The sequence below is a fragment of the Primulina tabacum genome, chromosome 2, assembly GCF_025594145.1.
Source record: "Primulina tabacum isolate GXHZ01 chromosome 2, ASM2559414v2, whole genome shotgun sequence".
Lineage (NCBI taxonomy): Eukaryota > Viridiplantae > Streptophyta > Magnoliopsida > Lamiales > Gesneriaceae > Primulina > Primulina tabacum.
In genome coordinates this window covers 7,859,731-7,931,819 of record NC_134551.1, presented here as the reverse complement: position 1 = coordinate 7,931,819, position 72,089 = coordinate 7,859,731, and the positions used below count along the sequence as shown (strand labels likewise).

Below are 72,089 nucleotides of genomic sequence, written 5' to 3'. Positions count from 1 at the left end.
GGTGTGATTTTTATGGAGAGCTTCAACTTCTTCTAACATGGAAGCTCTCCAATTTTCAAATTTTTGGGCTGACTTTAAGGATTTTGGTTCACTGATGTGAACAAGAAGTTCATCATTAAAGTTTATATTTCGATGCGTAGAGGAGCAAACATAATCCTTAAGGTAGGAAGGTATACATTTTTCTCGAATAGGGTGTATAGGAGGAGAAGATGTTGGGATATCATGGGACAAAAGAGAGGAAGTGGATGTATTATCTTGATGTAATGAAGAATGGGTGTCACGAGATTGAGTTGGAGTGGTGGGATTTGATATAGTTGTAGGAGATAAATCTGAAATATTGATAGTGATAGTAGATGGTTCGTGGTTGACAGATGGTTCTTGGGATGTAGTCGGTGGATCCTCGTCGAAAGTAAGAATTTTTTATTTTTTAAAAGGTGAATTGTGATCGGATGGTGAAGTAACAGATTGTTTGGAAGATTGTATCTCTGTAGGCAAGAAGACATACATATTTCTTGAGAGCCACTCATTAGAATTAGGGAAAGAGGAAATAGATAAGTTTTCAGATGTAGAAGTTTTAGAAATTTTTCGGGATAAATAGGGAAGAAAGTTTTCATTGAAAACAACGTGACAAGATATATAGATACGATGAGTATTAGGATTGAAGGGAAATATAATTTTCATATTAAATTGATTTCCCTAATATTATCTTTTTCTTGCTGATTTGATTGAGTATAATATTTAATTATGGTTTTGCCTTTCTAGATAATTATGTTAAGATTTTATTGTGATATAATATCTTCCTTAAATCTAATTTCATTCTTGATAAGATTATGTGCAATATTGGGTTTGCCTTTTCTAGATATTATATTTATGATAATGATTTAATGAGATGTGGTATCAATGTTTAAAAGGAGTTTATTTCTAATTAAACTCTCACTTTCCTTGTGAAATAGGTTTTTTTGAAGAATAAAAAGTCTATATCTATAAATAAGATATCAAGGACATTGTTGAAGCTCTCTCTCTCATTCTCTATTCTCTCTCTCTTGTGCACAAGCCTTCTCGATTATTGATACACGCACTTTGGAGAGAGCTCTTGGATTGAGGATTCACGCATACTTTTAAGAGAGAACTTTTTCGATTTATATGGTTTTCACTCTTCGCTTGGAGGTTTTCATGAATGCATAACTGATGCACTTTTGCACGTCGAGATTTCAGAGACAAATAATTCTACAAAGACGTTGCTGTTTTGAAGAGTGCTGGTTTACGTGTTGCCCTGAATTTTGCCAACATCTACAGACAACATCCGTAACGATGTTGGCTGAAGATCGTGTAAGATGCGATTCAAACTCAAGGGACTGTTAAAGGTTCAACTTCTCTGATGTGTTTCTGTTTTAATGAACTGTTAATGATTTTTGCAGGTGTTGTCTCAGGTGTTGCCAACACAACGACCAACACTCGTACTAACTTGATTTTATTCAGGGGAAGAAAATTCTCATATTAAGGGGGAGTTAACTGGAGTTCAACTGAGAAATTGAGTTTGATTTGATTTTGTTCAGAAAGGCAAAAAGGGGAAGATTGAAGGGAAATATAATTTTCATATTAAATTGATTTCCCTAATATTATCTTTTTCTTGTTGATTTGATTGAGTATAATATTTAATTATGGTTTTGCCTTTCTAGATAATTATGTTAAGATTTTATTGTGATATAATATCTTCCTTAAATCTAATTTCATTCTTGATAAGATTATGTGCAATATTGGGTTTGCATTTTCTAGATATTATATTTATGATAATGATTTAATGAGATATGGTATCAATATTTAAAAGGACTTTATTTCTAATTAAACTCTCACTTTCCTTGTGAAATAGGTTTCCTTGAAGAATAAAAAGTCTATATCTATAAATAAGATATCAAGGACATTGTTGAAGCTCTCTCTCTCTCTCTCTATTCTCTCTCTCTTGTGCACAAGCCTTCTCGATTATTGATACACGCACTTTGGAGAGAGCTCTTGGATTGAGGATTCACGCATACTTTTAAGAGAGAGTTTTTTCGATTTATATGGTTTTCACTCTTCGCTTGGAGGTTTTCATGAATGCATAACTGATGCACTTTTGCACGTCGAGATTTCAGAGACAAATAATTCTACAAAGACGTTGCTGTTTTGAAGAGTGCTGGTTTACGTGTTGCCCTGAATTTTGCCAACATCTACAGACAACATCCGTAACGATGTTGGCTGAAGATCGTGTAAGATGCGATTCAAACTCAAGGGACTGTTAAAGGTTCAACTTCTCTGATGTGTTTCTGTTTTAATGAACTGTTAATGATTTTTGCAGGTGTTGTCTCAGGTGTTGCCAACACAACGACCAACACTCGTACTAACTTGATTTTATTCAGGGGAAGAAAAATTCTCATATTAAGGGGGAGTTAACTGGAGTTCAACTGAGAAATTGAGTTTGATTTGATTTTGTCCAGAAAGGCAAAAAGGGGAAGATTGAAGGGAAATATAACTTTCATATTAAATTGATTTCCCTAATATTATCTTTTTCTTGTTGATTTGATTGAGTATAATATTTAATTATGGTTTTGCCTTTCTAGATAATTATGTTAAGATTTTATTGTGATATAATATCTTCCTTAAATCTAATTTCATTCTTGATAAGATTATGTGCAATATTGGGTTTGCATTTTCTAGATATTATATTTATGATAATGATTTAATGAGATATGGTATCAATATTTAAAAGGACTTTATTTCTAATTAAACTCTCACTTTCCTTGTGAAATAGGTTTCCTTGAAGAATAAAAAGTCTATATCTATAAATAAGAGATCAAGGACATTGTTGAAGCTCTCTCTCTCTCTCTCTATTCTCTCTCTCTTGTGCACAAGCCTTCTCGATTATTGATACACGCACTTTGGAGAGAGCTCTTGGATTGAGGATTCACGCATACTTTTAAGAGAGAGTTTTTTCGATTTATATGGTTTTCACTCTTCGCTTGGAGGTTTTCATGAATGCATAACTGATGCACTTTTGCACGTCGAGATTTCAGAGACAAATAATTCTACAAAGACGTTGTTGTTTTGAAGAGTGATGGTTTACGTGTTGCCCTGAATGTTGCCAACATCTACAGACAACATCCGTAACGATGTTGGCTGAAGATCGTGTTTAGCTGCTCGTGTTTTTAGGGATCTCGTTTTTTGCTTTCTTATTCATGTTTTAATATTGTTGGTTGTTTTTAGAAAGCTTTATTTTCTCAACTTGTTGAGAAAATTGATTTTTGTCATAATCACTAGTGTTAGATTTTTGTAATCGGTTTGGTTTTCTAGTGATTAATTTTTGCCATAAGGCATCGCACAAGTATTTATACTTGTGCATATTTAATCTCGTCTATCTATTTATTTTAAGCCTATTTGTGTTACACACTTTAATTTTCCGCTGCATGTTGCCTTAGATGTTGGAACATCTGGCACAACATTTAATTCCGGTAAAACACAAATTTTCTATTTTACATCATATACTGATATTCTTATTATTTCGATCATCTGTCGGACAAAATAATCCTTACAAGGATCAAGACAATGATAACCTTTATGTAAAGTACTATATCCTAAAAAAAACACAAGGGAATGTTTTTCGAGAAAATTTATGCATTCCAAATGTTTTTAAATATGGAAAGCATTGAGCTCCAAAAACTCTAAGTCCTGAATAATCTGGTTGTTTGTTAAATAATTTTACATATGGAGTTTCTTACCAGTAGAAGAGATGGGCAATCTATTTATAAGATAAACTGCAGTTAGAAAAGCATCTACCCAAAATTTAAGAGGAAAATTGGCATGAAAAAGAAGTGTTAAGCATGTCTCAACAATGTGCCTATGTTTACGCTCTGCTAAACCATTCTGTTCTGGTGTATGTGGACAGGGAATTTGTTGCTTTATACCATACCTGGCAAGATGATTTGTGAAGGTTTTTGAAGTAAACTCACCACCTCCGTCGCTTTGGAAAGTCTTGATTTTTCTGTCAAAAATATTCTCCACAAAAGCTTGAAATTTTAAAAAGCAATCATAAAAATCTGATTTCTTCTTCAACGGATATAACCATGTATATCTAGTAAAATCATCAATAAAGATTACGTAATATTGGAATTTTTGCGAAGATAAAAACGGGGCAGGACCCCATAAATCATTGTGAAATTTTTCAAGAGGAAATTAGAGATAAAGTTTGATTTATTGAAAGAAAGTTTACATCGCTTCCCAAGTTAGCAACTAACACATAACACGTCCTTAAACAACCAATTTAAATATTGATAACTTTATTATTATCTAAAATTTTTAAAAATTGAAGATATGGATGCCCCAATCGAGTATGCCAGATTTTTGAGGAGGCTCCTTAAGATTTAATAGCAGTGAGTGCTTCAAGTTGCCCTTCATCAAGAGTGTAGAGTTTTCCCTGTCTATGCCATTTGGCCATGATCTGTTGGTTGTGATCCTTAATAACAAAACCATAAGAGTTGAATTCAAAGGTACATGAGTTATCATCAATAATTTGGCTAACAGAGAGTAAATTTTTTTTGAGTTTGGGTACTACAAGGACATTTTTTTAAGCAAGTTTACCTTGTGAGGTATTGAGCAACGCATTACACGTATGCGTGATAGGTAAAGCTTGGCCATTACCTACATAAATAGTGCTAGATCCAAAATAAGGTTTTATATGTTGTAGGTTACCTCCTTGATTTGTCATGTGAGCAGTTGCTCCGGAATCAACGTAAAAATTGGGATCATCACCATTGTTTAGACTCATAGCAGCCAAAGCCTCTTGAGTATTTCCACCATCTTCGGTATAGTCGTACCTATAGTAACATTTAGGAGAAATATGATTAGTTCGACCACAAATTTGACAAGCTTCTTTGTTTGAATTTTTTTTGCTTGGTTGTCCTTTCCACTCAATGTCACTTTTTGACTTTAGTGGAGTGAGACTACTTGAAGGTTGAGTATTCGGACGATTGTAGTTGAAGGAATTTGGGCCTTGTCCCCTAAAGTTTCCTCTTCCTCGATTATGGTTTCTTTCTCTCCCTCTTTGGCTGAAGAAAGCCTGGTTATGATTGATTTCCTGTTTTTCTGCAGTGCAATATTCATGCTCAAAGTTCTTTAGCAACATGATAAATTGATTAAATGATGGATACAGTGGTTTGGACAAGATAGCAAGTTTGATATCTTTATAATTTTTCCGAGTCCTTTTGAAACTTGAAAGACTTTGTCGACACCTGTGAGCGGCCTTCCTATGGCTGCAAGTTGGTCACAGATTTCTTTGAACTTCCGAAGGTACTCTTTGACTGACAGATTGCCTTTTGAAAATCCATACAAGTTGTTTTTCAATTGGGCTTCTCCATCTTCAGTATCAGGCAACAACTGCTCATGGATAGATAGCCATATCGAATGTACCATATCCCCACCGTAAATCATGCTAAGCATTTCTTCCTTCATATTTCCAAGAAGCCAGGCTGGGAGAAGACCATCATTGGACTCCCAGACCATCATTGAGAGTCCATTGCACCTTTTTTGGACGCACGCATTGCTTACCTGCAGAATCTACAAGTTCATCTGCTGGGTTTTTTGAATCATTGATGTGATGCTCCAATCCAAGACTTCGAATCAGAGGTAGTATTTGGGATTTCCAAAGAAGAAAATTTGTCATGGAGAGTTTTATGGAGATTAAACTGGAGCATTGGTGAAAGGACTGAATAGAAAGGTTTGGCTCTTTGAAAGAAGATTTTGAACCGGGCTATGATACCATATTGAATTTGAGAAAAAAATGACAATGAAGAAATGTTGATTCTTTTATTATTTCCTTCAATTCATTTACTACAGTATACAAATGTTTATATAATCAATAAACTAATGTACATAAAGCTAAATTTAGACCATTAAGAGTGATATATTCAATCCCTAATATTAAGGTGTGTAATTGAGACAATCTTGCAAATTTGAAATCTTTCCATATTCTTTGGCTGATATTACAGGATCATCCTTGTGTTGATTCTTATCAGTACTATCACCAGTTAGAAGTCATTGTATATTGGGAGACGATTGTCATATCTTATAAGCATCATGTGCGGGACAAATTTATCTTAAGATAAAACCGTTTTCTCTTGCCTCGACTTCAAATTTGCTAACATTCTTTTTGAGTGTGGTCATCTTCAGATTGCATATTTTGTCAAGATGTTGAAATGAGAATCCCCAACCAACACAAGTGTAGTACTCCAATGAGTGTACGAGTTTTAGTGGAGTAACTAATAATTTGTTCAATGATTAGGAGTTCGATTATCCTTACCAACACTTTCTCGGACGAACTGTTACACAGGACTTGCCCAATGTGGTTTACCTGATTGATGTGATTTACAAGCTATTCTGTTAGTACGAGATTGACTCAGCGTGAACCGAATTATAGCGATTGCGGGTCCACATCATAAAAATACATATATACAAGCATAGCCTCAAACTCTTTCCCTATGTTTGGAAGCAAGAATTTAGAGGGATTTGTGGGAATTTGGATTTGTAAATCCTTGTTTCAACCGTTTGGTTAGTTGGATTTAAAAAATGGAATTGGATTTTAAGGGATTTGACTGGATTTCATTGTGTATAAACAAATATTCTCAAAATTGATCAGATTTGATGGATTTGAATAAAACTAAAAAATATCCATAACAAATTTTTTTAATTATTATTCTTTTACCATCTTTATATGTAATGATTGGATTAAACGACAATTTTTTTTATTTTGCATATTTGATTCTTGTGATCTATTCTTATAGTTGTCATGAATATTGAACAATTATTAATTTAATAATAATTTAATTTTCTATTTATAAATTTAGGATGTTGTTGAATATTTAATTTTAAAATAATTTATTTCGTAGAATTTAAATTTGAATATTTAGATGTTATGTTTGATTATTTTATTTTAATATTCATTTTGTGTTTGTTAAAATTAGTTAATTAATTGTATAAGAGTTTATTTAGTTTGTATAACACAAATATATAATTAAAATGATATAGGAAAATATATGATAAAATTAATTTTAATTTTTCAGTTTTGTAATTATGTGAATAATATGTTTTAAATCTTGATATTTGTAAAAGATAATTTTAATAAAATTTTAAATTTCCAAATTCAAATCTTGTTTTTACCAAACAAGAAATGAATTCTAAATAAAATTTTAAAATTTCAAACCAAACACAAGATAGAATTTCAAATCCTTGAATTTCCAAAACCAAATCTAAAATTTTAAGCATCCAAACAAACTGTTTAAGTTCATTTGACCAGTGATACGCTGATCTGATCTACTTGTTAATATGGATTGAGCTACTGGAATGAAGTCAAATATTGGCATTATGAATTTGTTTGATCGGGTAATTCCAGTTGACCCTTAATTTGAAAAATACCCTTCAACGTACATACGACAACAGTTTGAGTGAAAAACCGTTGTCGTATGCTTTTAACAACAGTTTTATTGAAAATCGTTGTCGTATAGCATTTTTTTTAGTAAAAGACAACGGTTTTCTAAAAACCGTTGTCTTTTAGCGTTTTTTTAAAGTCAACGACAACGGTTTTATTAAATATTGTCTATTAGCGTGTTTTTTTTATAATCAACAGCGGTTTTAGAATACCGTTGTGGATTAGCGTTTTTTCTTGTAGTGCTAGTTTTCCTTTATGCCCAATTTTGTATCTTGAGTTTTATATGTGCTAATTATATCCCTCAATTTTTAGATTGTATCTCGATTTCATTTCAACCGTTAGTTTAACGTTAAGAGGTTATTTAAATCATTTTTCATGCTAGCTTAAATTCCTAGGAAATTGGAAATATTAATACAATTTATTTATTTTCCTCAAAGATTCATAAATTCATAGGAAATTGGAATGATTAATATAACTTATTTTTTCTAAGGTAGATAGAAATCAATAAATATATTAATTTTAAAAAATATTTTCTAATGAAATTTCAAGAACTCACCGAAAAAGTATAGTATGTTTTAAAAATTTAAAACATTTAGGAGATAATATAAGTTTAAAAATTCATATAATCGCGTTGAAAGCAAGTGTTTTGAAAGTCCACAAATAAATAACTATTCAACATTTGAAAGTTTCCAAAGGTGTTCTCTTGCTTGGTTATATGTTGTGTGTTTATTTATTACCAATATCACAATAAAAGTTTATCGCTTGATTTTTCACTCGAAGGAAAATGGAGAGAATTATATGTTATTCATTTTCCATCTTCCTATCAAATTAGATATAATGTGTCCCAATGAGTTTCCAAGTTGGTGGATCAAATGAGAATTCGGTCAATGATCAAAAGTTCGATTCTTCTTATCAACACTTTTTAGGACAACCTTTCTTGTCTCGTATGCTTGTCCAGTGTGGTTTAACTGACTAACGTGATTTATTTGACACAAATATTTACACAATACGCACCGTATGGTAACAGTTGCGGTTACAGATTCTCACGTCATAAAAATATCTAATACTATTATAAATATATGAGTTTGAATTGTGAGCTTACTATTTTACCCTTTTATTTGTTTTACAATTTATAATTTTAATGAGGTTCTTTAAGTCATTTTCTATGTTGGTTTAATATAGTCATTAATAATGTACATAACTCAAACAAGATAATTATTTTGAGCTTACTATTTTACCTTTTTATTTGTTTTACAATTTATCATGTTAATGAGGTTCTTTAAGTCATTTTCTATGTTGGTTTAATATAGTCATTAATAATGTACTAAACTCAAACAAGATAATTATTATTTTGAGCTTACTATTTTACCCTTTTATTTGTTTTATAATTTATCATGTTCATGAGGTTCTTTAAGTCATTTTCTATGTTGGTTTAATATAGTTATTAATAGTGTACTCAACTCAAACAAGATAATTATTATTTTGATTTTACTTTCAAATTTAATTTAATTACTTAATTTTATACATTTCCGTCAAACTCATGGAAAATCTTTATCATAATGTTATACATTTAAAAAAATCTAATACTATTATAAATATATGAGTTTAAATTGTGAGCTTACTATTTTACCATTTTATTTGTTTTCCAATTTATCATTTTAATGATGTTCTTTAAGTCATTTTCTATGTTGGTTTAATATAATTATTAATAATGTACTAAACTCAAACAAGATAATTATTATTTTGAGCTTGCTATTTTACCCTTTTATTTGTTTTACAATTTATCATGTTAATGAGGTTTTTTAAGTCATTTTATATGTTGGTTTAATATAGTCATTAATAGTGTACTTAACTCAAATAAGATAATTATTATTTTGATTTTATTTTCAAATTTAATATAATTAATTATTATTTTGATTTTACTTTCAAATTTAATTTAATTACTTAATTTTATACATTTCCGTCAAACTCATGGAAAATCTTTATCATAATGTTACACATTTAAAAAAATTGCTAATATTACTAACATATATTACTATTATAAATATATGACTTGATTTTACTTTCAAATTTAATTTAATTAATTTTATACATTTCCGTCAAACTCATGGAAAATCCTTATCATAATGTTATACACTTAAAAAAATTGCTAAAATTACTAACATATGTTACTATTATAAATAATAAATAAATATTATAAATATATGACTTTTATTTTTAACTTACTATTTTATCATTTTGTTTGTTTATAATTTTTCATGTTCATGAGGTTCTTTAAATTATTTCTACGTTAGTTTAATATGATTATTAATAGAGTGCTTAACTCAATCAAGCTATTTATTATTGTAATTTTAATTTTACTTTTACATTTAAAATTAATTACTCTAATATATTTTACATTGACATTAAATTCATAGAAAATCACTATCATAATGTTATAAATTATATAAATTTTTAATATTACAAACATTAAGGTAGTAATGAAAAGACAAATGGAAATGGGTGTGATTGAATAAAATTAAATTATTAATAAATATTAAGGTCGTATAAAATATTTTTTTTCCCATTTAGAATATAGATATTTTTAGACTACTTATGTATCAAAAGAGATACGTGACTGAGAGAAAATGTTTGTATTTAAGTGATTTAAATGTAAACATTTAAGCTATTTAGTCAATTTTCGATATATGATGCTAAATAAATATTACAAAATAATATATTATCTATTAATCTATTAAATATATGAATTACTTTTGTGAGCTTACTATTTTACCATTTTTTATTTTACAATTTGTCATGTTAATGATGTTATATTAAATCTTTTTTTATGTTAGTTTAATAGGATCATTAATAGTGTACTTAACTCAATCAAACTAATTATTATTTTACTTTAATTTTTAATTTAGTTTTAGTTACTTAAATTTATACATTGTTGTCAAATTCATGGAAAATCTCTACTATATTAATGATTGGTAATAATGGGAAGACGAAGGAAGGTGAGTCGTATTGAATAAAAATAAATTATTAATAAATATTAAGGTCATATAAAAATTCTTTCTCCCATTTAGAATAAATATATTTTCAGACTCTTTATGTGTCAATAGAGATACGTGATTGAGAGAAATTATTTAATGTAAGTGATTTCAAACATTGTTTTTAAGCTATTTAGTCAATTTTTTTTATAAATGCTGCTAAATAAATATTATTAAATAATATGATCTATTTGATCATTTTGTGTTCTTGCAATGATAGAAGCTAGTTTTTTACCCTAGCGTTAACATGTTTTATTGTTATATGTCACTTGTATTGATCATGTTGTGTTTGTATTGCTTATGTGATTTGTTTGTTTGCCGAAAGAAAACAGAAAACAAAACCACATATCCCACGAAAATGGTTATTTTTCAATTTTTTATTGTTGAGATATTTTGTTAATTTTTAAACACATAATGCATGTTTTCTATTTGCTTAGATTACTTAGTTTGAAGTGACTTAGAAAATATTAAAAATGCCGAAATATTTTTTGTTTTTACCTTATGTATCAGAATATCAAGAGATAATATTTTTTTATTTATTGAGGCAAATGTTTTTCCAGAATCCTGTCTATAAATCAATATTTAAAATTTTTTACGACATTATTGTATTCTTTGTTCAAAATTTTTGTATTTAGATTGATAGAAAGTATTTGAATTTGAGTTTTTATATGCTTGCTTATATTATTTTTGTAGTAATATTTATTGTGAAAATAATAGATGGGCTAAAAAAATTCGGTACGTTTAGGAGTCCTCTTGTGGACGACAAACATGGATAAATTGTTAAAAGATATAATATCCAGTAGATTTTTTGCATATGCTTTTGTTCTAATTCAATGATTATGCATGATTCTAAATTTTAATTATATCACCAGTTAACGCATGCTTTGTTGTTGCTAGATATATTTTGTCAACGGTCTAATATTTTTCTTTGGTTTAAGAAAAATTTCGTGACTTTATATTATATTTTTACCACTATTTTTCTTAATGGTTTTATTGAAGGATTTTTTCATGATGATTTCGAGGCACAATTTTTTCCTTTGTGTGTGCGTTTTTTTAAAAGATGTGGAATATCTATGAAATAATGACGTTAATAAGGCTATTCAATAGCTGCGGGTTCGTGAAAAGAGTCATTCTGCTGAGGAATGTAAGAAGAACCCCCCCCCCCCCCCCCCCCCTTTGACTCGCCATGCCACTATATCCATAATGACCGGCGAGTCGGAACATGTACGAATATAACCACGCGGAGCGCCGGACCGGTCTAGCGAAGAAAGAGATCATTGAGCCTATTTTGCCGTTTGGAACCCTATAGTTTTATTATTATATATAGAATAATATATAAAATAAGCTAAGGGAGTTGGGAATCGCAAGAATGGAGAAGTCCTTCATTGAATTGAATAGGGTGGGTGACAAAGAGAGGTTCGGAAATTACCGGATTAGCAGGAGGAAGGGATAAAAACCTTCTCTATTTTTATTTTGAGGGATCCCTCATATTGAGGAGGCTTCCCGGCCTCGTAACATACGGCGCCTTCTCTTTATTTGAAAAAAATATTGGAAATTTTATACAAATTGTGAATAATATGAGTTAGTATTTAATTTGAGAGTGATTTGTGTTTTTTGTTGCTCGTATATACTTCCATTTCTGTGTTATTGTACTAAATAAATTATTTTAAACTTTGAGTTATCATTTTTCTCTTATCGAGTTTGTTTGTGTTATGATTTTTTATTCATTTTGGTTAATATTGTTGGCGGTAATTGATTTTTCTAATATTATATGATGTGCCTTGTTGTTTATATGAAAATAAGTATGAGAGTACACCAATCAAAGCCACGTATTTTGGGTCTTCTGTTCTACGAAGAGAATAATAGATGGCTTCTATGAAATATATAATTTATTGGTTCTTTATACATATAGTATACGAAATGCGTCAAACTTTAAACAAAAAAGTTAAGACAAATATAGTGGATGAAAAAAGACATGTTAAATAAAAAATAATGTTGCGTATTAATATGTCTTAATTTCTGTATGATATAATTCAAGAACATTTTTTATAGATATTTGAAATTAGGTCTAACTAAACAACATGAAACATATACATATATACTAAATCGTATTTAAAGCAAAATGTTAAGATCAAGAATGATTCAGATTTAAATTTCAATGAAGCACACCGAAGAAGAAATTGACGAATTTTATGTGTACGTTAAGTTGTTATATAGTTATTATGGTTCTACTTCATGGTTTGCGACATATGGATGCCATATAAAATGTCGATATTTCTAAAAAATAAAATAGTTTTTTTTAAAAAAAAATCTTCAGTCAGAAAAAAATACATGAAAAACAAAATGTGCATAATTCTCATTCTATTTATAATGATATGAGAATAATTCTAAATCGTTGTGAACACAATAAATCAATTTTGTGCATTTTATTGAGACATTGAGCCATTTCACTTTATTTCCTCCAATATAATCTCGATATATTTCGAAGTGACTAAAATGTTGTTTTTGTCTCTTTTTTTAGTCAAAGTGTCTAACCAATTAATTCATAAGATATACGATGCTGGCATAGAAAACTCCTTGCCAAATAAATTCACTTAGCCAAATATTGAAATTCAAATAGAATTCTACAATATTTCATAAAATTAATTTTGACTATCATAAAATGCTTATGAAATAAACAGTTGTATTATTAGATGAGATATTGAATAAGACAAATACTTTGACATTTATTTGAATGATATCTCATATGCATATTTTAATTACGTTATTCGTGTCTTTTTTCAAGGTTTTTAAAATACAATTATTAGTTTTGTATGTCGTTCCATAAGATATAAAATATTATAAAACAAAATGTAAACTCAACAGAAGAAAATTTGTTTTGTTTCAATGAATAATATAATATTATGTTCTAGACACAACAAATTAGATTGAAACTATATCATCCTTATGACATGATGCACGCAATAATTGTTCTAAAGCTTTCAAAAAAATGACGAACGAGATGACTTTCCTGAATTGCATCAAATTAAACAAGGACACAATTCTAAGATATAATCATTTGAAGAGATTTTAAAGTATTTTTTATCACAGTGATTGAGAAATACTGAAATAGTTGTTAAAATTTTATTAACCTTATAGCTATATGTTGACAATATTGATACTAAATATATAAAAATGATATCACAAATATCACAATGTTTGAATAATGTGCAACACTATTCATTGATTATGTTGTTGAAAAATATATAGGTTATGGATACTTTTAGTCACAAGTGAAAATCTATCACGACTAAAAGCATGTTCTCTTAAGAGTTATAGTTGATGATTGTCAAAAACTGAAAAATCATTTAACAACAAAACAAATAATCGGAAAAATAAGATTATCAGATAAAAACAATGTAGAAAACCGAAAAAATGCCTTGATAAGGAAGCAAACTACGAGCATGTCAGATCTCAGATGAGGATTGTAAATAACATAATAGATGTTAAAAACGATCAGATACTTGTTGAGTATACCAAAATGGTTATATGCATATTATAACAAACTACGACAGAGAGTTGTTGAGTTGTTAAAATAAACCAAGAAACATATTGAAAAGTGTGTCAAGTGGATAAGATAACTTCTCCAATTCATACAACGTCTATGGTCATGATTTTTTATTTTTTGTTGTTTGGTTTGTTTCAATTGATAAATGCTATAGCCATGTTTTAATTCATTTAAATGTGATCAAAATTTCGTATATATCTTCAGCAGTTTATGTTCTCACGTGCAAAGCACGTGCATTTTTCTAGTATATATATATACAAGCAGTCAAGCATAGCCTCAAACTCTTTAAGTCTATGTGGCCTGCGTTAAGCTGATCGAGCCTACCGGAATGAAGTCAAATATTGGCATTATGAACTTTTATCGAATTTTGCCGAAGCGCGAAGAACAAGTTTGTTTGACTGGGTAATTCAAATTGACCCTTAATTTGAAAAATAAGTTTCGAATTAGGGAATCTGGTAGTTCGGTATTACGATAACAAAAAATTGAACTTTTAAGCTGTCGAAACGTGCAATCCGTGAGCATCACCTGTTGCTAGTAGCTTTCTCGCATGCACTATTATTAGGTACACGCATGAATGTGATAAAACCACTGTTACCTTCAGGGAAAGCAAAATTAAGGTTCCAAATTTTTTATTACAGTGTTCAATAGTCTCTTCTTGTCAAAAGTTTAAATCTATATATTTGTTGCATACCACAAGCGACCATGTAGTTGTGTTTAATAAATCCTCTCTTTTTTTTCCGAATTCGAATTGGAATTCGTTTATTCTTCTTAGCAATTGGTCATGTGAGTCAAACAATAATAAGACAACATTTAGTAAAAAAGTAGCCAACTGCCAACATATTTTGTGAAACAATCAACTTTTTTCTAATTGCAACCACACTTTTGTTTCCCAAAAAGAAAATTAAAACTGTGTTGGGTGAAAAAGAGATCACAAAGAAAGAGGTGGCCATGAATTCAAGCATGGAATTGTTGTGGGAATTCGAGCTGGACTTTGTGTAAACTCTGATGGAAAGAAGTTAAAGGTGAAATTGGTTGGCAAGAGATCCTTTATGCATGCTTATAATAAACACAAGGACGAATTACTTGCTTGTTTATAAAGACTTGAATTTTGCACTTGTGTTGCATGCAAGGAATGCATATGCAAGTTATGAGAAGGGAGATGGTTAGAAAGGGCGTTTTAGCGGTTTTGTTTTCTGTTTTTGTTGTGGGATGTGTAGAAGGTAGGAAGTTGGGGCCAAATGAAGAAGAAGCTAAGATACCACAATGGTTATTTGATGGCAACCCTACTGGTTGGATTGGTAATGCCGGAGGGAGTGGGTCAAGTTTTGGACGTTCTTTTAGTTGGGGGAAAGGGGTTGGTTTCAGCTTTCATTACGGGAAGCCTGATTGCGTAGGAAAAGGTGGAGGTGGGGCCGGTGCCAGAGGTGGTGGAGGAGGGGTTGGTAATGGTGGTGGTGGGTCTATTGGGTCGGGCGATGGCGCTGGACATGGAGGTGGTGGAGGTAGCATTGCTGAAGGAGGTGGACACAACCGTCATGGTGGTAGGAAGCACCATAGTAAAGGAAAAAAACACCATGGAGTTGGTGGAGGTTTAGGTGGGGCCAATGGCGCTGGTGGAGGAGTTGGAAAGGGAATTGGGAAAGGAGGTGAAGCTGGAGGACACGGGCATGGAGCAGGAGGTGGCATAGGGGGAGGTAACGGTGCTAGTGGAGGGATCGGTAAAGGTGTTGGTGGTGGAGGTGCAGTTGGTGGTGGTAGTGGTGGTAGCATAGGTGGGGGGAATGGAGGTGGAGGTGGTTTGGGAGGAGGAATACCTGTTGGAGGTGGCGCTGGAGCTGGAGGAGGGGGAATAGGGAGTGGTGGAGGCATAGGAGGTGGTGGAGGTGGAACAAATGGTGGTTTGGGAGGTGGAGGATTAGGTGGGGGGATAGGAGGTGGAGCTGGAGGAGCAGGTGGTGGTATTGGTGGAGGAGCAGGTGGTGGTGGAGGTGGAGGTGGAGGTGGAGGTGGAGGTGGGGGAATAGGAGGTGGAGCCGGAGGAGCAGGTGGTAGCATTGGTGGAGGAGCAGGTGGTGGTGTAGGTGGAGGTGGTTTGGGAGGTGGAGGATTCGGTGGGGGAATAGGAGGTGGAGCTGGAGGAGCAGGTGGTGGCATTGGTGGAGGAGCAGGTGGTGGTGGAGGGATCGGAGGGGGGATAGGAGGTGGTAGTGGAGGTGGTATTGGTGGTGGACAAGGGGGCGTTGGAGGTGGATTAGGAGGGGGGATAGGAGGAGGAATTGGAGTTGGCATTGGTGGAGGAACCGGTGGTGGTTTGGGTGGTGGAGGTATTGGCGGTGGAGTGGGTGTAGGAGTAGGAGGTGGAATCATTGGAGGTGCAGGCAGTGGTTTGGGAGTAATTGGTGGTGGGGGTGGGGGTACCGGATTGGGAGGAGGTGGTGGTGGTGGTGGTGGCGGCGGTGGAGTAGGTGGTGGTTGGGGAGGAGGAATTGGTGTTGGAACCGGATCTGGTGGAGGTTTAGGGGGCGGAGGTGGAGGTGGAGGTGGCGGTGGTGGCGGCGGTTTCGGAGGAGGTGGAGGAGGAGGAGGAGGATTAGGGGGTGGCATTGGAGGTGGAAATAAACAGAATAGTGGTGAATCACAGAAACCATGACTTTCAAAATTTGCAATCAAGTCTAGTTCTCGAACTAATGTGCATTCAAAAATTTGCAATTTCGTATTCTTTGTTATACTTTCAACCCATTTTCTTATTTAACCATGACTAGAAAAAATAGCTGCACAACTGTTGCATCATTCCATGGACTCCCTGTACCCAAGAATTTTCAATTCTATAAATTGTCGAGAATGTGTCGTCTGCAACAAGAACCAAATAGTTAGCCTTTTGATACCATTGCTCTGGCTGAAGTACCATAAAAATTCTCCATTGAGGTGATGAATTATTCAAAATTATACATACCAGAAATAATGTGTGTGTTGTATGCACGTGCATCACACGTGAGAAACATATCTTGAAATGATTAGAATTCGAAACAAAATTAATTAACTCAACAAAAAATAATGACAATATTATTGAAATTTTTGACAATTCACGTTGATTGCTTTTATTTAATAAGTTCGGATAAGAACATATTTGTTCAATTTTTAAAAAGACATATTTTGAATACTCAATTTTTTTGGATCTTTTTTATCATATCGTTTTTTTTTATATTCTCTCAACAACTGCATATATTTTATTATAATTTTCAATTATAAAATTTTTTTGGACAATCAATGATCTGTAATTTTTTTTATTTACAACGGTGCTGGCCATTATTCTATTTTATATAAAGTGAATCAATGTTACTGGATGTTTCTACTTTCTTCGTCATCTTTAATTTATTGGATATTTATACTTAATAACATATAAACCGCATATTATTATAACAATCTATCAGCATATAAAAGTATTGACTTACTTATAAAAAAATATATTAATTAAATGTTGTCATTTATTTACAATTTATAATAATAATATATTTTTATTGACACCAATTTTAAGACTTGAAGAGTGTTAAAGCTTGTTTAGGTTTATGCGGTGCAACTTCATGCCCTGCGCCTCTCACTGTCAACCCTTCGTATTCTTGTGTCCATCCTCCTACCTGTAGCATGCAGATTAGGAGAGCAGAACAGTGCGATTCAAGTGAAGTCATGACGAAGCAATTGGCTTATGGTTGACTAATATCGGAGGCCAGGTCGATGTTGGTTATTGTAATCGAGATAACAATTTATATGGACGGAATGAAGTAAAATCTCTAGCAAATTCCCTCTGTATTATTCTTTTAATCTCTTTTGTTTGGCCGATTAATATATACAAATTAGAATTTAAATGAAAGGTAGAAAATAGTCTAAAATTAATTTTCTAGATATTTTTTATGTTAAAATTCTTAATTTATATCCTTATGATGTCTTTAAATTTGTATAGGGGATGGGATAATTTTATATATTTATAACTTTAAAACAATTAAGTTATGACATTTATGTCACTTAAATTAATATAATCTAATAAATTATAAAATGCGGGAAAAAAATTGACCATTATAAATATGACATTATCATCATTCATCTGTCACATCTCAAATATTTTCCCATGTTCACGAGTTGCAATTTAATCATCCCGATTAGTAATTAATAAGAATTGATTATACATTGTTATTTCTATCTCATTATTATTTATTATCTCATATCTCGCCATTTTGTCATGTTACATTTTATTATTTTTAATTAAAAAAACAGAAAAAATTTGAACAAGTTAAGGATGGTATGAATCTAATTTACTGATAATCTTCTAATAATAATTAATTGAACTGAAAATATCGTTATACTTAAGTAATTATATTTTATTCTAATTCAAATTTAATAATTTTTTAATGTCCAATATATATAGATTTCATCAGTGATGTACATGATTTTTCCTTTCAAATGATAATAAGAAAACTCTTAAAATATAAATATATAGTGAGAACAAATTCAAATTTTCTATTAATAGCTCCAAGCTTTAGCAAATGTAATTCTGAAAAAATGAGGGATAATGATTATGATGATACATAACACTTGAAATTAATTTAGAATTGTGGTATTTTTTTCTCTTTTTTGAGATAGAATAATGATATTTCAATAAACATAACAGTACAAAAATAAGATGAATATATAATTATTAGAAAAAAGTTAATTTTTTGTAACATCTATGTATCATTCAAGTTAATTAAGTTAAAATTTGTAACGTCTATTTATCATTCAACGTAATTAACTTGCATAAAATAATTGGTTGATTTAATTATTAATTTAAGGAAATAAATCCTCGTTTAGTAAAATTGTAAGAAATGAAGTTTTTTTAGTTCATTACTTTAAGCAAATATATATTGGACATAAAAAAATGAATGTAGTATTTTTTTAGTTTATTTTCAATTCTTGTATCTAAATATATTATTGTTTTTTTCTCACAATACAATTTATGTTCATAGATTTTCTTTAGTTAATATAATGTTTTATTTTTTTTTATATAATTCACTGAATAACAAAATGCATGTTTTTGAAAATTTCGAATTTATGATATTCACATGATTATAGTTTAGAGTATAACTTAAAATGAACAATTGTTGTGACATTTCTTAGTTATTCCAAGAATTGTAATTAAGTAAAATCTTAGATCTTCAAGATGTAATATTTTTAATTTGAGGAGTATATTTATCGATTAATTGAAGTAATGAGTAAGATATCAACATTATATATCAAAATGTTTTCTTACACTCTTATATTGCTTAATTAATTAAAATTCATTCATATCATTCTATTTACACTCTTATATTACTTAATAAATTCAAGTCCATTCATATAATTGTATTTGTATTGTTCTGTTAGTTCAATTTAATACTTAATGTAGGACTGAGTGCTTACCGCTTTACCAAAAGCTATAGCTGGTAGTAATGGTACAACTCAAATATTTTAAACCGCACAGCAGTTCAAGCACAACGGTTCGATCACTCTTCCAGCAAAGACAATTATTGCACCCAACAATCTCCCTCCCAATAATTATAATCCTTGCAATCAATCAAAATCGAACTCGTGACATTGGCTCTGATATCAATTGTAGGATCGAGTGCTTACCGTTTTACCAAAAGCTATAGTTAGTGGTAATGGTGCAACTCAAATCTTTTAAACTAAACAGCAGCTCAGCATCACGGTTCGATCGTTCTTCCAACATGGACAATTATTGCATCCAACACTTAAATTGATAAATCATTATTTATAATTCTTATAACTTGCTTTGATTTGTCTTTTTTCGAATAAAATGTTGATTGATGGATTAGATCACGTTATGTAGAGAGTAAAAATTATTTTTATTATTAATTTAATTTTTTGTTATATAGAATATGGATTCACCTAAGTGATGCTAGTAAAGTATAAATGAGTACCGACTTTATTCTCCTATTTATGCCTTACACCAGCATTGTTAAGAATGAACTCAAGAGAACAGCAGAGAACGATCACGACTAAGAAAGCATACTGGGACATCCACAAAGCAGTAGATTCAGAGAAAAGGGAAGAATGCAAGTCAATGGTTGCAGACACGAGAAGAAATATAATATCATTAGCTGATATTTTTACATCAGAAATGCGGGATCTGTTGCAGACTGAAAAAACAGCAGATATAACCATGACCCAAAAAACTTTTTAGTGCTAAAGAACATGCATACAGGCTGCAAGTGAATTTAATCCTACTGGAGTTAACAAAATGGATATGGATAAAACACACAGAGGACCTGCTCTTCCCCATGTTGACATATAGATAGGATAATATTTTGGGATTTGTTCAGTGAGGTGTCTAAATTATATGGAGAATCATTACTTCATATCCTTCTGCACTAACTGCACAAGTTGAATATGCATTGTCTATACACATCACCGAGCAAAACCAATTGCTGCAAAAGAAAGAAATGAATATTTAGCAAGCCAAACATTCAAATTAATTTGAGAATGACTCACAGAGTAATATTCTGAGAGGAAAAAAAGAAATATACAAAGACAAAACTCACCACGACAGTCAGTTCTCAGCATACTATGATACACGATGGTCTGAAGTTGGGAAGGAAAGAAGTAGGGTGACCACACACAATAGCAAATGAATACAGTTGTGTCAAATCCCCATCTGCTTCATCCACAAGGACCACTTTACAGCCTCTAACATCTTATCGTTCTTTCTTAATGCAGAAATCAAGTTGGTATAGGTTATCCTGTCAGGCTCTATGCCATTTTCTCTCATTTCCTTGACCAAGACCACAGCATCTTCAACCATTCCAGCAATACCATATGCTTTTATTAATGTGTTATAGCCGCACAAATCAGGCCCAATTCCACTCTCTTTCAGTTCCATTAGCACACCAGAAACTTCATCAATCCATCCATGCTCGCCATAAATGTTAATTAGGATGTTGTAAGTGTAACGGTCAGAAGCATGATTAGAATCCTTCATCCACTGCAACACATTTCTAAACTTTTCCATTTCACCTTCTTTACCATAGACATCCAACATGCAATTGCAAGCTTCAAGAGAAACAGAAAAGCCATCAAATTGCATTTTCCTGACTGCAGCGGACATATTTTTCAAGTACTTATTTTTCCCATATGCAGCTATGATAGTATTGTAAGATACAGCATCAACTAAGCCCCGTTTCTTAGCCATCCAAAATACCTTTCTAGCCTTTTCAAATAGCCTAGATTTTCCATATGCATTGAGCATTACATTAAAGGTAACAGTGTTTGGCGCAAATCCTCGCTGAAGCATCTCATCAAAAAGCCGTGAAAGTTCATCAACTTGCAGTGCATTGGCACAGCAGTTTATAACACAGTTATACATTTCCTCATCCCAAATTTTGCCATTTTTCAACCCTTTATAATACAGATCAGCTAACTTGTCATTCATGCCACAACGCTGATAAATGCGAAGCATATCTCGTAGAAGATAAACATCAGGCACGATATTATTCTGTTCCTTCATCTCATCCAAAACTGCACAGGCGTCTTTCAAAGATCCAGACTTGGCATACATTCTTATTATAATGCTGAAGGCGATCATGTCCAGTTGAACTCCTGAAGTCTTCAACTCAGCATACAGCTTGTCAGCTTCAGAAAACATGCTCATACTACTGTATATGTCAATCATTGTGCAGAAAATATTCAAGTTGGGCACCCCAGCTTTAGGCATGCAAGTAAAAAGTTTGATGGCATTCTCAAGATGACCTATATCTTTGCAGGAACATATTAAGAGATGGTGTAAGTGGTTCTCGAATAGTGGATCCTCCCACTGCTTATCTCTTAGAACTTTCAGTGCATCATCTATCAAGCAATTTTTCACGAAAGCCGTCACAAGTATTGCACAAGATGTCTGATTTTTAAGAACATGGTCGTACAGGGAACCTTCCAAAATATAAGACATTTTATCCAGCCTATTAGCCTTCTCATATGCATTCATGACAACACCAAGGATGGAGGACTTTTGACAACCAATCATCATCATATCATGAATAGTTCTGATGGAACCCTCATCATCTTCATGTTTAGCTTGTAAATTTACCAACGTGTACAAGTTTGATGAATTAGGCTTGAAGCCCAACATTGTCAATTCCATATAGTTACGTTCTGCTAGCTTATAATTGCCTGCACGACCCCAACCTTCAATTAATGACCTATATGTTGTTTCATCAGGCTCCATACCAAGTTTTCTAAGGTTTTGGAACAAGAGTTCTGCCTCATCCATTCTTGATACTTTTCCATATCCAGTGATCATGGTGTTGTATGCAATTATATTGGGAGAAAAGCCAGCTTCTCGCATTGCGGACAAGACTTTTTCAGCATCATTCAACTTGCCCTGTTGACAGTAAGCATTGAGCAGAACCAACCAATTCTCAAAATTTAAAACCAATTCATCTTCTCTCAGAAAGCCAATAACATCTTCTGCTTTGTTATACAAGCCCATACGCGTATATATTGTGATCATAGCTGAATAAGCAGAATGGCACAAAAGTTTCAGATTCCTCATCTGAGAAAACGTAAATTCTGCCTCCTCAAGAAACCCATGCTTCTGGTAAAGGGACATCAGCATTCCAAAAGTAGCAATATTTGGTTGAACCTCATAATCCAACATCATCCGAAACCACCTTGTACTTAAATCCACAAGCCCCATCTTACAACAAGCATAAATAAGAGTATTAAAAGTCCGATAATCAAGCTCACAGTTGTATTTACTAACCATTCCCTTGATCATCGATTCTGCTCCATCCCAGTCTTCTTTTCTGCCTAAAACACGAAGAATTATATTACAAGCAATTACATTCTGCTTCAGTTTCCCATTAACTTTCATCCACTCAAAAAACCTCAAAGCTTGGTTATTATTGCTCTTCTCGAGCTGTTTTAAAATGGCATTGCAACGCTCCAAGCTTAACTCATTCCCAATATCATCAAAATCAAAATCAAAATCAACCACTGAATCACCCAAGACAAAAGCCGAATCATTTTGTTCATCTAAAACCACAGGTTTTTCTACACGTTTATAAGCATACCTGTTTCCACGCATGCCCGGCATCCGTTGGGTACGCTTATTGACAGTCTTAGATTCCCGCAACCTTTTCCAGATATTAAATCTTCCTTTATGAATATTTCTATAAATAACTGGGCTTCCCACCCCAATATCATCATTTTCACTACATTTCTCCAAGTTATCAACACCGGGATCCACTGTGGACTCGGACGCATGCGAACACTGACTTCGTAACCCAGAAACACTACGGTGCTTTAGTTTACCAAACGGATTCACAGTTAACGCCCCATACATATTCACATAACCCGAAAATAAAGAAATTGAAGTAAATTTTAAGGATTTCACACTTGAAGATAACTTATTGGAGTCGTAAGAGTTGTTATCAATAGTCAATGAGAGTTTCAGAGAGGCCATGGAAATTGGAATACCTCTACATGAATTACCTGATTGATCCTGGTTTAATCCAGCTGAAACAGGCGGTAGATTAGAGGCGGGAAGTACTCAGAGAGCGCACCTTTGATCAGAGAAGTTGAGTTTGAAGAGGAGGATAACTGCAAGTGGAGACAGTTCTTTGGATACATATTTTTCTTCTTTTTAATTAATTTTAGTTTTCTAATGTCAGATGTGTTTTTGCTAATATCTATTTTATTTTATTAAAAATCAATTCTATTTTATTAAAAATATAACATGATACATAAAAAAAAAATACCAACTTTTTCTTCCAACTTTACATACTAATATTACACTTTTTTTTTTTTATTTCAACTCACTTTTATTTTTATTTTTATTTTTTTATTTCAACCATTCAAATAACAATTTAGCCCCTCCATAATTTATAAAATTTCACTTTAATATATCGATAATGAAAAAAAAGACTGTACACGTAATGACTTGTGCAGAGTAACTAATGTTAATATATGGCTAAGAAAAATTCTCAAAAAAAAATATGGATAAGAAAAAGGTTTTTAGTCATTATACAACAAATTATTTCTTCAAATTAAATTAGTATCATATATATATTTATACAAAACACTCCCTGACAAAATAATAATAACTTTTCCTCGATATTTTATTATATCTCAACTCAAGAATTAAAATAAAAAGTGGATCTTTTATGAGACGATTCACAAATTATTATATGTGAAAGTAGTCAATTTTACCGATATTTACAATAAAAAATAATACTTTTAGCATAAAAATAATATTTTTTCATGGATAACCCAAATAAAAAATACATCTCACAAAATACGACTCGTGTTGCCTAAAATAAATGTCTAATGTTATTTGATTTTTTAAACTAAATATTTGCTTTGAACCTAAACAAATAGTCATTCTACTTCAACCAATAATTTTTCTTAAAATATTATACTAAAATTTTCGACTCGAAACTAAATAAAAATTACGTGTAATAGATTATATATATGTTTATATATACACACACACGTATGCACATGTATATTTTCCCTATTCTTCTTTCTTCGTTCCAACACTGCTACATTCCATGCTTTCTATACTTTTTGAAAACGTTTCATGTATCAACTGGTGCGATCCGACAAAAAAGTGCGCAGCAAATAGAAAAGAATCGAAAATCTTGGAAACCAATGGCATAAAGTCATCCGCTTGATTGATGTTCTTGAAATATATGTGGAACGAGCATAATTTCGGTCAAGTCATTGAAATCAACTATGATATTATCCAATCTACGAGTCACTGAATAGGTCAAGTTTTGGCATCGATTTTCCGGACAGAAAAGACTGGAAGAGAGTTAAAGCTTGTTTGGGTTTATGCAGTGCAACTTCATGCCCTGCACCTCTCACCGTAACAAATGTCAGACCGTCGTATTCTTGTGTCCATCCTCCTACCTGTAGCACAGATTTGGTAGACAAACGATAGAGATTAATTCAATTCCATTTTAAAATTCATTTATACGTCATAATATACAATTCAAGTGAAAAAGTTTGAGACATTTTGTTAAGAACCAATATGAAAAAAATATTGTCTTGAGGCAGATCAGGAGAGCAGAACAGTGCGATTCAAGTGAAGTCATGATGAAGCAATTAGCTTACAGTTGACTAATATCCAAGGCCAGGTGGATGAGGAAGCCATGAACAATACAACAATGATGGGGAAGGATCAACAACTGCTGAAACAACTCAACGGTAGCACAAAAATTATGTAGAAATCCAATACGACCCGCTGAAGTGAGGGCAGGATGAGTAGAATTTACTTGTCATTCTTGAAAAGAACTTTATTCAACCATTCCAAATGTGGCACTTGATGTTGGATACTGTAATTGAGATAATATTTTATATGGACGGAATGAAGTAAAATCTCTATCAAATTCCCTTTGTATTATTCTATTAATCTCTTTTATTTGCCCAATCCATTCTGGAGTTGAGGGGCATCCTTGAATTTTCCCCAATCTAATCAATAAATATGTGCTCCAGTTCTTTTGAGATAAGGTGGTGAAAATATTACAAACTTTTTGAAGCACATAGATTTATGCTTCAGTGAGATGTTCCTTCTATCTCCGTTAAGTGTAAATTTGAATGTAAGATAAATATGCCGAGTTTGGCTTTGTAAATCGAAATTTTAAAGTGGAATACACCAAACTGACCTGGCCATCATCATACCAAGCACGCCATGGACCAACTGTTGGAAGTTTTAGAGAATCTATACTGTATCTGGTTGATGCAACTGGAATAACAGCATCAGTATCCCCACTAAAAAGTTCAGAAAAACTTGTTAAAAAATTATTGCCAAAGGAACAGTTTGTGAGACCATAATTAGAGGTTACAAACATATGAAACTCAAACAGAAAGAAAATGTGTCATTCAAACTTGTAAAATATAGGATGCCACACAGAATTTTGATGTGATCATTTGAGGTAAAAGAATTTTGAGATGTACAACATTCTCTAGCAATGTGTATAAATCAATTTTCCAAAAAGGGAGCTCACGGGAAGTGAGCCAACAACAGTTATATTAACACATCCCTCTTAAGTTACAGGCCAAGAAACATAGGTCTGGCCAATGATAATCAATACTTCTAACAGGATGTAGTAACGAACAAGTTTGAAGATGAGAGAAAGAAAACCTGAAGATCCATATGCGAAGACCAGAACGTAGAAGCTCTCTGTAGACCTTCAACACTGATCTAGGAGAATCCTTCCAATTATCATATACCAGGTCACTGCAAAGAGAATGATCAAAGAAGAAAATCCGGTAAAAAGAATATGCATTGTATAGTTAATGGAGAAAACAAGCAAAATATTTTTAAGGCGAAAACAAGAAAATATTACAGTATTATGATCATTTCCAATCAGTTATAAGGCTTAGCAAGGTGTTGAGATTTTGAAAGCATCATCGTCATTCAACGGCAGAACCAGAAATATAACAAATGGGGAAAACTCGAAACCACGATATTTTTAGAATTTATGGGGTTCATTTCATTTCTATTTTTACTCTAGAAAAACATATGCATGTATGCAGAAAACTGTTAAGAGGAAGGGATCCTGTTGGCATGTTGTTCCACCACAAAACGACATTAGTTGAAGGATAATCAACATAAAACCACATAATCCCTAGAGAATAAGTAGAGATCATAAAGCTGACATATCTGATGTATCGCTCCCTCTCATTCAAAACAAATTTGTACCTGCAGGTTTCCCATTTAAAGGAAGGACTTTTATCTTGAACATGAAGAGCTCTTTGAACCTCAGGAAGATTGAAGTAGACGGTTGAATGCTTTTCTGTGCAGGGATCATATGCTATTCTGAGAATACCAAACTTCTATCACAGGAAAACAAATTTTATTAGGAACTTAATATATTTGAGGAAGACCAGTTCAATCGATAAAGCCTCTTCAAATAGTTCTCATGTCATGCTATCTGTTTTTAATCCCGATTCGGTACATCTTAGAGTCTAAAAAATTGCATTGTGTAAAGCACTGTATCACACAAGATTTAAAAGAACATGAACGCTGGGTACCCACAACAAATGCATATTTTTATGATGCTCGCGACCAAATATTGTCTCATCATACTGAATGTCAATACTGTTAAATGCAAACTTTTTTGTCATTTCATCTCACAAAATCAGAAAATTTTTGCAGTTCAATACTCTTAGACATCATTCTCTGAAAACCGAGGAAAATTGCAATTGCTGGAAGTACACTGTTGATTAAGCAAGAATCACCTAGAGTAATACAATTGGTCTCTTTCATGTGGTTCTTTTGGATCCCAAAGTAATTTTTCGCATAAAGTTAGTGTAATAATATCATGATTTATATTTTTTCATCTTTTTTTGTATCTCTTTTATTTTATATAAATAACGCTCCCTCTAATGATGATACAATCAAGAAAAGCATCAAGAATAGCTGCTTCTGGTCTTATTTAGAGTAGCTCTTGTCTTTTCGTTCACAACATACCCATCCTAACATTATTTACCGTATCAGTATCTTGATTTATACAAGTTTTCATCTTTTGTATATTTTTTAAAACATCACTCTCCAATGATGTAATTTTTATTTCCTACAATAATACTTAAATTTTAATATTTATAATTTAGTTTTGACACATCCAACGCTTGTGCACTATTGTTATTATGAATGAAACAGTGGCCGAGCCAGAGGAAGACTGGTAGGAATTGTAGCTTCGTTCCACCTTAAATTGTTGTTATAGGTTCTTATAATTTTAAAAAATGCACACACATAAATATGATCTCGTTCTCTCAAAATTTTTGAGTTTTGCTTTCACCTCTCCTCCCCCCGGTCATCGAACAAGGGCATTAACATTTGGTCAACCGGGCAAGATAGCAAAGCTAGAGATAAAAATGCCAAGAACACAAACGCATACCCTTTTTCCACTCTGTGGGTGGTTTGATCTGCTGAAATTGGCTTTGCAGGGAGGAGTATAGATACTATAAAGATCAATGTCTCCCATTTCTTCTTCAGCAATGTCTTGAACTTTCTCACAAAGTTCCGAGGAGTGTATGAATGACTGAAAGTCGCATACGATGTTCAACCGCTTGAAGGTCTGGTCGGAAATCAAACCAACTGACCACATGAACTCAAAGCGACCCAAATGGTCATGAAAATCGTCTGTCAGAGCATTTCCGACCTGCTTAAAGGATATGGATAATCTGAGAGGTTTTTTATGTTCACACAAGCATATAACTCTCATGCTAAAATTAAGAGGAGAAAAATAGTACCATGAAACCCTTCAGGTTGATGACTTTTTCTCCAGAGTTGTGGTTGTGTCGTACAATAGCTTGGCTTAGTTGAGGAACATAATGTCCTACACACGATGTAACAGTGAGAAATAATCATGGCATAAAGTCACATGTAACATATTAATGCACCAAACTTGATCACTACCTCCTTTCACATTCCTTGTTAGAATGGTATGTCAACGAACTTAAGGTTATGATTCATAAGTATATTCTGCATCACTCTAACTGCTGGGTTTTCAATTCACAAAACAAAAATTTGGAATCTTTTCTGACATCACTTGTTTTTTACAGAGTGTAAGCCACACTTTTTGCAGTCTTTTTAAGTCAACTAACATGAACTACGTGCGATGCACTGTTGACACTAATTATATATAATATGAATTATATAGAAAGTTAAAATTCAATCTCAAAAACTTATATTATTAGCAAATGATAATAAAAATAACATATAGAAAACAATATGGATTGAAAAAAACTCAAAAAAATGTTTATCCATCCACACACTAAATATTAGGGAGAGTAACAAAAAAAGACAATTTAGATGAAGATGAAATGATGCACAATATATAAATAATACTTCATATGTCAATTCAAATTTATAGTTTGCATCACAATCATCTGCTATCATTGCAATATCTCACTAAATGTATATCTTATAAATAAATAGTAAGAACAATAAGGAAAAAATGGATGACACGGCATTTTAAAAAAAAAACGACAACCAAACAAATAAATAAAATGAAATGTTCTCTCTTTCATTTGCACTTACTCATATGCAATTCTTTGAGAGAAATTTGATGCCAAAACTATGATACCAAATGCAATTTCAAGAAAATATCAAAATTTTCAATCTTAAGCCCTTAATAATTTATAAATACTGAAAACAACAATTGCAATAAAGTTCAGCCTTTGTGAGTTTCAAAAAAATTAAAGAGAGAAATAATGGTTATAGAAAGAAATAATTTATTTTTTAAAAATGAAATAGAATGAAATATGATATAATTAAATATTATAATGAAAGAAAGAGAAGGGAAGAAAGTCAAAAGCACATAAACATAACTATAAAATATGGTTAATTAGTATTAATTATTAATTATTGACTAAATGTGAAATTACCACATATGTTAATTGATGATGAAAATAAGTGAAGGGTAATTATGTTCATTCACAATCGAAAAACTTTTCCATTATCTACACTCTTATTATGCAATTCTTTGAGATAAATTTGATGCCAAAACTATGATACCAAATGCAATTTAAATGAAATATCAAAATTTTCAATCATAAGCCCTTAATAATTTACAAATACTTCAAACAACAATTGCAATAAGGTGGAGCCTTGGTGAGTTTCAAAGAAATTAAAGAGAAAAAAATGATTATAGAATGAAATATGACATAATTAAATATTATAATGAAAGAAAGACAAGAGAAGAAAGTCAAAAGCACATAACCCTAACCATAAAATGTGGTTAATTAGTATTAACTAATTGACTTCATTATCAATTACCACATATGTTACTTGATAATGAAAATATGTAAACATGTGAAGAGTAATTATATTTTTCACAATCGGAAAACTTTTCCATTATCCACACTCTTATTATGCAATTCTTTGGGATAAATTTGATGTCAAAACTATGATATCAAATGCAATTTAAAGAAAATATCAAAATTTTCAATCACAAGCCCTTAATAATTTACAAATACTCCAAACAACAATTGCAATAAGGTGGAATCTTTGTGAGTTTCAAAGAAATTAAAAGAGAATAAATGGCTATAGAATGAAATAATTTTTTTAAAAAAAATTAAATAGAATGAAATATGACATAATTAAATATTACAATGAAAGAAAGACGAGGGAAGAAAGTCAAAAGTACATAACCATGACCACAAAATGTGGTTAATTAGTATTAATTGATTGACTAAATGTTAAATCATCACATATGTTACTTGATTTGACATATGTTACTTGATAATAAAAATAAATAAACATGTGATTTATGTCAGTTCACAATTGGAAAACTTTTTCATTATCCACACTTTTATTATGCAATTCTTTGAGAGAAACTTGATGCCAAAACTATGATACCAAATGCAATTTCAAGAAAATATCAAAATTTTCAATCATAAGCCCTTAATAATTTACAAATACTCCAAACAACAATTGTAATAAGATAGAGCCTTTGTGAGTTTCAAAAAAATTAAATAGAGAAAAAATTGGTTATAGAATGAAATAATTTTTAAAAAAAAAATTAAATATGACATAATTAAATATTATAATGAAAGAAAGACATGGAAAGAAAGACAAAAGCACATAACCATAAAATGTGGTTAATTAATATTAATTAATTGATTAAATGTGAAATTACCACATATGTTATTTGATAATGAAAATAAATAAACATGTGAAGAGTAATTATGTCCGTTCACAATTGGAAAACTATTTCATTATCCACACTTTTATTATGCAATTCTTTGAGAGAAACTTGATGCCAAAACTATGATACCAAATGCAATTTCAAGAAAGTATCAAAATTTTCAATAATAAGTACTTAATAATTTACAAATACTCCAAACAACAATTCTAATGAGGTGGAGCCTTTGTGAGTTTCAAAAAAATTAAAAAAAGAAAAATTGGTTATAGAATGAAATAATTTTTTAAAAAAAAATGAAATAGAATGAAATATTACATAATTAAATATTATAATGAAAGAAAGACAAGGGAAAGAAAGTCAAAAGCACATAACCATAACCCTAAAATGTGGTTAATTAGTTAATTAATTGACTAAATGTGAAATTACCACAAATGTTATTTGATAAGTTCGCAATCGAAAATTTTTCCATTATGCACACTTTTTTAGATATATAGATTCATAGACAACTTAGAAATTGTGATTGGAAAATATATTTTAAGAGTGAAATTAAGAACCGGTGACTCTCAGTGGTGGAATTGATTTCACCTAAAGGACAGAACAATTATGCCTATTACCTAAAAATTTTCCCTTTTATCCCCTACAGTTGTCTTCCTTTAATTTATTCCCCTGTTCTTACTTTCCATCTATCTTATCATTCCCTGTTTCCGACATCAAATTGTCAAATCATACTTCGAAAAAGCATTGTCTTGAGAATTTCTGTTATGAAGCTACTACTGTTTTTCACAAGCATATGGTTACTACAGGATCCACGGGCAACAACAGTGGTCATAATTTACTCAAGTTCATTTCACAATTGTCTTTAGAGTGGCAAAAATTTTAAACCTGGCTGCAAATCAATTTTTCTCATTTTTTTTCACAAAATTATGGGCAAGTAAAGCTTAATCAACACAGAAAACTTTAGCAGAAAACCACTGGATCTATCTGCCACTTAAAAAACTGAAGTAGCACTTTGCCACTTGTCCCTTTTTCATTTAATAATGGAGTGTTTGCAATGTGGAGAAAATTTTACTGTCAGTCCGTCCTTCTATGCTAACAAAAGGCATATCTTCAAGTGCTGAGTATGCACTTTTATGCATGCACCAAAGTACATTTGATAAGTGATTTCTACTGTAATAAAGAGCATGGATAACTAACTAATGCTGCAGTGGTTACCATCAATATCAACACTTGTTAAAGAAAACAACATACAGAAGTCAATTAGACAACAAACTTTTGATTGCATGCTTAACAAATGAAGGCCACCTACATGTAATAAGAAGCTCTAATACAACAAGACACCTATAGCTCCCCAAGGACAGCAATAAAAATAATTAAGAAATTCCACAATTTCATATCAAATTATGATGAAACTCACTGATAAAATTAAAATGTACAATGAAGGACAAGACATTCATCTAAACCATCTTACGGAAAAAACACATAAACACCCAATTGGATGCCTAAGCTTGACATGAACGAATTATGTAATCGATAAATTAAGTTAATATAGATTGACATCCAATTAATAAGGAAGTGAATGAGATTTCTCTGACATTTTTATCGAGCTATGCCCAAAGTGCAACCTAATATTTGATGTTCATTTCATAACAACTTTCAACTCAAGAAATAATAATGTGATTGCAATTATTTATTATCTATTGTGGTTTCTCTAGACAAGTCATTTGATGCCCTATTTACTATTACCCAGATTTATGTTATTTCTTCTTATTACAAGCAGGAAAGCTTTCCATAGGCAATAAATTCGATTTCTGAGATAATCCATTTCATAACTTTCATAAACCAATTATATTCCATGTTGCAGGCAATAAAAGAAAATCTAATATATTAATCATCTATATAAAAAAACAAACATAAGAAGGAAACAAACTGGTAATACGAAGAAACAAACTGGTAATACGAAACTTTTCATAGTTCCAATTCCTTATACTTTAGCGTAAAAATAGCCAAATGACAGTTCATAGGATAAGCACACTTCGAGGAAATATATGGCCACTGACCAGCGTAGCTCTCTCCTGTAATGTAGAAATCGTTTTCTTTGTACTGTGGAAAACGATCAAACCACTGCAATAAAAATTCTAGGTTTTCAGCAGCTGCAATGTAAGAAATTGAAATCAAGTTTCTGGATGAATCTACATAGATTAGAACAACGAAGATAACAGAAAAAAGGCTCAAGCAGAAAAATGTACCCGTCCTTTCATCACCATTACTCAACAAGTCAGATGAAGTGTTTGAATATGAAAAGCCCACTCCAACTGGAGAGTCCAGAAACAAAATATTTGCCACTGCAAAATCAAAAAACAAATAGGAAAAATTCTCATTATAATTTATTATCATGTATTCCTATATGCTATTCTAGGAATTTTTCGTTATTACACTTTAAAGAAAAAAATCAACTCAGAAATCATTAATAACTAAATTTCAGCAATAGAATAATAGAAAAACAAAATGAATGTCAAGAACAGGGTAAAGGATGCTAAAAGATAGAATTTGATAATGCAGTGAAATGCATAGTAGTTTTAGATTCTGAAACTCGAAGGTGTAAAATGATTATCATTCCATGAAGGAAGAAATTACCAACTAACCAAGGCATTAACTGGGTGATCATAAAATTTCAACTCTAAAAAATAATAATAACATAGAAAAGTCAGACCAGTTGTTGATAGCATTCAATTTGCCATCGGCTCAAAATTATGCAGTCTGTGATTAAATAGTCCTCAACCACCTATTTTTCTCAAGAAAATGAGTGAAACCATTAATCATTTTCAGAGATATTGAGTTTTCGTTTTTTGTAGGGGTTATGAAGGGTGGACGTTTCTAAGTTCATTTTCAGACTAGAAAGCAGCTGTCTACCAACAGATTCAATTACTAGTATTTTCGAAGGTGCGATGCCAAAAATATACCTTCATTCCAAGAATAAGGGTTCAAATAAAGGCTCTTTCCATCTTTCTCTATGTGGAAAGGTCCAATCTCCTCGGCCAGTCCAAATGCAACTGATGAACATCCAGGACCTGAAATCTCCAACAGGATAACAAAGATATATGATTTTCACAAAACCATATTTATATTATGAACTTAACAGCCAAACACATGAGCAATAAAAACAATTCAAATTTCATTTCAGAAAAAACAAGCTCCAAACAAAACACAGAGCATCACTCCTCCCTTTGACTAATCGGCAGAGATGGCCCTTAAGTCGTCGTCTCTTTTTACTCATAAATGAGCCACAGCCAAAATTCTTCATATATATCCCCTCAAAAAACAACACATTTAAAATCAAACAGCACCTTCTTTGAGGGTAACAAAAGAAAATAGAGAGATTTTGACCTCCATTAAGCCAAAGAACAAGAGGCTTCGAAGAAGGGTCCTCCACAGCCTCAAAGAACCAATAAAACAGCGCTCGTCCAGACTCCTTGTTAGTAGTCACGTACCCTGAATAGCTTGCAAAACTAACATTGAAACTCTGTCCCGGAAGATCCAATACCTTATCCAGCTGCTGCCGATTAGATGGGTCGGAAGAAAAACTACCCCTGCAACTTACCAAATGGAGCTTGGCTACAGATAGTAGGAAGAAAATATAGACAACCAAATCGAAAGTTGACATCTTTTTAGGGTTCTTCTTCAAAATGGTTGATTCGCAAGGAAATGTCAGTGGCACGCCCCAAGAAAGCAGGGAGCGTCATACATTTTAGGGGTAACCGACCAATCACTCCATCTTCTTTATTGGTTTTTGTTTTTTGTTTGTTACGAAAACGCACGTGCGTAATAATAATAATTTCAGACTTAAAAGGAAATATATCATTTCTCAATTAAAAACCAAAAGGACCATAAAAATTTTTACGAAAAAAAATGATAATATATATAACCTTGTGTTTTTTTTTATTTTAAGCAAAAATAAAGAACATTCATTTTTTATATTTATATCCAGATTTTATTTTAAAAAGTGAAAGAATATCAAATAAAAATATTGTTTAATAATATTATCATTATCGTTATTTGGCATGTGTAATTTTTGTTTTTGAAAAAAGAGTTTTTATAACTTACAAGTTTCACACAAATTGGTGGAAGAAGTATGTTTTCCCCTTCTTTAGAATTGTTGGTTTTTCCGATTTTTTTGTTTAACATTTGTATTAGTTAGTTAAAATAAGAGGATTATAAATTTAAATTTAATTTAGCGTAGGTTTTTTGTGAAACAGTCTCACGAGTCTTTATCTGTGAGACGGGTCAACCATATCTATATTCACAATAAAAAGTAATACTATTAGCATAAAAAATAATATTTTTTCATTGATGACTCAAATAAGATATTCGTCTCACAAAATACGACCCGTGAGACTGTCTCATACAAATTTTTGACCTTTAATTTAATTTCATATTGGTTTAGTTAAAGTAATATATGGTGTGACTTCGTGATACCAAACTAAATTTACATATATAACTATCATTAAAAATATCATTTTTCATAAAAACTCTGATAAGACCGTCTCATGGGTAAAGTTTGTTAGACATCCTTCAACCCGACCTAATTCATAAAAAAAATTAGTATTTATGTCAAATGTATCAATCCGTCTCGTTGATATATATTCGTGAGACCGTCCCATAAAAAACTTACTCATTGCCCTTGTGCTAAATCAATTTGTTGTGATCATGCGACACCAAACTAATTTTACACATCCAACCTACTCTGTAGACAAAAACCTACACACAAAAGGGACTAACTAAATTATTTTTTAACTTATCTATAATTCTCACATCTTGTGTACTTTTTAAAATCTTGAAATTTCTGATATCGTTTTATCTTTATCCGAGATTTTGAATATTTAATTATTATATCACTCAGGAAAATATGGTACAAAAGTCATGGATTTTTTTTAAAAAAATATTTAGAATTAAATTTATGATTATATCTCATATGAGACGGTTTCACATATCAATATTCGTTAAACTGGTCGACCCAATCTATATTCAGAGTGAAAAATAATATTTCGATTTTAAAAAAATATTTTTTCATAAGTCGAGCCGGATAAGAATTTGTCTCACAAAATTAACACATAAAACGATCATATAAGAGTTTTTGTACTCGTGCAAAGAACACTGGTTTTTATTATTTTCAAGCGTGGCCAAGATTGAGGAAAAGAACGAAACTTAAATTGTTTTCAAAGTATAAAAACACGTGAGAAACATATAATAGAAATTAATTAAAATAAAATAAATAACATTGAAATAAATCGTTAAAGAAAAACTCATAGAAAAAAATCAATGTAGCCCGATAAAATGTTACAAATTTTAGGCAAACGCGAATACGTGGATTCAGGTGTGCAATTGTCATTCAATAAAATCTAAAAATTATTTTACTGGAACATTATCTGTATCATGAACAAACGTAAAAAAAAAAATTAAATACTCAATGAAAACATCATGATACTCAAATTATTGACTGCATAAAGGCGAGTGCTCATCTTTAGATGAGTATTGATGTGAAATGATGCAACATTATACAAAGTTTAAGTAGGATGAGAAATTAATATTTACATTAAAATTATTATTTGTAATTATTTAATTTTTATTTTCATTTTTTTAGTACCGTGTTCTCGTACTCAAGATGTAAATTGTAAGGACCGTGTATCATATTATCGAATATCCTATGTGATTATCGATAATTCATGAATTTGATATGTGAATATGCAATTGATGTATATCATGACAATGAAATTGAGAAAATGAATATTGAATATGAGTTGACGTTGTAAGAGCTCGAGTGGAGAAGCCGGACGCCAATATAGTACAAAAGTCAATATTTGTACAGAACATGTGGCGCCCGAGCGGTAGGAAATGACCGCCCGAGCGCCAGGATATATAAAATGTATGTTCGGGCAGAACATGCCGCGCCCGAGCGGTAATTTGTGACCGCCCGAGCGCGGTGCAATTGTTAGCCGGTGGCAGAATGTCTCGCGCTCGGGCGCGAGAATTCTACCGCCCGAGCGCGGTAAGCGGTGGAAGATAAGTATGAGTTTGTTGTACGTTTTCTTCATTTGATTTCGACAGCTTCGCGAGAGACACGAGAGAATTCCGATTTTCTTCGTCTACATCGACTTCGAAACGCTGTCTAAACGCGAAACAAATTATATATTTGTGATCTTCGCGTCGAGGGCTTCTGTCTGAGGTAATTTTCTTCTAGTTCCAGCAGCTCTAAATATCAAAGTGCTGGAATAGCATGTATTTGAAGTTGAATTTCCTATATGTAGTAGAATAACCGACAAGAAACTCATATTCGAAGTCGGAATTGAATTATGATATGATTTGGATTTGATATGGATTTTTGAAGTTTCAAATGATATTTGAAACTCATATTAATGATTTTGGACTATGTTATTGATTGAAATGAGTATGTTATTGATGTAGATAAAGTGTAATATCAATATCTTCAGGCTACATCAACTGGAAACGAAGAATTGAGGTATGTTGCGACCGGATAACATACGACAGGTATCTGTATTATATGATATATGTCGGATTGATTTGATTGATTGGAATGAGATTATGTGTCTATATGTCTTATTTGCTGATTGATGTGGCATACATGACATTGAGATTGAGATATCGATGTATAAAATAAATGTTTTGTTAACACACATCATTTTATGCATACATCGATACATGACATGCACGTTGAGCTATGATCCTTGGATACCTTGATATGATTGGATTGGATTCCGGGGTTTGTGAACACAATCGCTATGCCGGTATTATATGACCCGTAAAACATAGACAATTGTGGCCCCATATGATTGGATATGAGATTTGGGATTTGATGGCGCTTTGCCGACGCTATCATACGAGTATCCCATATTGGCCGGTGTGCCAGCTCGAGCATTGATTTGATAGCGATTCGATTGATTCTGACATGTGCTCAGTGGATGGGCATTTGACCTGATACCTCCACGACATACATGCATTGCATACCATATATCATTGTTTAGATACTTGTGGTATATATGATTGGTTGTTCCATACGGAGCTTTGTTCACCCCCAAGGGAGGCTGTTATTGTCTTTGTGTGTGGACAAGGGCAGGTACTCCAGGATATCAGGAGACCGGATAGGGTACTTCTGGAGGGAGTCACAGTTTGAGTTGAGATTTATGTTTTGTTCCCAGTATATATGTATATGTATCTATATACCGGGGCATGTCCCGAGGATATGAGTTGTTTGTATATGATTGGTGTTGATTACGTGTGGGCATGTTTATGACGTGAGATGAAATGCTATTTTTAGTATTCAAATAAAATGATTTGGGCTCATTGTAAAGAAAATTTAAACTCGTTTTCCGCTGTAATTAGTTAACCCTAATCAGATTGCATTATAATAACGATTAGGAGTTAAGGGCCCCACGCTAGATGGTATCAGAGCATAGCTGGGAATGCTCGATTGAGTCTTGTGTACACTTGAATAGGCACAAATGAATTGTGCGTATGTGTTTGATTTATTTGTATTACTTGCTCCTACTTGATTTGATTCGAGTAGGTATTTGATGAGATTGATGATATGAGATGATGAGATTATGAAATTGTTATTGATTTGTGATATTCATCTTTTGATTTGTAGATGGATCACACAAATGAAACTGCGAGTAGCAGTACTGAGAGGATTGTTGGGCAATTTGAAGGGTTGTCCATGGATGTAGTGATGGCTCGATTCCAGGATCTAAAACCACCGAGGTTCTTTGGCACTGAGAGTGCTGAAAGAGCTGAGGCCTGGCTGAAGGATATCGAGCACTTGTTTAATATTGTTGAGTATTCCAAGGCTCGGAGAATGAAACTTGCTTTGTATCAGCTAAAAGACCGAGCTAAATCTTGGTGGGAAGCCGCTGAGATTGGATTGAAAGAAGCCGGGATTGAAGTCACCTGGGATGTCTTCAAGGCCCAGTTTTTGGAGCAGTATTCCCCTCCATCCTATTATACTGCTCAGGAGAATGAATTCAATAATCTGCAGCAGGGAACGATGTCTGTTGCAGAGTATGCTTCACAATTTTCTACTCTGTTGAAGTATGCACATCACGTAGCTGGGAATGCGAGGACAAAATATAACAGGTTTGTAAATGGATTACATCCTGCTATATATACTTATGTTGTTTCTGGATTGCCTACCAGCTACGCAGAGGCAGTGGAACGAGCCAAGGCAGCCGAGGCTGGACTTAGGAGAGGAGGTCCACAGTATACTCCTCCATCTCCGGTGTCAGCCCAGCAGCCTACTTTGCGGCCGAGAGGTAAGAAGTTCAAGAAGACTGGTTCTGCTTCTTCGTCTTCTTCGAGCTCTAGTGGATCACAGCGAGGGAGTCCTGTGATTGCTCCCTACTGTAGTCATTGTGGAGGCAAACATACTATCGAGCAGTGTCGAGGTATGTTTGGCACTTGTTATCAATGTGGGCAGGAAGGCCATTTCTCTCGAGTATGTCCGAACAGGGGTACGACTTCTGCTCAACCCCAGCCAGGATTTAGAGGTGGCCTTGGTGTGACGAGACCAACTGTTCCTGTTCCATCGTTTCAGCAGTCAAGTGTCCCACGATATCGAGGACCGGGTGGTCAGAGTGCCCAAGTTCCTCCTCAAGTGAGAGTGTACGTCATGACTGAGGATCAAGCGAGAGAAGCTCCTGGAGGCGTGATTGCAGGTATTTGCACGCTTTGCGATTATCCTGCACGTGTTTTATTTGATACATGAGCATCTCATTCATTCATATCTCATGCATTTGTTGCATCTCACGATATTGAGTGTATCCCGTTGTATGATACTTTGTCGATAGCCACGCCAGCAGGGAGGATTATTTTGTCTGAAAGAGTTGTGCATAATTGTGTATCGATATATGAGGATAATGTGGTATTTCTGAATTTGATTGTCCTCCCAATGCACGACTTTGATTGTATTGTTGGCATTGATATCTTGCCAACAAATCGAGCTACTGTTGATTGTTGTCATGTAGTGATTCGATTTCGACCGATTGATGGACCCAAGTGGAATTTTTATTGCAAGGGTTCCCAAGCCAAAATTCCATTGGTATCTTCCTTGGAAATGTCCCGATTGTTGACTAGCGGAGATGAAGGTTATCTTATCTACGCTATTGATATTTCGAAGAAGGAGTCTTCTTTATCTGAGATTCCTGTTGCGAAATAATTCCTAGATGTATTTCCCGATGAGATTCCTAATTTTCCTCCTCATCGAGAAGTTGAGTTTAGTATTAATCTTATGCCAGGGACTGCTCCCATATCTAAAGCTCCATATCACATGGAACCTCTGGAATTGAAAGAATTGAAAAAACAATTGCAGGATCTTCTCGATAAGGGATATATTCGACCGAGTGTATCGCCTTGGGGAGCTCCAGTTTTATTTGTTCGAAAGAAAGATGGTACGATGCGAATGTGTATTGATTATAGGCAACTGAATCGGGCTACTGTGAAAAACAAGTACCCACTTCCTCGTATTGATGATTTATTTGATCAGCTTCAGGGTACTTCTGTATACTCGAAGATTGATCTTCGTTCTGGGTATCATCAAGTACGAGTTCGAGAAGAAGATGTGCCCAAAACTGCTTTTCGTATGAGGTATGGCCACTATGAATTCTTGGTTATGCCTTTTGGTCTCACGAATGCTCCTGCTATCTTTATGGATTTAATGAATCGTGTCTTCCGAGATTATCTTGACCGATTCGTTATCGTCTTTATTGATGATATTCTGGTATATTCGAAATCGAAAAAGGAGCATACTGAACATTTGAGACTGGTACTTCAAACTCTTCGTACTAGTCATTTGTATGCTAAATTGTCCAAATGTGAATTCTTGATGGACAAAGTGATATTTTTGGGCCACGTCATTTCGATACATGGCATATCTGTTGATCCTGCGAAGGTCGAAGCTGTATTGAATTGGCCGAGACCTACGAATGTTCCTGAGATCCGTAGCTTCATGGGTTTGGCTGGATATTATCGTCGTTTTATTGAAGTATTTTCGAAAATAGCTAAACCTATTACTCAACTGACACAGAAGAATCAGCGATTCATTTGGTCAGATGAATGTGAAGCTCATTTTCTTGAATTGAAGACGAGATTGACCACAGCACCTGTGCTTACTATTCCTTCAGGTACCTGAGGATTTGTGGTGTGTACAGATGCGTCTGGTAAAGGTTTGGGTTGTGTTCTGATGCAACATGGCAAAGTGGTTGCTTATGCGTCTCGTCAATTGAAATCTCATGAAACACGTTATCCTGTTCATGATCTTGAATTGGCCGCCATTGTGTTTGCATTGAAGATCTGGCGCCATTATTTGTACGGAGAAAAGTTTGTTATATATTCGGACCATAAAAGTCTGAAATATCTCTTTTCTCAATCTGATTTGAATATGAGGCAACGCAGGTGGATGAATCTCTTGAAGGACTTTGATTGTGAGATTCAATATCACCCTGGATCGGTGAATGTTACTGCGGATGCCCTTAGTCGGAAAGTTTATGATTCTGTTTTAGCCTCTGTTTGTGTCGCCAAAGTACACGAGGATATATGTACTTCTGGCTGTACTTTTCACTCGAATTGGAATTCTGTCACTGTCTCAGCATTGCAAATTGAGCCGAACTTGATATCTAAAATACGAAAGGCCCAACGAAGCGATACTCAGATCCAAAAGTCGAAAGAACTGGTATCTGCTGGACATCAGTCTGGATTTCAGATTTCTTCTGATGGTTCTTTACGACTTAATGGTCGGCTGGTAGTTCCTGATAATTCTGATTTGAAATTTGCCCTTCTTCGAGAAGCACATTGTAGCAAATACAGTATTCACCCTGGAGGTCGAAAGATGTATTTGACATTGAGACCTCAATTCTGGTGGAAACGTATGAAGAAGGACATTGCTGAGTTTATTTCGAAATGTCTTGTCTGCCAGCAAGTAAAAGCCGAGAGAATGAAACCGGGAGGATTGCTCCATAGTCTTGAAATCCCGAAATGGAATTGGGAACATATTGCTATGGATTTTGTGACTCATTTACCTCGTTCGCCCAAGGGCTGTGATGCTATTTGGGTGATTATTGATCGGCTTTCGAAATCTGCGCATTTCATTCCGTATGAACGGACTTATTCTTATAAGAGAATGGCCCGTTTATACATTGAGAATGTTGTGAGACTGCATGGTGTGCCAGTCTCGATTGTATCTGATCGTGATCCCAGATTTGCTTCTAAATTCTGGGGTAGTTTTCAGGAGGCGATGGGTACGCGTTTGGCTATGAGTACTGCTTATCATCCTTAAACTGATGGCCAGACCGAGCGTACGATTCAAACGTTAGAGGATATGTTGCGTGCTGTTGTGATGGACTTCAGAATGGGAGGGCAAGATGCCTTACCATTGGTCAAATTTTCTTATAATAATAGCTTTCAGACGAGTATCGGTATGGCACCGTTTGAAGCTCTATATGGGAGACGATGTAGATCACCGTTATTCTGGGATGAAATTGGTGATAGACAATTGACTGGACCTGAAATGATACAGGAAATGAACGATAAGGTTCAGTTGATTCGGCAGCGGATGAAAGCTGCTCAGGATCGTCAAACGAGTTATGCGAATAAACGAAGACGACCCTTGGAATTCCAGAAAGGTGACAGAGTGTTTTTGAAAATATCTCCCTTTAGAGGCACTGTTCGATTTGGCATGTGAGGGAAATTATCTCCTCGTTATGTTGGTCCATACGAGATTCTGGATCGAGTTGGTGATCTTGCATATCGATTGGCATTGACACCAGCTCTATCTGCCTTTCATGATGTGTTTCATGTTTCTATGCTGAGGAAATATGAACCAGATCCATCACATGTGCTTGCACCTGATGAGGTTGAACTTGATCCTTCTCTTTCCTATGTCGAACAACATGTTCGAATTATGGATCGAAAGGAAAAGATATTGAGAAATAAATCGATTCCTTTAGTACGAGTGCAATGGACACGACATGGTGTTGAAGAATCAATGTGGGAATTGGAGAGCAAGATGCGAGATTCGTATCCGCATTTGTTTGATTCTATGACATATGTTCCATTGTATTCGATGTATTCTGATCCTTTTACTGATTTTAGTTTTGATATGTACTATAACTGATAACATATATATGTTTGCCAATGTTATGTATATAGAGATGTTTGAGATTTCGAGGACGAAATCTTTTAAGTGGGGGAGAAATGTAAGTACCGTGTATCATATTATCGAAAATCCTATGTGATTATCGATAATTCATGAATTTGATATGTGAATATGCAATTGATGTATATCATGACAATGAAATTGAGAAAATGAATATTGAATATGAGTTGACGTTGTAAGAGCTCGAGTGGAGAAGCCGGACACCAATATAGTACAAAAGTCAATATTTGTACAGAACATGTGGCACCCGAGCGGTAGGAAATGATCGCCCGAGCGCCAGGATATATAAAATGTATGTTCGGGCAGAACATGCCGCGCCCGAGCGGTAATTTGTGACCGCCCGAGCGCGGTGCAATTGTTAGCCGGGGGCAGAATGTCTCGCGCTCGGGCGCGAGAATTCTACCGCCCGAGCGCGGTAAGCGGTGGAAGATAAGTATGAGTTTGCTGTACGTTTTCTTCATTTGATTTCGACAGCTTCGAGAGAGACACGAGAGAATTCCGATTTTCTTCGTCTGAATCGACTTCGAAACGCTGTCTAAACGCGAAACAAATTATATATTTGTGATCTTCGCGTCGAGGGCTTCTGTCTGAGGTAATTTTCTTCTAGTTCCAGCAGCTCTAAATATCAAAGTGCTGGAATAGCATGTATTTGAAGTTGAATTTCCTATATGTAGTAGAATAACCGACAAGAAACTCATATTCGAAGTCGGAATTGAATTATGATATGATTTGGATTTGATATGGATTTTTGAAGTTTCAAATGATATTTGAAACTCATATTAATGATTTTGGACTATGTTATTGATTGAAATGAGTATGTTATTGATGTAGATAAAGTGTAATATCAATATCTTCAGGCTACATCAACTGGAAACGAAGAATTGAGGTATGTTGCGACCGGATAACATACGACAGGTATCTGTATTATATGATATATGTCGGATTGATTTGATTGATTGGAATGAGATTATGTGTCTATATGTCTTATTTGCTGATTGATGTGGCATACATGACATTGAGATTGAGATATCGATGTAAAATAAATGTTTTGTTAACACACATCATTTTATGCATACATCGATACATGACATGCACGTTGAGCTATGATCCTTGGATACCTTGATATGATTGGATTGGATTCCGGGGTTTGTGAACACAATCGCTATGCCGGTATTATATGACCCGTAAAGTATAGACAATTGTGGCCCCATATGATTGGATATGAGATTTGGGATTTGATGGCGCTTTGCCGACGCTATCATACGAGTATCCCATATTGGCCGGTGTGCCAGCTCGAGCATTGATTTGATAGCGATTCGATTGATTCTGACATGTGCTCAGTGGATGGGCATTTGACTTGATACCTCCACGACATACATGCATTGCATACCATATATCATTGTTTAGATACTTGTGGTATATATGATTGGTTGTTCCATACGGAGCTTTGTTCACCCCCAAGGGAGGCTGTTATTGTCTTTGTGTGTGGACAAGGGCAGGTACTCAAGGATATCAGGAGACCGGAGAGGGTACTTCTGGAGGGAGTCACAGTTTGAGTTGAGGTTTATGTTTTGTTCCCAGTATATATGTATATGTATCTATATACCGGGGCATGTCCCGATGATATGAGTTGTTTGTATATGATTGGTGTTGATTACGTGTGGGCATATTTATGACGTGAGATGAATGCTATTTTTAGTATTCAAATAAAATGATTTGGGCTCATTGTAAAGAAAATTTAAACTTGTTTTCCGTTGTAATTAGTTAACCCTAATCAGATTGCATTATAATAACGATTAGGAGTTAAGGACCCCACATAAATAAAGTTTAAAAACTTTGAGTTTTGATAATCAAAACTTTTTTCGGTGTAGTAAGATTCTCATCTCAACAATATGAAATTTAGAAGATTTACCTTTAGCGTTTAACGTTCGGCTCCAACTATTCCGATGTTTAGGTGGCAATAGTTTTTGTTTTAAATTCTTACGAACGAATTATTGGATTCACATGTCTTCAAATTTCGAATCAAGTCTACGATCATATGTTGGATCAATTATTTATATGGTCTTATATGAGAATAATTATGTGTTGTGGGTTGTCTATTAAGTTAAGCCCAAAATAAAGTGATCAATTAATGTTTTGGGTTATTGGGCTTTAATATATCTAATGGGTTGTGAGCCTTTAATGTGTAGAGACATAAGTGTAATTTCTGTTTTTATGATGGGCTAAAACAGAAATATCAGAAGATATTGGTAAATATTATCTATAAATATGGGTCATGGTCCCCAGATCTCACGTTGTCACTTTCACTATTCTCTCCCCCATTAAGAAAATAGTTCTGAAGAGAAACTAATGGATTCTCTCATGGAAAGAGCGCGTAGATCTGGAAAATCAAGACATGTTTTAAAGAATTCAGGATTATGGCTTCAGGTACGCTTTCGCTTAAGATTTCAGTTAAATTCTTGATGATTTATCATGATGGATTCTGCGGTTTATGGGTTTTCCCCAACAAGTGGTATCAGAGCCATTCATGTTTGAATCATTGAGATTTGTTTAAAGTTTTTGGATACTATTTGGATTCAGATCTGAAAAATAAAATTTTGTTTAAAATTTTTTGATATGACTTCAGATCTGGAAAATATATTGATATGTTTTCAGATCTGAAAATATTTTGATACGGTTTCAGATCTGAAAATTATTTTTGTTTAGATCTGAAAATTTTTGATATGGTTTCAAATCTGGAAAATATTTTGGTTGAAAACCAAATATTTTAAAGTTTCAGTTTTGGTAAACAGATTTAGTTGTAAAATTTTAAAGATTTGGTATAAGATTTCGATTTTCCTTCCGGTTTTTGTTCAACAAAATATTTTAGAGGAAAATCGAAAATTCGGATTAAATTTTTTTTTTAAAAAAAAAGTACGGATTCGGGTCGGGTCGTACGGACCCGGGTCGACCCGAACCGTACGGATTCGGGTCGGGCCGACCCGACCCGACCCGTACGGAATTTCCGAATTTTTTTTTTTTGGTTCAGTCTTATTCGGTTTAGTTTAAATATTCAAATAATGATAAGGTTACATGTATTTTAAAAATTATTGATTGAAATAAAATGTCGCCAAAGTGACCTCTTTTATGGAAATTAATTTTATTTTGAAATACAAAAGGATTTTGGGTATATGTGATTTATATGAATATTGATCGGCCCAAAGGAAGGTTAATATTTAATATAATCACATATACTATTGTGGTGGTAAACATGTGATAGTCGTTCGGTTTTTCATGTGAATAATAAATCGGCCCAAAGGAAGGTTGTTATTTGACATGATAATTACTATCAGTGTTTGACTGCTGCGCCAGGATATCACTTACAAGTTAATCTTTTGTCCAGAGATGAGACATTAATGGAGTGCTCGATATTCTGTTTATGGGGGTTTACATTATTGAATTTATTGATTATTTTATTTGGATATTTGGTTGAGCATGTATATTTGGTTTTTTGTTCTCTGTTCAGATTTGACTCCTGCAAATATTCAGCTCCAACATAAATTCTATTCCTATGTTAAATGGCTCTAATTTTAAATCATGGCAAGAGAATTTATTGATAGTTCTCGGAGTCATGGATTTGGACATTGCGATAAGGGTTGACTCTCCTTCTGCCGTTACGGATAAGAGTACCTCTGATGAAAAGAGGGAGTTTGAAAGGTGGGAGAGATCGAATCGCATGTATATGATGATCATGAAGAGGGCCATTCCAGAAACATTCAGGGGCACAATGTCTAACGACATTGCTACGGCTAAGGCTTTCCTTCAAGACCTCGAAAAGAGGTTTGCTAAAAGTGAAAAGTCTGAAATTGGTACACTTTTGGCAAGCCTAGTTTCAATGAGGTACAGAGGTAAGGGCAATATCAGGGAGTACATTATGGAAATGTCTCATCTTGCTTCAAGGTTGAAAGCACTGAAGCTTGACCTCTCTGAGGACTTGCTGGTGCATCTGGTTTTGATATCTCTTCCTCCTCAATTTAACCAGTTCAAGGTGAGCTATAACTGTCAGAAAGAGACTTGTTCTCTGAATGAGCTCATCTCGCACTGTGTCCAGGAAGAGAAAAGGTTGAAGCAAGACAAGACAGAAAGTGCTCACTATGCCTCTACCTCGAAGGATAAAGGAAAGAAACGAAAGTATAAGGAAGCTGCGGATACACAGCCTCTGAAGAAACAACAGAAGAATCCTAGTGATTCTCAAAGTTCTGGTAGTTTTTTCTGTGACAGTGATGGGCATATGAAGAAGCAGTGCAGTAATTATCACGCTTGACGTGCTAAGAAAGGTATACTTCTGAATATGGTTTGTTCTGAGGTTAATTTAACTTCAGTGCATAGACACACGTTGTGGATAGATTCTGGTGCAACAACTCACATCAGTGTGTCTATGCAGGGTTGCCTGGATTGCCGAAAACCAAGTGATGCTGAAAGATTCATCTATGTTGGTGACGGCAACAAAGTTGAAGTTGAGGCAATAGGAAAATTTAGATTATTGTTAAAAACTGGAATATATTTGGATCTTTATGAAACATTTGTTGTGCCGTCTTTTAGACGGATGATTTCCATTTCTGCATTGGACAAAATTGGTTATTCTTGTTCTTTTGGAAATGGAATATTCAGTTTGTTTCTCGATTCAAAATTGGTTGGTTCTGGTTCTTTATCAGGATACGATAATCTCTATTCTTTGGATGTTATTGCTTCATTTAATCAATCCCTGCAAACAAGTAGAGGCACTAAAAGAAAATTAACCAGTGAGAATTCAGCTGCGTTATGGCACAAAAGATTGGGTCATATCTCTGAAAAGAGAATAAGGAGACTCGTGTCAGACGAAATTCTCGAACCTTTAGATTACACAGATTTTAATAATTGTGTTAATTGTATAAAGGGAAAACAAACCAACAAAAGGAGATTTGAAGCCAACAGGTGTTCAGGCGTCTTAGAACTTATACATACTGATATTTGTGGACCATTCCCTCCGGCTTCTTGGAATGGTCAACAGTATTTTATAACGTTCACAGACGATTTTTCAAGATATGGCTTCATTTATCTCATTCATGAAAAGACACAATCATTGGATGTGTTCAAAAACTATAAAGCTGAAGTTGAAAATCAACTTGGCTTAAAGATTAAAAGCGTTAGATCTGACCGTGGTGGTGAATACTATGGTAGATATGACGGTTCAGGTGAACAACGTCCAGGACCTTTTGCTAGATTCCTGGAGGAATGCGGTATCGTCCCACAGTACACTATGCCGGGTTCGCCCACTATGAATGGTGTTGCTGAAAGACGAAATAGAACGCTTAAGGACATGGTGAGGAGTATGATCAGTCATTCTACCTTACCAGAATCACTCTGGGGAGAAGCACTAAAGACCGCAGCATATATCTTTAATAGGGTTCCAACTAAGGCAGCGACCAAAACCCCTTATGAACTTTGGACGGGTAAAAAGCCCAGTCTTAAGCATCTGCATGTTTGGGGATGTCCAGCTGAGGCAAGGCCTTACAAGCCTAATGAAAAGAAACTGGACTCAATGACGGTTAGTTGTTATTTTATTGGATACTCTGAAAGATCCAGGGGGTACAAGTTTTATGATCCCACGAGTAAGTCGATTTTTGAGTCAGGAAATGCCAGGTTCTTTGAGGATGTTGAGTTTGCGGGGGGAGATAAAGTAAGGGATATTGTCTTTGAAGAGGAATATATAAATATTCCCACAGGTGTCTTGGACATTGGTCAGGATCATATTCCTCACTTTGACCAAGACACAATACAGTAAGACAATATTAGAGATCCTCTCATTCCAGATGAACAAACTCAAGCACCTCCAGAACCTATGCCATTAAGGAGATCCACTAGAGAGTGGAGAAATGCAGTGCCAGATGATTACATTGTATTTCTTCAAGAACATGAGGTAGACATTGGATTGATGGAGGATGATCCTATTAACTTCCGTCAAGCCATGGAAAGTTCTAACTCTCAAAAGTGGAATGATGCCATGAATGAGGAGATAAAGTTCATGAAGGACAATGACGTATGTGATCTTGTCCCATTGCCTAAAGGTACGAAGTCCATTGGTTGCAAATGGATATTTAAAACCAAGAGGGATTCGAAAGGCAATGTGGAAAGATATAAGGCTCGTCTTGTCGCTAAAGGCTTTACACAAAAAGAAGGCATTGATTATAAAGAGACTTTCTCCCCGGTTTCTTCGAAAGACTCTTTAAGGATTATAATGGCTTTGGTGGCGCATTTCGATCTTGAGCTTCATCAGATGGATGTAAAGACTGCGTTTCTAAATGGTGACATTGATGAAACGATTTATATGGTGCAGCCAGAAAATTTTGTATCCAAAGACAAAAATAATATGGTTTGCAAATTAAAGAAATCCATCTATGGGCTCAAGCAAACATCTCGACAATGGTATTTCAAATTTCATCAAGTGATCATCTCGTTTGGTTTTGAGATGAATTTGGTCGATGATTGTGTGTACCATAAGTTCAGTGGGAGTAAGCATATTTTTCTGGTTTTATATGTTGATGACATTCTGCTCGCTAGCAACGATATAGAGTTGTTGCATGAAACCAAGAGATTTTTAGCTAAGAATTTTGAGATGAAGGATCTTGGTGATGCATCATTTGTACTGGGTATTCAGATACATCGGGATCGTTCTCGGGGTATTCTTGGATTATCTCAGAAAGGCTATATCGAGAAAGTTCTCAAGCGATACGGGATGCAAGATTGTAAACCAACAGATACCCCTGTGGCTAAGGGAGACAAATTTAGTCTCAAACAATGCCCAAAGAATGATTTTGAGGAAAAGGAAATGCAGAAGATTCCCTATGCATCTGCGGTGGGGAGTCTGATGTATGCTCAGGTTTGTACACGTCCAGATATTGCGTACGTGATAGGAATGTTGGGACGATATTTAAGTAATCCAGGAGTGGAACATTGGAAAGCAGTCAAAAGAGTTTTACGGTACCTACAGAGAACAAAAGATTACATGCTCATATATCGGAGGTTGGATCAGCTAGAGATCATTGGGTATACTGACTCCGATTTTGCTGGATACCAAGATAGTATGAAATCTACGCGGGCTACATCTATCTCCTTGCTGGAGGTGCCATTTCCTGGAAGAGTGCTAAACAGTCTCTTATAGCTTCTTCCACCATGGCAGCTGAATTTGTAGCATGTTATGAGGCATCCAATCATGGAATATGACTGCAAAATTTTGTCACAGGACTGCGTATTGTTGATGGTATTGAAAGGCCACTAAGATTACATTGTGACAATAAATCAGCAGTTATGTATTCCAATAACAACAGGAGCTCGACGAAGTCAAAATACATTGACATCAAGTTTCTGGTTGTTAAAGAAAGAATTCAGAGTGGAAAGTTGTCTATTGAGCATATCGGTACAAACTCCATGGTTGCGGATCCGCTTACTAAGGGACTACCACCCAAACAGTTTCATGAGCTCACTGCTAGTATGGGTGTTATGTCAATTGAGAAAATTCAGTTTTAGTGGGAGTTTGTTGTTTTAAATGCTTTTCAGTTGTAGACATTTTCAGTTACAGTTATGTAAATTTATTTTCTACAGAAATAAATTTCAAGTTAAGTCACACTCTGATTATTATTTAAAGTTTGATCTCAATAAGGTTAAAGGGAGGACCGGTTGGAAATAGGCATGTTACGGTCACATTGCATGAAATTTCCATGCTACACATCCACTTCATGATCCATGTCATTCAGTTGTGTTGGCATATGTGACCATTGATGAGTCTAGTTACCTTGAGTGTAGCGAAGACTGCTTTGATCCTATGTTGATGTGATTGATGGACCGGATTGGTTATAGATACATTTCGGAATGACAACAATTTTGAGCTCAAAAGGTTATTTTCACAAACATAATTATAAAATTGCACATATAGCCCAAGTGGGAGATTGTTGGATCAATTATTTATATGGGCTTATATGTGAATAATTATGTGTTGTGGGTTGTCTATTAAGTTAAGCCCAAAATAAAGTGATCAATTAATGTTTCGGGTTATTGGGCTTTAATGTATCTAATGGGTTGTGGGTCTTTAATGTGTAGAGACATAAGTGTAATTTCTGTTTTTATGATGAGTTAAAACAGAAATATCAGAAGATATTGGTAAACACTATCTATAAATATGGGTCATGGTCCCCAGATCTCGCGTTGTCACTTTCACTATTCTCTCCCCCATTAAGAAAATAGTTCTGAAGAGAAACTAAAGGATTCTCTCAAGGAAAGAGCGCGTAGATCTGGAAGATCAAGACACGTTTTAAAGAATTCAGGATTATGGCTTCAGGTACGCTTCCGCTTAAGATTTCAATTAAATTTTTGATGATTTATCATGATGGATTCTGCGGTTTATGAGTTTTCCCCAACATCATAAGCTACGTTCCTCGTCTAAATCGTAAAAGAAAACTAGACAAAATTTTGTGTTGAGATCAATCATCGGAAGACGACTGAAATCCGATGACGGTGTCGCGACAGGACAACAGCAACTCGCTGCGGTTGAGGGTAGTGATCAGCCGTGTGCTTCTCTTCACAAGGATGGTGGTCGAGCACTTGAGAGGGGAGTGAGAAGAGATAATCAAGACTATATTTTCTTGTGATCTTTTTGTGTTGTGTGTTATCAGTTTTTTATAACTATTATTTATTATATCTCAATTATTGTATCTCAATTTTTCTAGGTTGAGCGTCTATCATCGATCAAATCTTCTATTAAGTATTTTCAACTTTTAACACTATATGATATAATTATTTTTAATTAAGTAACTTTAGATGCTTCTAGAATATGACTTAGTAATCAAAACTACTAATTAATAATATATTTTAAATTTATTAATCAAATAATTATGACTTCATCGTAATCTTGATTTATGATTAAGTATCGTGAATACGAAAATAGTAAAAATCTTGTTATTGTGATGCAAATTGAAAATTTCGAATATCAAAATTTTTCACTGATTCATTTTTTTCAGTTGTCTATTTTGGAACTCATTCACCTCTTCACAAAATTACCAGTCAAACTAACTTTCACGACTTCCGAATATGGAAGTAAACTTTTTTATAAGCAGTATGTTTGATATCTATCAAACTTAATAATCAAATTTAACTCTTTGAAACTGACTATATCAACGAGAACAATAATCCACTACTTATGTGACCTCAATGATTATGGAATACGGCTAGTCTGGGTTCACAACTCATGTAACCCAAAACAACATTTGTTTATTATATGAGTTTACCCTTGTTAATCTCATTCTATGCATCATCCCCTTGATCACAAGAACGTCAGAACTCAAGTATGATCGCACCACCAGATCATAGTAAGAACATCTAGTATCATCGCCCTATGGATCTCCTATGTATATCTGATAGTGCCTGCAAGAACCAATAAGTTATTATTAGCGTATAATATAGTCCCTTGAATGCATATATCCCGATCGAATCTGCAACCAATGATATATCTAGAGTTGCATGTGAATTCAATAACTATGTGATTTATCTTTGAGTAATTACAGCGACATTGTATGTGTAATTAAGGAAACGCATTTCTATAAATTACATGTCTTCCTCTGGCCAGAAATTTATTGCATTATTAACTCATGAGACCACATATGATATTTATACCCATATGTGAGCGGTGAATCACCAACTACAAAGTATCGGATCCTACGTATGTCGGAACTACATATAAAATTGTCACCTGATGACCCTCTTGTAGTCGATAAATGAATCAAATTGGATTGCTATTACGTAGAGCCTCAATGTTGTCTCGGGTCAAAAGACTATAATCATAGTCGCAGATTTATCCACTGGATAAGTAATAACAAATTGGAAAGTCTGATAGAGAGTTATTCAGCGATTCATCATATGATAACTCATCTGTATATTTTGACATCTCCATGTCCATGCCAATGAAACATTGTATACCATATAACAGATGTTAGTCTCAAGCTCGACGACCTGTATCCTTATTTTATACGTTTGAATCCACTAAGAGCACATTTAGAATATATAGTAACTTATAAATGAATTTCATGATACATTCATATGTACGACCTCATAGTACCACAACATATTCAAGGTCTTTACCTACGTAGCTTTCATGTGTATATAATATAAAGTAAATATCGTAATTGGTTAAAAACGTAAAATATTATTAAAACAAAGAATATTTTTACACAAGAGTCAATAAAACTCAAATTAAAAGTTGACTAACTAAACATATACTCTAACAATTTCAAGTGAATTTATCATTCACTAGTAGCTTACAGCTGTACAATTTGTATTAACTAAGATATATAAATTTAATTTCAAGTGAAAAATCACTTTATATTTTAGAAATTAACATAACGATGTAATCAAATAAAAATATTATATCTGTACTATTATATTAAGTATGAGGCCCTAATAATAACCGCTCTATGAGGACACCATCTTTCTTTCCTGTTTTACCCTTTTTAATTTTTTATATTTACTATTTACTATTTTATTATAGTTGAGCCCCTAATAATAACCGCTCTATGAGGACACCAACTTTCTTTCCTATTTTACCCTTTCTCATTTTTTATATTATATTTTTTCTTAACAAATAATATTATATTCACCGTCATAAGGAAACTGCTCACGTGAAAAATAATATTATTTCTTCTCCAAACTAGCCACCGTGAAAAATAAACTCTATTCTTTATGTTGTGACGTCATTATGTTGTAATATCATGAATATTTAATATATTAGCCACATGTATTCAGGACACACGCAACGCGTGTGCCACGGTTACTAGTAAATCAGAATGGTTCAAGCAATCGTCGAACAAATGAATTCAAGTGTGTAATTATAGTTCAACGAACTCTATAATTTATCTAATCTTATTGTATAAATGTAAGATGTGCCAAGGATTATCTATTGACGAGAGTAGGAAGTTGATCGATCTATTAATGAATTTTCAAGTTCTGGTAGGCTTGGAAAGTTATTGGACTTAATGATCGTTCTTAGGTTTTTTTAACACATAGTCAAAACAAAATTTAATGCCGGGTTTACTTTTTTACCCATCATAAATTATATAATTCATACATCAAAGCTTTATTTACAAACACATGCGTATGGGATGTTATAATTATCTTTTAAAATATCTGAGTTACATCGTTATCATCAAATAAAATAAAAAATGTGAAACGTTCTTCATGTGTGTGTATATATATATATTAATGTAATAATATTTCATGTAATAATTATTATTAATTTTTTTGAATCCTATCCCATCGTTCATTAATTTTTTGTAAAAAAATAAAATAATATGAAATTATGAAATATATATATATATATATAATTATAGCTCCAATCTCATCCCCCTTCCTCACCGAGAGTCTTCCAATTCCGTGCGACATTACAAATTCATTTCTCCTGCTGCCCGCTGCTCCTTGGCTTCCGTCAGAAGGTTCTCCCACGTCTCTGTACGTACGGACAATAATCGTATATTAAAAGTTGGAATAGAAGAGAGAAAAAAAAAGCGTCGCAATAAAATTTTTTCAATCCTTTGTCGTCGAACAACACTCAACATCGTTTGTCCAAGAAAACCACGAAGCCACCTGCTTAGAAAGAACAAAATCGCCTGAGTTTCTTGCTAAAATTTGTTTGTTCACGACCATGTGAAATATCTACTCTTGTCTTATCGGTGTCTGTTGCTTTTTGCTTTAAATTAGTTGTTGAAGTACACTATTCTACGTGGTCCTTTTCTAATTGCTATTGTTTTCACGTGCCGTGCTTTTGCTGTTTTTTCCTCTGTTGATTCATCGCAGGGTTCTTTGAAATTGTGAAAAAGGTTTGGTGTCGTTGGTAAAATATTCGGTGGATGTCTTGAGATTTGTGCCTTTTCCATATTAGAAGATTCTGCTGTTAGTCGGAGGCGATTGGAGTTTTGTTTTGTTTTGTTTTCTTTGCTTTTCTTTTCTTTCTTTTTTTTCCCCCGTTTTGGGCAACGGTTCGAGGAAACTGGGTCAAATTTGTAGATCTTTGAGTTGGGTTTTTGAATTTTGGGCTTACTGACGTACTTGCTGGTGAGATTCCTGTTCACTTGGTGAAATCGTTGGTGGGTTCAGGGTAATTTGAGTTGGGGTTCTATTGCTTGCTACAATCGTTTCGCCCATAGAATCTTCCTGGGTTCTGCTGATTCTGGAATTTCAGTTGGTGGTTTTAAGCATAATATTTGGTGAATCTTTGTATGAAGGGGTAAACACGTGTTTAGCTGACTCTTACCTTGAGTCAAATTTGATTATTTTGTTATTGTAGCTGAAGTTATTAATTAGTTTTGGTGGGTCAAGGAAATGTCTTCACATACTGCAGAAGGTGTAGTTGAAGTGGGAAAACTCTTGATTCATATTGCAGAGAATGGGCACTCTTATGTGCTTGATTGTGACAAGTACACTATTGTTGAGACCGTGCAGAAGTTCCTCGAATCAGTTTGTGGGATAATGTTCAATGATCAGCTTCTTTTGTGCTTGGACATGAAATTGGAATCGCAGCGCCCTCTCTCCAGCTACAACCTCCCATCTGATGATCGAGAAGTATTTTTGTTTAATAAGGCAAGGATGCGGAGTAATTCACCGCCCCCTGCACCAGAGCAAGTTGAAATTGTTGATATTCCAGATCCCCTGTTACCATCCTCATCTCACGGCGATCATCCTTTGGATAATGCCTCGGATCCTGCATTAAAGGCTCTGCCTTCCTACGAGAGACAGTTTAGGTATCATTTTCACTGTGGACATGCTATTTTCAGTCGAACTTTAGCTAAGATTGAGACATGTAAGAGATTGTTGCAAGAGCAGAAGGTGCAAGAAAGGGCATTGGAAATTGCCCGGGGTAATTTAGATCATTTCTATAAGATTGTACTTCAAAACTACAATGATTTCCTGAAATGTTACTCACAGCAGCACCGTAGCCATGCTAGCCTTCTTGCCAACTTCGGGAGGGATATCGAGAAATTGAGATCTGTTAGACTTTTGCCTGCCTTGATGACTGCTAATAGAAAATGCTTACTGGATTTTGTGAAGGAAGATAACTTGAGGAAAACGGTGGAAGACTGCAGCATTTCCCACAGACAGTTTGAGAACAAAGTGTCAGAATTTAAACAAGAGTTTGGAGACCTAAAGCGCAATACAGAAATGTTATTTTCTGGCAAAGCTTCAGTTCTTGTTAAAGATTTGGATTCGACTATAAAAGACCACCAGCAATTTATAAATGAGCAGAAGAGCATAATGCAGACTCTAAGGTATCTCTTTCCCCTGTCTCATATTAATCGGCCGCACCTTTTTCTACTTATTTGCAAATGCTGATTTTCAGAGGTTTTAAGTTTGAGTTTATCTGAGTGCAAAAGTGTGAATTTAGGGGAAACCTTCTTATGAACTGGCAAAGAAGCTTTCCTTTTGTATGATCATTTACAACATTGTGGACATTATCTGTGCCTAGCACGAAGTATTGCGTTGGTTTAGTTGTTTATACTTGCTCCATTTGTCTGCTTTCACACTTATATTACATGAGACATTTTATACACTTTCTGTCTCATTATGTCTAGATGATGTTCAAAATGCATCATCTATTTTATTCATTACCACCCAGGACTGTTTGCTATTACTGTTACTCGTATCCTTGTTGGCAGCTTTCAAAATCATGCCATGGCTTTTCAATTCCGCTTAAAGTAAGAAAATTTGGAATGCCATTGACTGTACATGTCATCAAGCATGATTCAGTGTTGATTGACTTAGTTCCTTCTTTCGTAATAGAAAATTGAACGAATGCTTGAAAGCAGAAACAAAGTTCCTGTCAACATAAATTTTCACCTTTAATCATCATACCCTACTCCTTTTTTGAAATGGAGATATTGTATTTCACCTTCAGGTTTTGAAGTTCGTGTTTACTTGGTGGCCAAAGTTGCCTAGGTTCACAGGCAAGAAAAAGTTTATATAGGAAACCAAACTCCATATGTTACGAAGAGTACGTTTAGATTCAAAATTGTATTAAGAAAAAAGTTTTAGAAATGAACTTTTGAATAGTTTATGATGCTTGTTTAAGATTTTGCAGATTTTTGAGTGCTTGCAAAAAATGAATTTACGATTTGGAAAAAGCCAGAAGTTGTATCATTGGAGCTTTTGTTTCAATTTCCTTTTAAGTTTTTTTTTTACAAAAAAGTGCTTTTGTATTAGTATATTCAAACATGAAGGCCTTATTTGTTAATGTCTTCCTGGAACAGTTTTCCATCATCTGACAATAAACGCTATCAGTTATTCTTTTCTTTCTCGAAAACACATATTTGTTCCATTTCAACATATTCATTATTTTTAACTATTTTTTCGTTACTTCCAAAAACTATCGTATAATTTGTTTAAATTATAAACCAAATATCATCGTAGCATATTCTCGCTAGTTGCGGGGTCGGCTACATGCATATTGCTTATCCAAACTAAGCGATTATCCACATGTCATCTCTTAAACTAAGATATAATATATCATTCTTAACAATTTTTATCCAAGTTTCAATAGCCTACCCCTCCTTCGTCCATTAACCTACCAATCTAAGATATATCGGATTGGGGTCGTGTTTGGTCCCCTTTTCACATGACTAAGCTATGTTAGACGTCTCTCCCTAATCTTATCTTCTATGGAGCCTACACCTAAATAGCTCATTATCTTTTCATTTCTAATTCTATCCTTGCGCGTTTTGCCACAAATCCATCTTAACATAGGCATTTCTGCCATCGCCATCTTATGCATATGTAGTCCTGTAGTAGCCCAACACTCCGAGCCATAAAGCATAGTTGGTTGAACAGTAGTCTTATAACATTTTCCTTTCAATCTCACATACATAATTTTATCGCATCGCATAAGACTCCTGATGTCATCCTTCATTTCGTCCACCCTGCTTTAATCCTATGGTCTATATGCTTTTTAATGTCCCCAGTCTTTTGGATAATAGATCCTAAATAGCGAAATGATTCATACTATGAGACATCTCGACCGTCAATCTCAATTGGACTACTCATTCCTCTAGATTCAGGACCAAAGTTAAGAGCTAAATATTCCATTTTTGAGGAACTAATCCTAAAACCTTTACTCTCAAGAGCTTTACGTCATCAATTTAATTTTGATTTACATCTTCTTTAGTTCCGTCTATTAGGACAATATCATTTGCAAACAACATATACCAAGGTACCTTATCCTGAAATGTCCCGCCAGCTCATCCGTATAACCAAAGCAAAGAAATAAGGGCTTAAAGGCCCTCTTGATGAAGTTCTACTGCGACATGAAATTCACATGACATCTATCCAACAGACCTAACACTAGTTACGACACCTTCATACATATCTTTAATGATCTCGAGTAGCATTGAGGCACATGCTGCTTTCTAATTACCTACCAGATTAATTCTATAGGCATTCTATCATAAGCTTTCTCTAAGTCAATAAATACTGTATGCAAGCTCTTCTGTTGCTATATATGTTTCTCTATCATTTGTCTAATCAAGAAAATAGCTTCCATTGTAGACTTACCCGGCATAAAACCAAATTGGTTAACTGATATAGTACTGATATTCCTAAGTCTCCGCTCTATCACTCGCTCCCATAACTTCAACGTATGGCTCATAGGTTTAATCTCTCTATAGTTTGAACAGTCCTGCATATCTCCTTTATTCTTATAAATTGGTACTTCAATACTATGTCTCCAAGATTCTGACATTTTCCTAATATCTAGAATTCTATTAAATAGCTAGTCTGTCATTGGATCTCAACTTCCCCAAGACACTTCCATACCTCAACCTTCGCCGGTTTCATCATATTCAGTGTCTCTATTACTTCCTTAGCACTAGCTCTACAATGGAACACTAAATGCCTTACTTCCTACATCTCATATCTACTCACGCTTAACTCATCCGTACTTGTTTCATTGAGTAAGTTCTTAAAATAATCCTTCGACGTATCTAAGATGGCTTTATCTTGCATTAAAACTCTATCATCTTAATGCTTGATACACCTGACATGGCTCAAGTTTTTAGTGTTCCTATCTCTAGCTTTCGCTATCTTAAAAGTATCTATTTCCTCTTTTTGTACCTAGCCTATCGTACAAATTATTGTAAGCTCTTTTCTTAGCATCTTCTACCGCTATACTACTGAGTCTCTTGGCTTGTTTATACAGCTCATACGTTCCTTGGTCTTTAGCTTTTTGTCAGTTCTTGAACCTTATTTTCTTTTCCTTAATGGCTTGTTGCACCTTATGTTCCACCACCATGCCTTCTTGTCATGTCGTCCCTTCCCTTAGCCTCTCCCAAGTACTCCCCTCGCCTCCTTATATGGTTTGCCATGAGCTCAAATAACTCATAGGTATCGGTATTATTCTTACGCTTTACATCCTCACATATTTTGAGGACTAACTAACTATCTATAATCTTATTCCTAAGAGTTTGGCATACATCTCCCTTCACAGTCCACCATTTGATTCTCAGCCTAATCTGACCTTTGTTTACTCTGCTTCTACTCTTAAAGCAAAGATCTAAGATTAATAGTCTATGTTGGGTTGCCAAACATTCTCCTGATTTGACCTTAAAATTTTTACTACCCAGTCTTCTCTCCTTACAAGCAAGTAATCAATTTGATTTTTATTATTCCCACTCCTAAAGGTTACTAAATGACTCTCCTTTTTCTTAAAGAAAATGTTCACTACCCCAAGATCACTAGCTAAAACAAAGTCTAGAATAGAAACCCCCGTATTATTTTGAACCCCAAAGCCTTGACCTCCGTGGACCCTCTCATATTCAACTCTATCCTTACCAACATGGTCATATAAATCTTCGCCTAAGAAGATCTTTTCCTCACGGGGATTCTACTAGCCACATCTTCTACAGTCCAAAAATTCCTTCTTTGTCTAAACATCTAATCCCACTTGTGGTGCATATGCACTAATGATGTTATAAACCTAATATGCTATTATAAAATTTTCAAATAATTATATCCAGCAATTTCTGACATGATTCAACTTCTATGTTAGTAATTTTATTTATCCAAGACATAAATGAACGTATTATTTATTTCCCCAAGTATTTTGACAAAACTCTTCCCCCAAAACAAATGAAGCATGACGAAATTGTTTATCGTTTTAAACAAATAGCTTCAAAATGCAGTATTAAACTAAACTATGTCATAAGCTATGTCCATCTGATCAAACCTATTATATTAAATAGAGACATTAATATTGCATCAACAGTATGGGAATCGGAAATATTTCTTCCACGGTATTGGAAATGGAATGAACTGGAAATTTGACCCGAGATAACTCTGAATGACCATTTATTTAAAAGTTTTCAAGGATGTAAGACATTAGTATGGATTGTCTTGAGCAGAGATAAGAGTATAAGACTTGTGGTTATTTCAGTGACTCACTGCAGTGATGTGGTAATAAGTTGTGTCAAGAGCACGTGTCAAGGTTGTTGCCAGTTCGCCTAGGTTTGGTTGGTAACAAGCTATGATGTCATATACAGTGAATTCTACGTATTCTAAAGCAACAAAATTTGCATTCTTTGTTATTCTTAGAACTTTCAGGCCCCATTATGTTCGTTTAAAGTATTTTCATGGTATAGAAGTCAACCAAGGTATGATAGCATATACAGTGGATTCTAGCTATTCTAAAGCAACTAAATTTGAATTTTTGTTATTCTTAGAACTTTCAGACCACATTATGTTAGTTTAAAGTATTTTCATGGTATAACTTTGAAATCTTTTCATGTTTTCTGGCACACGCAACGAATTTGGTTCCTTAATTTTGAAAGCAAGCTGTTGCATCGGAAACCTGAACTTGTTAGGTTGGAAGATACCCGAACATGCAAAAATTAGAAAATGCTATTGGTTGCATTTTGATACTATTTTATTTTTAAAAAAATGTGCAACATTGCATCCTCGAGCAAAATCAATTTAAGAATATATACTTCAAGAAATGGTAGGATAAAATTTAGCCCATATTTCGAGGAGCAGCAAACATGGTGGTTACTGGTTAGTACGCTAGGCTTTAAAAGATTTGAATTGTGTTATGTTGCTACTTACAACGGCTGATAAATCAACAATCATTTGGTCCTATAATTGGTATTAAAGCCAATAATATCGAATATGCATTCAATTACCGTGAGCCATGAGTTGGTGCATTTTTATGAAGGTGTTGATCACTGTATATACTTATAAATATACTTATAGATATTTGAGTACACAATAATCACCAATTATAAATTTTGGTTGCTTGATCCTTTGCTATGGGGTCCTAAATGAATTGCCTTCTTTGAAGTAACCTTTTTATGTTGGATGATGAATGTCACGTTCTTAAGGATAACATTTGGTAATTTCATTGCAGTATCTATACTTTATAAGGATTTGGATGTTGAAAAGAATAGGGGTGGTAGCTTCTTTGAGCATCTTATTTTCAACTTAAACTCTGATGCGATATCCAACCTGCTTGGACAACATCTAATTCATCCAATCATGATAACATTCAATGTGGCGGGGTTGTGTTGCCAGTGTTAAAAATGAGAGCCTGTTTTAATTGCTGCTAGAGAGTTTAAATGCAGCCTTATATCTTACCGTTGGCCCGTAATAGATTTTTATGCTATTGGAATTATGTCCCTCAATGTTTTTTTAATCCTTCGCTGAATGTTATTTCTCATGCATTGTATGTAATGCATATGCGCTTCTCCTTTCCATTATAGCCTGTTTGATAAGTGATCATTTTGTGAAAGTATCATGTCTGTTGGTGCAGTAAAGATGTAAAAACGGTGAAGAAACTCGTGGATGATTCTCTTTCTGGCCAATTTACCTCTTCACTGCGTCCTCATGATGCTGTTTCAGCCTTAGGTCCTATGTATGATTGCCATGATAATAATTACCTTCCAAAGATGAAAGAATGTGATCGTGCAATTTCGAGTTTGCTTAGTTTCTGCAGGGATAGAAAAATTGAGATGAATATCTTTGTGCACAATTATATGCAAAAGATTGCATATATACAATACACCATCAAAGATGTGCGCTACAAATTTTCTGTATTCCAGGAAGCTTTGAAGCGTCAGAATGATCAATTTGAGCCCTTAAAAGTGGTGCGTGGAATTGGTCCTGCTTATAGGGCTTGCCTTGCAGAAGTCGTGAGAAGAAAAGCAGAGATGAAGATCTACATGGGCAAGGCTGGGCAAATGGCAGAAAAATTTGCAACTGAGAGGGAATCCGAGGTTCGGAGACGCGATGAATTTCTGAAAGTACATAGTACCTATATTCCCCGAGATATTTTAGGAACCATGGGATTGTACGACATTCCTAATCCATGTGATGTCAATGTAGCTCCTTTTGACTCTGATTTGCTTGATATAGAGCTTTCAGATGTTGATCGTTATGCGCCAGAGTCACTGTTAGGACTCTCTTCAAAGAGTGAAAAGCATGGGACTTCAAGGAGTTCATTATTGATGTCTGACGATGGTTCTCAATCTGCTGAAGATGAAGGAAATGTAGCGAACTTCCAAGAGAAGTATGGTTCACAGGAGTCACTTAAGGAGACAGAGCTGGTGGAAATTGCGGGGACCAGCAAGATGGAAGTTGAGAATGCAAAACTGAAAGCTGAACTTGCTTCTAAAATTGCCTTCTTGTGCTCCATATGTACTGATTTCGATTATGAATCACTTGGTGATAGTAAAATAGAGAATTTATTGAAAAATGCTGCAGATAAGACTTCTGAAGCTTTGCATTTGAAAGATGAGTATGAAAAACACCTGCAAACATTGCTAAAAATGAAGATGATACAGTGTGAATCTTATGAGAAACGGATTCAGGAGTTGGAGCAAAGGTTGTCTGACCAGTGTCTGGGGAGAGAGAAGCTTTCTGCTGATGAGAATGGTTCTAACTTTGCAGTTTCAAATGCAAAGATTGAAGATAACAAGTCAGAAATATCAGAACTTGAAGGAATTCACATGCCATGCTCAATGGAAGAAGTGTCTTGTGTATCATCCATCCCGTTAAAACCTGGGCTTCTCCCTGCAGAAGATAAAGCACAAGAAAGGATTGATGATAGTATGACAGATTCCTCTAGCACGATTAATCCAAATCCTCTGTTGGATTCATCAATGCTCGATCTACATAGTGATAAAGGGCATCCGTGTGATAAAAATGAGAAGGGAAAGCTGTTGTCAGATGAGGGCATGACACTTACCTCTAGTAATATGGCAGTTAGCATGTCACAGCCAACAGGTGTTCTATCCTGTGAAACGGTGATTAAACCAGGTGTGGATGCTACAGAAAGTGTTAACTTTGCGATGGAATTACAAAATGCCTTAGCAGGGAAAGCGAATCAATTAGATGACGCAGAAACCAAAATCCATGCATTAATGAATGAGGTTTCCAAGCTAGGAAGGGAGTTGGAGATCAGTCAGAAACTACTTGATGAATCTCAGGTACTACCAACTTGAAAGTGTTTCATTTTCTGAGCACAGGGCTAGGGTTTCTGTCAGGTAGCATGCTATTTGATGTATGTTATAGGTACATGACTTTTCCTCCCTCGCAGTTTGTCTTCAGGATGTCATTGGTTGGTTCTAATGGGAAGGTGGCATTTTTCTGTTGAAGCTCACATCACTACATTCTGTCAAAACTAAAACAAAAGTAATGAAATTGCATTTTCTACATTTTGGTTTGTTTTTCTTTTGGGTGCTCTGAGAAAATAACAACCCTTCCAAAAAGTAGTGTAAAAAAAGTGGCATATGCCATTTGATCGCTGCAAACTGATAGTATTATTTCGTAGATAGCGAAAAGATGTTAGCTCTGTGATTACTTCGGGAATAAACATCATAATGCATTATGAAAAGAAGATTTTTTTTATCGAGAAAGATCCTTCCATCCCCTCTGCCCCCCTTTCCAATTCTTCGTCTTCGTATTGTTTATTGAAACAAAGAGTAGTGTAGGACAATTACCACAAGTCTTTAAATGGAAGAAAGACACATAATTTTATTAGCATGTTATCATTTTGCATTATCTTGAAACTATGAAAGTTATATTTAATATCCCATATTAATGTATATAATAATTTAGTCATTTAGAGTCCATAGGGCTCTTTCATTAAATTTTTTTTCTTTACATTTGGTAAATGAGATGTGAATAACCAACTTCCTTGTGCTTTTGTTCTTATATATGAACTGCAATAATTTTTTATTTTTTTTGAGAAAGTAAAGTGTACTTTGATTGGGATAGCTCTTCATTCTTTTAAAAATCCTCATACTGCGATATAAAATATCTCCAAGGAGTAGAATTTGTTACTGGTATATAATTTATAGAAAAAATACAAGAGTTATCTATCACAAACTTGGTAGTTTTGGTGTATTTTTCTTCAATGAACTGCAGAGTTCAATATTTCTAGTGTCTCCGGAAAGGGCCCCATCTGACAATATCATGATGTATTTTAGCTATTGTTGATGTGTTGTGATGGGTTATTTTTTGTACCCTTCTCATCTGTAAAAACTTCTTTTTGGTATATTTTGATTTAATTTTTTTTTAATAATTTTGTTTGACTTTTGTTATCTTTGGTGTCAATAGTTTAAGAGAACCTTTTTTTTTTACCTCAGAAACATAGGAAGCAGTGAAATTTCTAAAGCTCAATAGATTAGTAGGTCTTTCTTTTGCTTTCTGGCAGTTTACTCCTGGTTGAAATGGTTGCATGGTGTTAGATATCAGAAGGATTTTCAATTTAAGAACTGAACATTTCGAGAGGCTGCCTGGCACACTAAATGGCTCTCACTGAGATTTGAATTAGAGTTTTCTGCTATGAGGAAAAATTATAAGGATTTCAGGGAAAAATTCAACCCCCAACTTTTGGAGTTTTGGCTGGAAGCAATTATGTAAGAGTATGTAAACAAATGTAGGTTGTATACTGTGTCGGTAAGTAATTGTATTATTTGGATTCTCCGGCCACCATAAAATTTCTTTATGCGGTGATTGAATCCATTGTTGCTCAGACATCTTTTTTAGGTTTATCTAGGTTTAAATTTGTATTCCTGCCAATTCTTCTTGCCTGAATACAGAAAAAGGAGCTTGTTCCACAAATTTGGATGCTACCGTGTACTGATATTCATCATCCAATGCTCGTTTTTTGTTGCAAACATCAAATATAGTGCAGTAACTAATTTCAGTTCTTATTTATCTAATTGCAGATGAATTGTGCCCACTTAGAGAACTGTCTACATGAGGCCAGAGAGGAAGCTCAAACCCATCTATGTGCAGCTGATCGTAGGGCCTCAGAGTACAGCGCATTACGTGTCTCTGCTGTCAAAATGCGTGGTCTTTTTGAAAGACTGAGAAGCTGCGTTTTGTCTGCTGGGGTGGCTGGTTTTGTTGACGCATTACGTTCTTTAGCTCAGTCTTTATCCAGGTATGCACAACTGTTTTTTCTTTGTTGCACTTGATCCCTTTTTTTTTTTTTACGTAGATTGCTTTTATCATGTCGATCAGTACTCATTACTGAGACACTGTTTTTGCATTTGCTATGAAGATGAATGATCCTTTGTTACATATTTGGAGTTTCTTTTGACATGCCTCTTAAAATAGCATGTTAACGGTCTGCAAAATTTATGGATGAAATTTAGTAAGATAATCCAGTAATTCAACTCAGAACCACCAAAAAAGAACCCAAATTATCTTGTAACGGTTCTAAAACTGTATCTTTATTTCTCAAAGCCCGAATCTTTGGTTTCAATTTTAATGGGTGTTGGAGATGCATTGGAGGTTGTGACGTTGCTTATGAAAGTAGTTGATATTTGATTAAATTGGTCCCAAATTTTCAGTCCTGCAAACAAAAGCGATGATGATAGTACTGCTGAGTTCCGGGAATGTATAAGGGTACTGGCTGATAAAGTTGGTGTTTTGTCAAGACAACGGGCGGAATTGCTCGACAGATACTCAAAAACCGAAACAGCAAATGAGCAGCTTAACAAGGAGTTGGAAGAAAAGAAAGAGTTGGTCAACGCGCTTTACACAAAACATCAACTTGAAAAGCAGGTATTTTACATCATAACTCGTACCCGACCCGATCCACTGTTTTTGTTGCGCACCACCTTTTTCTTCGCATTTCATTACCTAGTGACCAAGATTGAAGGAATCACTCCCCTCTTTATAGGCAAACAAAGAGAAGATATCGTTTAATCGGTTAGAAGTCCATGAAATTGCTGCATTTGTTCTCAACTCTTCCGGGTGCTATGAGGCCATCATTCGTAACTCCCCTCATTATTATCTCTCAGCTGAATCAGTAGATTTATTTTCTGATCATCTTACGAGCCGGACAAGCTATATCGTAGGACAGGTTGTACATATTGAACGACAGACAGTGAAACCACATCAATCTACATCAGTTCAAGCTGATACCGCTAGAGATCGGGTAGATATACTGACCCCTGAAACTGGAACTAACCGTTTGACATTTAATTCAGGTTCGACTTCAAATCCTTATGGTCTTCCTGTTGGATCTGAATACTTCGTAGTGACCATAGCCATGTTACCTGATACCACTATTCATCCAATCAATCCTTCCTGATCTTGGTTGCAAACGGCAGATAGATGTGATGGAAGAAACTTGATGTAAATATGTGTGTGTGTGTGTGTGTGTGTGTATATAAGTATTACATATTCAGCTGTACTGCTAAAGATGAATGATCTTTAGTGAGGATTTAACTTGGTCTTTCCAGTACATATGAAACTCAATTTAATCTCATCTCTTTGTACATAGGATCTAAGATGCTATAAAAAATTTGCGTATTTGTTTCTTTGGATGAATTTTTTTACAGATGTTTCTATCTTTTCCGTCATTGGGAGTATTCATTCAATGCATGCAACGCTGTATTTTAGAAATTATGCTTTTTTTGTTAAAAGGAGTTGCCAAAATTAATTTTTATGACTCTATAATGTAACATAAGATGGGCGCAGATCGTTTTCTCACCTCATTTAAGGAAGGGGAATGCACCGTGGAGTAATACATGTACCTCCAAAAATTGGTGCATCAACCCTTCCTAGAGTAGGTCTTTTGTGAGATTGTTTCGAGAATTTTTATCTGTGAGACATGTCAACGCTATCGTATTCATAATAAAAAAGTAATACTCTTGGCATAAAAAGTAATATTTTTTCATGAATGATCCAAATAAGATATCTGTCTCACAAAATACGACTCGTGAGAGCGTCTCACACAAGTCTTTGTCTCCTTTTTATTTATCTATAAATCTATATAATTAATAACATATCGATGATGGATCAAAATGGACGAGTTCGTTTGAGTTGCGGTTGAGGCGGGAGAGGTTTGGGGAGGGTCGACCCCTTATCATCTAAAAAAAATTATTATTATTTAATTATTAAACATTAAAATTTCTATTAATTATTAAACAATGATTCTATGATATGAAATTTGTGAGTGTATTATGTAAATATAGTGAGATTTATAGTGTAACCAAGTTAAATGTGTTTTCATTTATATTATTTCCAAAATTAAGTAGGAGTGCACCAGAGACGGATCCAGAAATTAAGAAGTTTAATCAATATAATTTTTCAAAATTTATATATTATTTAAATTAATATGTAACCCGTGTAATATAAGACAAGTTTCACTTAGATTCAAAATTAACAGTTTAAAATTATTTTAATATATTTTAAATGTACTTTCAAAATTAAATTCTATTAAATAAAAGAATTGATAAAATAAATTTATCATTTTTATGAGTTATTTGCACCAAACCCCCGTAGAAATATCGAATATCTACATTTATTCAATGTGAAAGTTAAATATGTATTCTAAATATTAAATTTTATGAGTTATTTGCACCGTTATATCTTTTAAAAAAATTAGACTGTGCTTAAATCTCTATATATATTTACCAAAAAAAAATTAGAATTGACTCGAATCTCTATAACTCCTTGTAAAAAAAAAATTGGGCTGGGCTACAGCCTAAGACGGGCCAAGCATAGGTCCGTCCCTGGAGTGCACTCAATAGATAAAATATAACTAAAAAAAAATTATTAATTATTTATGAAGCACAGTAACAAAGAGTATACACTATTAATATTATTGATGGAAAAAGAATTAAAAAGATTTAAAATTTTAAAAAATTAGTAATTATTATCACTCATATATAATAAAAAAATAGTTTTATTTGCAGAGTATTTTTTTAATAATATTTTTAAATGATAATCGATAGATCGAGTACGTGCTTGATTTTTTTTAGTTGTGTATGGTCACTTTCATCAAATATTTGAGAATTTTTATCAAGAAGATGAAGATAATGGATATATTTTTTATTTGATTGGTGTGCCCGTCTACCTATAAACCGAGGCAGGTTGAGTTTATGATTTTTCCAACCCGCCAAACTGGCGGCCGAGGCGAGATGAGACGGCGTTTTGATAGCTCTAGATCTGGCGGCCGATACGAGATGAGACGACCCGTTTTGACGACATCTCTGAACTTACTTGAAAGTAATCCATTGGCCACCATTATTTTGAATTGAATCTGCAGGAGTACAACAATACTATAGGATCTCATTAACCAGCAATTACTACATTTTATGTAAAAAAAAGTGATCTTATTATGCATTTAATTTTATGCAATTTTGTTTGTCTTGTTCTCAGCCACGTCAAACTTTGATCAACCAATTGATAACATGAAATCCTTTGGCAGATAATTATATTTTTTGTGACTGGGAGTCATTGAAAGAATATTGCACAATCAGACAATAATCACTTTGCTCTTATGTTGTCATGTTTGTCTCTGTATTAGCTATTTCACCCGTTTCTCTAGCTAGTTTACTTTGTGTTGACCTATGTATTTGGGTGTTGCCGACCATTGGTTGGCCTTCTTGCATCTACTATCATGGCTTCTTACACCTTTACTTAACTTTTTCCCAATGGGAGAATTTGATGTTCTACTTTATTGTTGCCGCTACTTCGAGCTATGAATCAGCCCACAAATCTAGGAACTCCTCCACCAACTGCTAAACTCCTTATTGAGATCAGGAAGTCGTTGAAAAAATCACCGCCACAATCAATAAGAATTGTATGCCTTTGTCCTAATGCTTTTTTACCTTAAGAATGAATATCAGTATTGGGTAAAAAATTTCAAAATTCTAGACAAGTTACTCCAGAAGAGTTGTTGCCAAATGGTAACAGCTTCATGGAATTTTTTGTTGATGTTTATGGGCATTAGTACACTCTTACACATGCTTGGATCTCTTTTCTACCAACATTTTTATGGATTATAATTAGCCTACAACTGTTATTTTTTGTATATATACTTTCAGGATTTTTATGCCGATAATTATTACTGATTGAGCGTTGACGTGCCTTGTGTTGGACCAAACTCCTCATATCACTTGGCCAAAGATTGATGATTTTCTAAAGCTAAACATGTGCCAGTGGGTTTTTAATACATGTAATTCTAACCTTATTGATGTGATCTCGTTAAGATGGGTGAGCCGGGTATGGGGCTCCAACGGACCAAATCAATAATTTATAATGTTTGGGAATTTGAGTGAAGATAATGGCTTGGATCAACACCTGCAAACAAGAAAGTAACTCGTGAATGGGCGCCGGAGGGATGTCCGGCGTGGCCACTCCGATGCTTAAGTCAGCCGGCTTTTTAGATGAACACAAGCAATATTTGAGGGAAAATATGTAAATGCTTTTAGTTCAAAGATCTCAGAATCATTAAATGACTTTAATACCTGCTATTTATAGTGGAAGAATGGGTAGTTACCTCGATTATCACACCACCTACTAAGTCGGTTTATCATACTAGCTTCTGATGACTTCTCGGACACTCCAAACCCAAGTGGTTCTGACGGATTAGACTGCTTGTATCGATCACACTCGAGTGTGGTGCAATTCTCGAGGTGGCCTGAGCAGTTGGTTACCTGGGTACCTGTATGAGAGACCGGGTGGAGGAAAAGTACCCGGGCTGTTGGCTTCTGATCCGGGCTATTCAACTGATAACCCGGGTCATCATTAACTCGGACCTTTACAGGGGTATCACCACACATCCTAAAAATAGTCGGACTAGAGCTTGACTCGCTGTCCCGATCAGTCATGCATGTTTACTCCAAAACATATCCCAGAGTGAATAAGAGCATTGGGTCTCTAAATATCCTGCAGAAGTGATGAGGTGTCAGGTTTTCATATCTCTCAGGTTTTGAACATTTCATCGTTTAGTACTCTCGGGAAATCCAATGAATGTCATTATGCTGCATGCGTTAACAGTGATACCGTCGAAAATTGTTCGTATTCCGAGGTAATAATGAGCATGTTTCCTCGATATCCGTACACGTCTTTTCATCTGCCCGCTCAATTTCCTAGATTCCCTCTGATCGTCCGATTGGATTCGGATCGACGGTGGAGACTGATTCCTTCCTATATATATATACAGTAACCCGCTTACCTATTCTCCTACATTCCATCAATTCAGTCCTCAAGAAGTGAAATGGCGGGTTCCAGTGGTTCGAAAGCTCCCGACATGGCAGCAGAGTTCATGCAAGCAGCTTTTGAGAAACGGAAATCTGAATTGGAAGATGAAGTCTTCCAAAAGATCCTCCATTACTGGGAGGAGCTGCAAGGACTTCAGCTTCTTCACGAGTGGGAAGAGGCTATCACTCCTGAGCTGGTGGCCAAGCTTGCAAAGTATCGGGAACGCTTGCAGATTTCTGATACGGAGGACCTCTTTGAGGACGACTTCATCCTCCAACTATTGCTTCATAAAGAGAGGAGGACGCTGCAGAAGATTGCCGACTCCGCTAGCTTTATGAAGGCGTTCACTGGTAGCTCTGTAAAGAGTTTTGGGATTAAGTGGATAGCCTCTGTAGAAGAGGAATTTTTTAATGTAACGGGTAAAGAATTCCTGGAATAATAATAATAAAAAAAAATGCTTATCTAGTTACTCTTATTGCCCGTATTTCATTGCCACCGCCTGATATATGTACCATAAAATGAATCAGAATAAATATCCAGAACTGATAAGTGACCAACTGAAAAAATCGGGCCCTAAAATTCCCCATGCTCAAAACGAAGTACCGGGGCCTTACTCTTTGCTAAAGGCTCAGCTTCAACCCACTTGGAAAAGTAATCAACAGCTACTAGTAAGAATTTTTTCTGAGCCCGGACAACCGGAAAAGGACCCACAATATCCATGCCCCATTGATCAAAAGGGCAGGATGCTCAAATAGGCCTCATGAGAGTGGCCGGGCTATAGCTGAAATTCGAATGATGCTGACATCCCTCACAAATCTGGACCAAACGAGCATAATCTTGTTTAAGGTGGGCCACCAGAATCCAGCAAGCATTGTTTTTCGAGTTAAAGACATTCCTTCGAGGTGCTCGGCACAACACCCCTCATGAATCTCTCGGAGAACATAATCCACCTCTTTCTCATTTAAACACTTCAAAAGCGGTCATTGGAATGATCTTCTGTACAAAATTTTATTTAAGAGAACAAACCTGGGAGCTTGTCTTTTGATCTTCTGAGCTCGGGCTTTATCCTCAGGGAGCTCATGGTTCGTAATGTACGAGATCAGCGGTGTCATCCATGAATCTTCAGGCATGGGTGATGCTTCTTCCTCCGTAGAGAGGACCAGCCGAGTAATATGCAGCACCTCCCGAGTATTACTTCTGATAAAGAAGCAGCCATTTTAGCCAAAGCGTCTGCCTCACTGTTTTCTTCCCGCGGTATTTGTTCAATACTCCAATCCATGAAGCTTTCTGCTTGGGCTCGAATGAGCTGTAAATATCTAAGCATCTTGTCATCCTTAGCCTCATAAATGCCCTTTATTTGTTGAGTGATGAGCTGTGAATCAGAATATAGAATAATCCGAGAAGCTCCAACTTCCCGGGCAGCTCAAATACCTGCAAGAACAACCTCATACTCAGCTTCATTGTTGGTTATCCGGGAATCAATTCTTAATGCTAATTTGACCTTTTCTCCCAGGGGAGACACTAACACCACCCCTACTCCGCACCCCACCAGGCTAGATTCCCCATCCACTGACACTTTCCATACCTCGTCCTCGCCGGGCTGGATCATTTCAGATAAGAA

At 34.4% G+C, this 72,089-nt stretch overlaps 4 protein-coding genes across 9 annotated transcripts in view; 1 reads left to right on the top strand and 3 right to left on the bottom strand.

Annotated features, from left to right (window-relative positions):
- Positions 1–20,116: 20,116 nt before the first annotated feature.
- Positions 20,117–23,698, bottom strand: LOC142529165 (pentatricopeptide repeat-containing protein At4g30825, chloroplastic). 3 transcript variants are annotated; one of them, XM_075634630.1, is made up of 4 exons: positions 23,546–23,694; positions 23,125–23,354; positions 20,602–22,861; positions 20,117–20,487 (listed from the first exon to the last, which is right to left on the bottom strand). In XM_075634630.1, the coding sequence occupies exons 2-3, from the start codon at positions 23,315–23,317 to the stop codon at positions 20,703–20,705; spliced, it is 2,352 nt and encodes a 783-aa protein (XP_075490745.1). In that variant the 5' UTR covers positions 23,318–23,354; positions 23,546–23,694; the 3' UTR covers positions 20,117–20,487; positions 20,602–20,702. The 3 variants fall into 3 exon arrangements, with proteins under 3 accessions (XP_075490745.1, XP_075490736.1, XP_075490727.1); XM_075634621.1 differs by having other exon boundaries at positions 20,602–23,354; XM_075634612.1 differs by having other exon boundaries at positions 20,602–23,698.
- Positions 23,699–24,704: 1,006 nt separating this feature from the next.
- On the bottom strand, positions 24,705–34,496 carry LOC142529178 (serine carboxypeptidase II-2). Of its 2 annotated transcripts, none has more exons than XM_075634647.1 (10): positions 34,093–34,496; positions 33,669–33,776; positions 32,955–33,050; positions 32,766–32,858; positions 28,313–28,398; positions 27,958–28,221; positions 26,760–26,890; positions 26,199–26,294; positions 25,720–25,825; positions 24,705–24,964 (listed from the first exon to the last, which is right to left on the bottom strand). In XM_075634647.1, the coding sequence occupies exons 1-10, from the start codon at positions 34,367–34,369 to the stop codon at positions 24,803–24,805; spliced, it is 1,419 nt and encodes a 472-aa protein (XP_075490762.1). In that variant the 5' UTR covers positions 34,370–34,496; the 3' UTR covers positions 24,705–24,802. The 2 variants fall into 2 exon arrangements, with proteins under 2 accessions (XP_075490762.1, XP_075490757.1); XM_075634642.1 differs by having other exon boundaries at positions 26,760–26,893; positions 34,093–34,494.
- A 19,834-nt stretch (positions 34,497–54,330) lies between these two features.
- Positions 54,331–66,813, top strand: LOC142529151 (autophagy-related protein 11-like). Of its 3 annotated transcripts, none has more exons than XM_075634582.1 (6): positions 54,331–54,420; positions 54,782–56,250; positions 61,770–63,444; positions 65,191–65,408; positions 65,821–66,034; positions 66,153–66,813. In XM_075634582.1, exons 2-6 carry the CDS (start codon positions 55,307–55,309, stop codon positions 66,564–66,566), a joined length of 3,465 nt encoding a protein of 1,154 aa, XP_075490697.1. In that variant the 5' UTR covers positions 54,331–54,420; positions 54,782–55,306; the 3' UTR covers positions 66,567–66,813. The 3 variants fall into 3 exon arrangements, with proteins under 3 accessions (XP_075490697.1, XP_075490714.1, XP_075490706.1); XM_075634599.1 differs by having other exon boundaries at positions 54,337–55,211; positions 55,304–56,250; XM_075634591.1 differs by having other exon boundaries at positions 54,350–54,440.
- A 4,763-nt stretch (positions 66,814–71,576) lies between these two features.
- Positions 71,577–72,089, bottom strand: part of LOC142537442 (uncharacterized) — a 3,741-nt gene continuing 3,228 nt past the window's right edge. Inside the window, exons 4-5 of the mRNA XM_075642959.1 lie at positions 71,913–72,089; positions 71,577–71,840 (exon numbers count right to left, since the gene is read on the bottom strand). The exon at positions 71,913–72,089 is cut by the window's right edge and continues 405 nt beyond it. Coding sequence (XP_075499074.1) covers positions 71,577–71,840; positions 71,913–72,089 — 441 coding nt within the window. The remainder of the gene's footprint in view (positions 71,841–71,912) is intronic.

What these genes read in the sequence shown, in the direction of transcription:
- LOC142529165 (XM_075634612.1), bottom strand. Translation starts at nt 23,516, where the DNA reads ATGGCCTCTCTGAAACTCTCATTGACTATTGATAACAACTCTTACGAC.
- LOC142529178 (XM_075634642.1), bottom strand. Translation starts at nt 34,369, where the DNA reads ATGTCAACTTTCGATTTGGTTGTCTATATTTTCTTCCTACTATCTGTA. An exon ending in TGTTCTTTGGCTTAATGGAG is followed by an intron (nt 33,777 to 34,092) that starts GTCAAAATCTCT and finishes TGGAGATTTCAG; the next exon opens with GTCCTGGATGTTCATCAGTT. An exon ending in CTTCGCATATGGATCTTCAG is followed by an intron (nt 25,826 to 26,198) that starts GTTTTCTTTCTC and finishes TGAACTTTTTAG; the next exon opens with TGGGGATACTGATGCTGTTA.
- LOC142529151 (XM_075634582.1), top strand. Translation starts at nt 55,307, where the DNA reads ATGTCTTCACATACTGCAGAAGGTGTAGTTGAAGTGGGAAAACTCTTG. An exon ending in AGCATAATGCAGACTCTAAG is followed by an intron (nt 56,251 to 61,769) that starts GTATCTCTTTCC and finishes CTGTTGGTGCAG; the next exon opens with TAAAGATGTAAAAACGGTGA. An exon ending in TTAGCTCAGTCTTTATCCAG is followed by an intron (nt 65,409 to 65,820) that starts GTATGCACAACT and finishes CCAAATTTTCAG; the next exon opens with TCCTGCAAACAAAAGCGATG.